At 37.3% G+C, this 72,089-nt stretch overlaps 1 protein-coding gene and 2 long non-coding RNA genes across 6 annotated transcripts; all 3 read right to left on the bottom strand.

Annotated features, from left to right (window-relative positions):
- Window positions 1-29,620: 29,620 nt before the first annotated feature.
- On the bottom strand, window positions 29,621-35,171 carry LOC136220541 (uncharacterized). 3 transcript variants are annotated; one of them, XR_010684560.1, is made up of 4 exons: window positions 35,045-35,171; window positions 34,722-34,939; window positions 30,684-30,701; window positions 29,621-30,471 (listed from the first exon to the last, which is right to left on the bottom strand). It is a non-coding gene; the product is annotated as an uncharacterized lncRNA (long non-coding RNA). The 3 variants fall into 3 exon arrangements; XR_010684559.1 differs by having other exon boundaries at window positions 29,621-30,710; XR_010684561.1 differs by having other exon boundaries at window positions 29,621-30,704.
- Window positions 35,172-43,266: 8,095 nt separating this feature from the next.
- LOC136220560 (uncharacterized) lies at window positions 43,267-44,716 on the bottom strand. Its single transcript, XR_010684572.1, has 3 exons — window positions 44,021-44,716; window positions 43,900-43,944; window positions 43,267-43,808 (listed from the first exon to the last, which is right to left on the bottom strand). It is a non-coding gene; the product is annotated as an uncharacterized lncRNA (long non-coding RNA).
- A 2,532-nt stretch (window positions 44,717-47,248) lies between these two features.
- On the bottom strand, window positions 47,249-64,691 carry LOC136218503 (acyl-CoA-binding domain-containing protein 1). 2 transcript variants are annotated; one of them, XM_066005406.1, is made up of 7 exons: window positions 64,580-64,691; window positions 63,918-64,457; window positions 58,944-59,049; window positions 58,731-58,831; window positions 51,419-51,510; window positions 48,651-48,748; window positions 47,249-47,622 (listed from the first exon to the last, which is right to left on the bottom strand). In XM_066005406.1, exons 2-7 carry the CDS (start codon window positions 64,436-64,438, stop codon window positions 47,452-47,454), a joined length of 1,089 nt encoding a protein of 362 aa, XP_065861478.1. In that variant the 5' UTR covers window positions 64,439-64,457; window positions 64,580-64,691; the 3' UTR covers window positions 47,249-47,451. The 2 variants fall into 2 exon arrangements, with proteins under 2 accessions (XP_065861478.1, XP_065861477.1); XM_066005405.1 differs by lacking the exon at window positions 64,580-64,691 and having other exon boundaries at window positions 63,918-64,573.
- Between the last annotated feature and the right edge of the window lie 7,398 nt (window positions 64,692-72,089).

Raw genomic sequence — 72,089 nt, 5'->3', positions numbered from 1 at the left:
TAAAAACTCATAAACCATAAAATTAAAAATCAGAAAACTGATCAAAAAAACCAAAAAAAAAAAATTCTTCAACTTCCCCCTCTTACGCGGGGCGTATCCCCATGTACGCCCCGCGTCCTCACCCTTTTTTCCATCAAAAAGGGGCAGGTGGTGCGATACGCGAGGCGTGCCCCCTTTCACGCCCCGCGTACCGCACCATTTTTGCGAAAAATAAGTTCAGGGGGAGGGATACGCGTGGCGTGGCCCCTTCACGCCCCGTGCACCCCTCTGGGAATCCGAGTTTTACTTGGATTCCCCACTCTCCCCTTATATAAACCCCTCCTTTTCTTCTTCTTCTTCTCCCTCACAACTCAATCAACCTTCCCACAACCTTGCTCCACACTCTCTAAAACCCCTCACTCACACCATGGTTAGGCGAAAACACACCGCCGACATGCATCCCCCACGGTCCACTAGGGCCCGTTCTTCCCGTTCCGCCCAAAATCAACAACCACTACCATCACCCGAACGGGAACAAACACCACCACTCACCCGCCAATACCGGGCTCCTTTTCATCTCCTAACCGAAGAGGAAGCCCACAACTACCAACTACTCTCCGCCGCCCACATTATGGCGCTCCCGTACATCCAATGAAGCACACTCGATCACTACGATTTTGGTAGCGTTTTCGAAGCTCGTCTTCGTGACCTCGGGTGGTACGATCATTTTTGCACCCGTCAACTCGTCTACCCTTCTTTAGTGATCGAGTTCTACACCACCCTCACCTCTAACAACGTCCCCGGTGCCGCCCTCTTCAACTTCCGCCTCCACAACCAACCATTTTCCATTGACACCCAATGGATCCGCAACCATTTCACCCGACAAGCGGAGTGTGGCATCGCCCATTGGCCCGAGGGTCCTTCCGCTCATGAATTTTGGACCTCCATCACTGGGTCCGATCATTACGACATCTCCAACCTCCGTCCGGCCCTCATTCGTGATCCCATCCTCCAACTTCTCCACTGCTTCATCTCTTTCTACTTTTCCGGGAAGTCCGAATCCACCAAGGTCAACAAAGACGAACTTTTGGCGCTCTATTGTTGTGCCAACAACCGCGCCTACGACCTTTCCTTCCTCGTGGTCGTCCAACTTCATCACATTTCCACCCGGAAACGTGGCAAAATCGGGTTGGGACATCTCATCACTACCTTCGCCACCTCCGCTCTTGGCACGGCTGCCCTTGAGCACCTCCCGAGTCTTGGATCTCGACCCGTGGACAAAAATGCCTTTAAGTCCCTCAATCGTTCCACTTCGGGCCCGGTGAGACTTCGGGGGCGGGTCACTCTCACGAGGAGGGGGGCTCGGGTTCGGATTCGGATATGGGCCTCAATTTCAGTCCTCCGCCTAACCATGACTTTAATTCCATCTATGCTCGGTTGGACGCCTTGGAAGGCCACCAACGTGCCGATCGAGCCCACTTCGACAACCACTTTGCCACCCTCAACACCCGCTTTGACACCCTTGAGGCTAATCGCCTCATGGACCACTCCACCTTCATCACCCGCTTCAACTCCATCGAGGCGCAACAACGTGAGGATCGGGCCCACCTCGATGCTCGCTTTGACGCCCTCACCACCTCCTTCGCCTCCTACTTCAACATCCACGGAAACCCTCCTCCGCCTCAACCATAGTTGTCATTTTTTTATGTTTTCCTTTGTTTTGTGTTTTCGTGTTTATTGTAGTTCGTTTGTTGCCCTTTTATCTTTTTATTGTACGTTGCTTTCTATTTTAATATATATCTAACTTATTTTTATGGTTTCCGTTTATGTTTCGTGTTTATTTTTCACAATTTCTATACCAACAATAAAATTCACGCAGGGCGTGCCTCCTTGCACGCCCCGCGTGATCCCCATTTTCATGTATAAAATGCTCCGAAACTCAAAACACGCGGGGCGCCCCTCTTCCTGCGCCCCGCGTATTTGAGTCTCTGCCCAATAAGAGCTCCAAACGCACCTCCTACGCGAGACGCCCCTAGGGAACGCCTCGCGTAGGACCCAAACTTTGAAGAGCCTAATTTTTCATGTCTATTTTTGTTTTTGTTTCTCTCTTCTTTTACGACGCCCTTGGAATAGGCATCATTTTAATAACGCGGAGGGCCGTGCAACCCCGCACTTTCAGTTTGTTTTGCACTAACAAAAACAAAAAAATAAATAAAAATCAAATAAACAACAAAATAATTGAACTAATTTATTGATTCTTTAAAATTTTTCCGACACGCTACCTCTCCCTCGGAAATAAAATAAAAGTTCCGTTATTTGTCCTTAAAATAAAAAGACGGAACACAAAGGATCGGTTTTAGTGAGGAATTTTAGTCTTAATTTTGAAGTTCTAGAATTTATGCAAAACCTAGGTTTATACTAAACAAAAGCATTGAGTCCTAACCCACATGTCATCTCCATAATGAAATTTAAAAAGGCAATAAAAACGGGATTGTTTGAAAATTTAGCGACAATTCGATAGTACACAATTTAAACCCGGATTTTTGTGAGGTATTTTTTAGCCTAAAGGAGTTCGTACGAGAACTCTATTTCTTTCACAATTCTTCGAGAGCTTTGACTTCACTCGAGCCATAGAGTTTGCATCTAATACCGGGTTAAGTACACCTATTTTGGTTAAAATGGCAATAGATGATAAAACGAACCCACTTAGTCTAATTCTTTTCTTAATTTATTTTTCTCATTTTTATCAACCTCTAGGAAACCCCCTCGAGCCTACTAACCGACTTTTCTTGTCAACACCCTTTTAACAATTAACCCTCTTTTTCCTCTTGTTTAAATACCAACGAAATCAATTTGCACCCGAAATAAGCCAAAACCTTGATAAGTAAACACCTTAAACCCTCGAAATCATTTTTGTGCCGCTCTCAAAACAAAAAGAAAAGAAAAATACAATAAAGAGAAAAAGGCATTCTCAAGCTCCACCCGAGCAATTTCGAGTATATCTTATGAACTCGCTAAGGCCAAAATAAAAATACGTTGCGATCACCAAAATGGTATTTAAACTCGAGTTTCCAAAAATTAACCACTAAAAAGCCACCCACATTACAACCCCCCTCCGGGTTCATTTTTAATATTGTCTAAACCATAACTTAGGAGGAAAAACCCGGATGAAAATGCAAACTCAAAAGTGATCTCGGGTAAGTGCAAAGAAGAGTGCTAAAACACCGACCCACCAAAGTTTGAGCGTAAGAGTGAAATCCCTTGGTGAGGTACTATCGGGTTCTCAAAAGATAATCAACCCCCGTTATTATTGCCTATTAATTTTAATTATGGAGGTTTCAAACAAGTTTTGGTCGCTCGATTGTTTGCGTAGGTACTCACCGAAAACTTTGCATAAAACTTTAACTTTGAAATCACGCACTTGGTAAAACCAACCGTCGGTTTGTTTCTTAATAATCTCAATCCCTTGTCTTTCAATTTCTTTTACTTGAGGACAAGTAAAACTTTAAAGTCCGAGGAGGTTTGATAGGGGTATTTTACCCCTATCTTTTAGCGTGATTTACGGGTTAATTTTAGAAGAAATAAATAAGTTTAATTGCAAAAATAGAGTGTTTTGAATAAAATAACGAAATAATAATAAATTCCGTATTTTCGGATAAATTCCCTTGTTTTTGATATATTTAGGAAATAAAAACGTCAAGCTAACTCGGCTCTCAAGAATTGTATTTCAGGTACAAGGAAGAAGCAAAATTCATGCCAATACGCGGGGCGTATCATCCCATACGCGGGGCGTGAAACATCAAGTAAGAAATGATTGCCCTATCCACAAACACCATGCGGAATCTAGTCAGCATACGCGAGGCGTACGCCAACTTACGCGAGGCGTGTAACACATGTCAGAAATAATTGCCTAATCCTGAAAAGTCAGACTGCATGGTCTCCCTGAGTCAACGATCCATACGCGGGGCGTACCACCTTACACGCAGGGCGTGAAAGGGAATTCTTCAATGCAAGAAGATCAGAAACTCATTTACGCAGGGCGTGCCTCAAGCTACGCACGGCGTAAAAGGACCAAATCAAGCAATAAAAAGTCAGAGACTCAAACACGCAAGGCGCAGTTGTAGGTGCCGCGGCCTCGCCCGGGCGGACCGGGGGGTGGACACCGTTGACGACATATGCTGTGATTGGCGTCGAAAGCAACCAATCGCGGAATCAAGCTGCTCGGCAGGGCCGGAGCTCGGAGTATGGAAGAGTCGCCACCCACGAATGGGAAAATGAACACTGATCCCTTGCGGGAGACCGGTGTGGGTTCGGGAAACTTAGGTACGAGCCGAGAAGGCTAGGTCCTTTCCGGAGAAAGGCTACTAGGCACCCCGACATCGCCCGGTTATGAACCACCGGCCTCCTACTTAGCGTGTTAGGCGATAACGGACTAATCGCATATTTCTTTAAGTTTAAAATTCATTTGAAACCTTTTCTTTCTCGCTTTGAAAACCGTTTTGAGCATGTTATTTGAAAGCCATTTTAGTAAAGAATCACCCATTTTGCATAAATTTAAAGTATATAGGAGAGAGAGGGAGAGGAGAAAGAATTAATTTATTCACAGTGTGATTTAATGCTTTAGGCTATACACTAACTCTAAGCTAATCTCATTCCCCAAAAACGAGTTTATTTACATGGTTCGTACCTTAATCGTCGTTGGAACGATTTAGGTACTTTTCAAAACCCCGTTAATTTACATGACATCGACTCGAATCGCCGTTGGAACAACTCGAGCGTTTGAAAACGTGAGATAAGAAGTTTTAACAAAAAACGTGATTAAACATACAAGTCCATTTATTTTTGTACAAAACTGTTTAATTAGGAAAACGATTCAAAAACTCGGTTATTTACAATGAAAATAATTTTAATTACAAGGTTCGCTTAATCCGTCGTTGGAACGAATTAAGGTTTTAAAACGTGATATTTAGGAAGCGGTTTAAAATGATAAAAAAGCCTTTTATTTACTCTTTAGGAATATCTAGAAAAACTTTAGTTTAAATGGACAAATTGAACTCTCTTTTTTGTGGTTTATTTTCCCTTTTTCACTCAATTAACCTTTATTTGAACATAATTACAACAACTAACAAATTAAATCCAAATTCACCCGACCCAAATACTTTTAAAATATATATATATATATATATATATATATATATATATATATAGGAAATTCAAAATCATAACACTTTTAGAAACCGTTTGATATAGAAAATGGAATCAAAACATTTTATTTGCATTTTGAAAACATTTGAACATCTTTTATCTAATAAAACCAAGTTGAAGTTCCTTTTTTACCATCTCATTCCGTCCTTGAAAATTAATCCCCTAATATCCAAAATTATTAAAATGTAACCATAAAGTCTCCAATATCTACCCAAAAATCATTTATCCTAGGATATCCAAATATATACACAAATATCCCAAAAGGTGAAAAACATTTAGTAAATATATATATAAGGAAAATAACTACTATATCTATATACTATATAAGATAAGGAAAATAGAGTAAAAATATAACTTATACGGATCACCTTATCCCAAGGAAACATAAAGTATAAATACCCCTCCGTACTAGACATATACATGTACCTAAATAATATATAACACATAGATTTTTAAAGATATATGTATATATATTTATACTAAAACGAATAACTTAGAATGAAAAATACCCTCACAATACTTTAATACCCATACAACATTTTAATCCCCAAAAGAAACACCCAACCCATTAATAAATAATTAATAACCATAAAAGTGAAAACTATTAACAAAAAATCCTAAAAAAAAAACAAAAATAATATCTATAACCCAAACTCATATATAAATACACATATACATTAATACATATAAAAAATAGAATGAAATCATTTACTCTATCCACCCGTATACATATATATACATATATAAAGTAGTAAAAATGTAATAAATGGTATTTTAAAAGGTTCCAGCAGGTTTTGTGATGGAAAATCCGTCACTGATCTGCTTTTAGACAAAAGGATGAAAAATCTCAGAAACAGTCCATCAACATTCTAGATTTATTAAAAAGCTTTAGATCTAATCTATTCTATCATTTTTTGCCTCCGAACTACCCAAATCGGGTCATAGTCTATAATGGAGACTCCCAAAACGATGTTTTATTTTAAAACGTTAATTAAAACATTTTCTAAATCTAGATCTACAACGTTTTAGTCCCGAACTACCCCTAAATGGGGTCACGGTTCGTATTGGGACATAAAACGAGGTTTTTATTGTAGATCCAAACTCAAGTATTTGTAGAATGAAAACAGAAAATTAATTTGACAAATCTAAACAATAAAAGTGCAATAAAAGAGTAAATAAAGATATCTAAACAACAAAAATGCAATAAAAGGATTAAATGGGTCTAGTTCCTCGGATTATTACCTCTTCAATCGGTAATGGGGATCCAAATCAAGTCGATTGATTGTGTTTGAGTCGGGTTTTTTGTGTTTTTGGGAGAATTCGGGTCTCGGTGAATTTTTCCAGGGGTTCGGGTCCACTTTTCTCTCCTCCCTATGCCTTGGGCTCCATCCTATTTATAGACATGGAGCCTTCACCATTAAGGTTTTTTGACTTGGAGCTTAAGGGTAGGCTCCAAGCAAAGCTAAATTAGCTTACTCTTGACTTGGAGCCAAGGGTAAGCTAATTTGGCTTAATGACTCATTATTATAATTATTATTATACTTATTATAATTATTATTATTATTTTTCTTTTTCTTTTATTTAAACAAAAAACAAAAAAAATAAATGAACAATGCACTTGGCATTCGACCAAGTGCAGCAAAATGCACTTGGCCGAATGCCAAGTGCCATGGGGCTGGGCCTGGGCGGCCCAGCCCCCGTCACGGGCCGTCCAACGGTCCGTGACGAAAATAGCGGCCCCCGATGGAGCCGCGTTTATATATATATAAAAATAAAAATAAAAATGGAAACAAATATTTAAATAAATAAAACACATCTAAAATTAACCAAAATCAATACCGATTTTCATCGAAAATGATTTTTGTCAAAACCGATTTTATAAAATTAGCTTTTATAAAATTGGTCTTTTTACAAAACTCTCTTTTTATTTTTCGAGTTTTAAAACAAAACCCTTATTTACCCGAAATTTTATTAATAAGAAAATGACACGAAATACTCCGAATTTGGCGAAATGATTTAAGATTTCATTCGCGGAACCGATTCACCCGTCATCTCGATTTCATTTCCGAATTCGATCAAACCGGTCTCCATGGTTCCTTCGAACAATGTTTTTATTTATTATTTTTATCGACTCATCATTTATTTTAATCGACTGATTTGGATCCCTTTTTATAATTTTTCTTCATCGGTCCTCCGACCCCGGTGTCTACAGTTGCCCCTACTTTTCTATTTTTGACAGTGACGTGTGTGCTTTTTGAAAAAACTTTTTCTAGAATACAACACATGCAATGCGAAATATATTAAAGTAAAAGACACGTATAGAGTGGGAGGAGGACTCCCTGAATACCTGATCTTCACGTCGTATGCCTCCACATCGACTGCAGGCGTAGATCTCCATGGGTGATTCTTCATTCCCGGTCTTCAAGTCGACCATCCAAACCTAGCCTATACATCGACCGGAGGTATATAGCTCTTTCTAGCGACCCTAGTCTAAAAAATCGACCGCAGGTAAATTGCTCTTTCTAGCGACCCTAGTTTAAATCGACCGCATGTATATAGCTCTTTCTAGCGACCCTAGTCTAAAAATCGACCGCAGGTATGTAGCTCTTTCTAGCAACCCTAGTCTTTACTTCGACCGCATGTATGTAGCTCTTTCTAGCGACCCTAGTCTTTATCTCGACCGCAGGTATGTAGCTCTTTCTAGCGACCCTGGTCTTTACATCGACCGCAGGTATGTAGCTCTTTCTAGCGACCTTAGTCTTTATCTCGACCGCAGGTACTCTTTCATTTTGCATATCTCGAAATCCATCGTTCGACCTTAATCTCTACATCGATCGCATGCGTTTTCTTGTATTGTAGATCTCCAAATCGAACATCCGACCCTAATCTACACATCGATCGCAGGCGTCCTTTCGTTTGCATATCTCCAAATCAACCGTTCGACCATAATCTATACATCGATCGCAGGCGTCCTTTCGTTTTACATATCTCGAAATCCATCGTTCGACCCTAATCTCTACATCGATCGCAGGTGTTTTCTTGTATTGTAGATCTCCAAATCGAACATCCGACCCTAATCTATACATCGATCGCAGGAGTCCTTTCGCTTGCATATCTCCAAATCAACTGTTCGACCCTAATCTATACATCGATCGCAGGCGTCCTTTCGTTTTGCATATCTCAAAATCAACCATTCGACCCTAATCTCTACATCGATTGCAGGCGTCCTTTGTTGATGATAGCTGGGCTTTATCACTCGTCCGAGAGTTTGAATTGAGACCTCATCCAAGAGGTTTTGACCGCATTCGCTTTGATATTTGGGCTTTATCACTCGTCCGAGAGTTTTTGACCGTAGTCGCTTTGATATTTGGGCTTTATCACTCGTCCGAGAGTTTTTTACCGCAGTCGCTTTGATATTTGGGCTTTATCACTCGTCCGAGAGTTTTTGACCGCAGTCGCTTTGATATTTGGGCTTTATCACTCGTCCGAGAGTTTTTGACCGCAGTCGCTTTGATATTTGGGCTTTATCACTCATCCGAGAGTTTGGACTTGGGACCTCATCCTAGAGGTTTCGACCGCAGTCGCTTCTTTTTACCAGGATCATCTGAGTTTGATCGGAGTCGAGGATGCCGTAGATCGGAGTCCGTAGCGGGGATTGTGCCCATTGATGATGTCGTAGACCGCAATCCGTAGCGGGGCCTGTGCCCATTGGTAATATCGTAGACCGCAGTCTGTAGCGGGGCCTGTGCCCATTGATGATGCCATAGACCGTAGTCCGTAGCGGGGCATGTGCCCATTGATAATGCCGTAGACCGCAGTCCGTAGCGGAGCCTGTGCCCATAGATCGAATTTTAATTTGCCTATCGAAGCCTACCTAGACTTGCACGGATTTCACGGAGCTATCCGAGTATTTTTGCGTGCGCCTTGACTTGAGTCATGCTCATCACCTGGCGAGTGTTTTTATTATGTTATAGTGTAGTGATATGTATGCACATGATTATGAATGAATGTATACATATATTTTTTCTCTTTTTTTTTTACATTGCTTCCCTCCTATTTCCCTTTGCAGGGAGACCTTCATTCTATTGACTGAAGAGTACAGGAGAGCGTGGCGGTTGGGCGAGAGGATTCACTGCGGGATGATGATGCTCAGATCGGACGTTGTTATCGGGATATGGAGGATGAATGCTCCAACTGGGAGGAGCGAGGCCGAGGAGAGGAGTCGCGTGGATATAGAGGCCCGGCGAGCTTCTGAGGAGAGTCTGCGGATTGCGGTGGAGAGCCGCCGAGTTTCGGATGAGGGTTGGCGGGCGACTATGGATGCCCGTCGAGTTGCCTAGGAGGCCTTAGCTGAGGAGCAGGCACCTTACTTCGGAGGCTTTGATTCGTTTGAGGGCTTTTGGGACTTTGGGATTCCTTCTTATTGATAGTCCCGTCATTGTTTCGGTTTACAACTTTATTAGTACTACCATGATGTATAGCGGGTATATGTGAAAAAGATATTTATGTAGGCTTTTTATTTGGTGGTGGGGAAAAGAAATGTATAACTCATGACTTACAATACTATGCATTCAGTCGATCATAATAATTCCAATCATTCTCTTCAAATATATTCATGCCTTTATTTATTTACAAACAACAGAAATACTTAGCCAATTATACATTATTTTTGTAATTGCTCAAGACATAACTACTGTTACCAGGACCCGCCTTTTTTCGGTTTTTAGATCCCAGCGATTTTTCAACTCTCCTTTTATTATCCCGGAATTTTCAAATGAGCGCCTTCATGGGTTTTCACTCATTGGGATGTCCCTTATTTTTGCATAGGTCGCCCTTTGCGGGTTTTCAACCTATCGAGAATTTTTATTTCTTTCTTTTTTTATTTTACGAAAAGTATTTCTTAAGCCTATCCAGATTGGTAGGTTCGGAGAACTCCATGCCGTCCATAGTAGTTAGCTTAACAGCTCCTTTGCTTAACATCTTCTTCACGAGAAAGGGCCCTTCCCAGTTTGGCCTAAACTTGCCCCTAGGGTCAGTGTGCGTCCTCCGGATCTGTTTCAGCACCATGTATCCCTCTCTGATAGGACTAACCTTAACCTTTTTGTTGGAGGCTCGGGCCATCCTCCTCTGATATAGCTGTACATGGTAGAGGGCCTCCATCGTTTTCTCGTCGACCAATGCCAACTGCTCATACCGCTTCTTCACCCATTCCGAGTCGGGAATCTCTGCTTCTACCGCGATTCTCAGCGATCGCTTTTCAATCTCGATTGGCAGAACTGCTTCTGCCCTATACACTAAGGAGAACGGCGTTGCCCCAGTAGATGCTCTAACAGTCGTGCGATAGGCCCACAAAGCAAGTGGAATCTGCTCGTGCCAATTCCGGTGCGACTCCACTGTCTTAACGAGAATCATTTTAAGGTTCTTATTAGCCGCCTCCACTGCCCCATTAGCTTGCGGATGGTATGGAGAAGATCTATGATGCTCGATACCGTACTCCTGGAAAAGAATTTTTACTTCTCCTTGAAACTGGACCCTATTGTCCGTGATCATGTGATGAGGCACCCCGAACCTGGTGATTGATAGGGGTATTTTACCCCTATCTTTTAGCGTGATTTACGGGATGATTTCGGGTAAAGTAAATAAGTTTAATTACAAAAATAAAGTGTTTTTGATAAATAAAGAAATAAAAATAAATCTCATACTTTCAGTTTATTTTCCTCGTTTTTGATTAGTTTAGGAAATAAAAACGTCAAGCTAACTCGGCTCTCAAGATTTGTATTTCAGGTACGAGAAAGGAGCAAAAATCCACTCAATACGCGGGGCGTATTATCCTGTACGCAGGGCGTAAAACATAGTGCCAGAAATAATTGCCTTATCCGCAGGCACCATGTGGAACTGACTCAGCATACGCGGGGCGTATGACACATGTCGGCAATAATTGGCCTAATCCTGAAAGTCAGACTGCATTGTCTCCCAGAGTCAACTATACTTACGCGGGGCGTACCACTATATACGCGGGGCGTAAAAGGCAGTTCTTCAACATAAAAAGATCAGAGACTCTTTTACGCGGGGCGTACTTCAGCTACGCACGGCGTAAAAGCACCAATTCAAGCAATAAAACTCCAGAGACTCAAACACGCGGGGCGTACAATCCTTTACGCAGGGCGTACTTGAGTCAACAAGACAACGAATTGGTCCACATGCAGAAGATTTCTGACGGAATGGGCATTTACGCGGGGCGTAGACCAATTTACGCGGGGCGTATCATGGGATTTCTGCACCAAATAATGTTGCTCCATACTTGTACTTTGTGAAATTACAAACCTGCCCTTGCTTGATGTCTATAAATAAGAAGCTCTTGAACTTCATATTACACACCTCTTTGTATAAACAAGTTTCATATTTTTAAGTTCTTGCTATTTTAGTTTTAGATTAAGATTTTAGTTTGCAAAACTCTCCCACCTTGAGAGCTTGTTCGTTTATTCCGGCATTCCGTCAAAGTTCCGTTCCACCTCCATCCACCAAGCTCGAGAGTTCCACCTCCAAGTCCTAAGAGACGGCCTTGAGTCCGGTTAGCTAGTCCCGAGGGTGAATTCTTCCCTTTTCACTTGCTAATTAGCTTGTACTCTTCCTATGTACTAGGCTTGGTTGTATTCTATATTCTCATTCTCCATATTTATAATTTATAATTTATGATTCACAATCTCTATTTCTTATATGTGTTGATACTTGCTACTTGTTTTGATATTCGTAATTGATTATTGTGTAGGAGGACACGATTTTCGACGCCATTCGGGCTATCTTTAGGGGTTATATAGTTGTTGCCTTACCGGAAGTGACAAACCGGAAACCGTAGGAATTGACAAGCCACGGAACTTACGGGCCCTAATTTCTAATCCCAAGCATTAGACACGCCTTGACTAGGAATCACGTAGTCTAAGTACTTCACGGGTCGGTCACACTACACGTAGTCGTCATTGCAAGAGTAAATCATTAACCGTATATATTTATAATCATTGTTTATCGTATTTATATCTTATCACCATTCATATCACTTCGTAGAGTTTTTGTGACATAAATCTGTCTCACTAATAGTTTAGGAGTAGTTTGTAGTTGATTCTCACACCAACCCCAAAGTATTCACCGCTTAAATAACGTATAAAACCGAGTCGTTTAATACTTGCAATTATAAATCCCGTGGATTCGATACCCGGTCTTAACCGGATTATTACTTGATACGACTTGCCCCTAAGTAGTCGTAGCGTCTAGTAGAGTTAAGAGCAATTTATAAAGACCACATCCATAGTCCCATAGCACACTCATAATATATATATTTCGTCGTAGAAACTCTACCACTAGATCTTACGCCCATCAGTGATTAGATGCTTTTCAATAAACTTCCTCATCTGCTTTGATCCCAACTTACTAAACGATTCTGCCTCTACCCACTTGGTGAAGTAATCAATGGCAACTGTGATGAACTTGTGTCTGTTTGACGCATTAGGCCTCACCTCGCCGATGATATCAATGCCCCAAGCTGCAAATGGACAAACGGGTGCCAACACATGTAGTTACATAGCTGGCAGTTGATTATAATCCTCGTGGATTTGACAACCATGGCATTTCTTCGCATATTCATTGCAATCTCTTTCCATGGTGAGCCAATAGAAGCCTTGCCTTATGATTTTCTTTGCTAACACTACTCCTCTCATATGGGCTCCATAAATTCCCGAGTGCACCGACTCCATCGCTTCACGGGCTTCTCCCTCATCTAAACATCTCAATTGTAATCCATCAGCGTGCCTTTTATAGAGCAAGTCATTATGGATGACGAACTGCTAGGCTAACCTTCTGATCACGGCCTGATCCCTAAGTTCTGATTCTGTTGGATAAGTTCCACTTTTCATGAAGTTCACGATATCGAAATACCAAGGCTTTCCATCCACTCTTAACAACATTACATCTTTGTAGCACGGTTTGTGAGACCTCCTCAGTACTAGAGGCTTTGAGGCAAGATTCCGTGGATTATCCCATACCGACACCAGCGTGGCAAATGCATCCGCCGCTTGGTTCTGCGCTCGGGGAATATGATAAAAGCGGCACTCACTAAACCTCTATGCCAACCCTCCTAGCTGGTCTAGGTACAGACGTAACCTTTCTTCCCTTACTTCCCAATTTCCATGGGCTTGCTCGATAATCAACTTTGAGTCGCCCCAGATTTCAACATACGACGCTCCTAGCGCTGCTAGTGACTCTAACTCGTAGATGCACGCTTCATACTCGGCCATATTATTAGTGAGAGGGAACGACAACTTCTTTGCCATCGGGATCCTTTCCCCTTCTGGTGAGATAAGCAACACTCCTACACCCGCTCCATTCGATTTAACTGTTCCATTAAAGAACATTTTCCATGGTATAACTTCTATTGCGTTCAGGTGCTCATCGGGAAAATCATAGTTTATCTCCTCTTCTTCCGCACTTAGGGGCTAATTGGCCAGAAATTCCGTCATGGCTCTCCCCTTGATAACCTTCATCGTCATATATTCGATGTCGAATTCGGATAAAAGCAACAACTATTGGGCCAGCTTCCTTGTTAAGGATGGAGTTCGGTACAGATACTTCACGGGATCCATCCGGGAAAAAATGATCACTTTGTAAGACTTGAAATAGTGCCGCAACTTCTTTGTTAGCCATACGACTGCCACGCACGTCTTTTCGATCATATTATACTTAAGCTCGTATCCCATGAACTTTTTACTCAGATAATATATTGCGTTCTCCACACCGGTGTCCCCTTCCTGGGCCAACATTGCTCCAATGGATCGCTTCTCGATCGCTACATAGAGGAGAAGTGGTTTTCCGAGTTTAGGCGGCCTCAAAACGGTGGATTAGTCAAATAGGTCCGGACACTTTCCAACGCTTGCTGGCACTTATCGTTCCGAACCGTGGGTTGATCTTTCCATAGCAGCTTAAAGATTGGTTCTCAGATTGTGGAGAGTCGTGCTATGAATCGACTGATATACTGAACCTGCCCCAGGAATCCTCTCATTTCTTTCTCATTCTTCGGTGCCGGCATTTCCTGTATGGCTTTCACTTTATCGGGATCCACCTCAATCCCCTTATTGCTGATTATATAGCCTAGGATTTCCCCCGAGGAAACGCCAAAGAAGCACTTCTTCGGGTTCAACCTTAGCTTGAATTCTGCGATTCGGGCCAAAAACTTCTCAAGTGCCACGAAATACCCTTCTCTTGTCTCTGACTTGACCATCATGTCATCCACATAGACCTCCACCTCTTTGTGTATCATGTCGTGGAACAATGCCGTAGCCATTCGCTGATAAGTTGCCCCGGCGTTTTTTTTAACCAAATGGCATTACTCTATAGCAATATGTCCCCCACTCAGTAGTGAACGAGGTCTTTGCTTTGTGCTTCTCGGCCATCTGAACCTGCATGTAGCCCATGAAGCCATCCACGTTCATGTGCAAGACGCTTGATGCTGCACTGTCGATTAATACATCATTGTGGGGCAATGCGAATTCATCTTCAAGCCTTATTGAGATCTCTATAGTCGACGCACATTCGCACCTTACCGTCCTTCTTTGCGATTGGCACTACATTTGCCACCCATGGCGGATATTCAATTACTTCGATGAAACCTGCCTCTAACTGTTTCTTCACTTCTTCCCTGATCTTATCTGCCCATTCCGGCCTCATGCGTCGGAGCTTCTGTTTCACAGGCTTAGCATCGGGGTATGTTGGAATACGGTGAGCTACGATGGATTTATCAATTCCTGGCATGTCTTCATATGTCTAAGCAAACACTATTTCGTATTTTTTAATTATTCTCTCAAATTCTTTCCTCTCTTCAATAGTTAATTCTTGAGCAATTTGTATAAGTTTAGGATTTTCATCTGTGCCAAGATTTAAAGTTGACATTACTATTGCATTGATTTCAAATGTAGGCATGTTATATGAATGAGAATGCATGGAATGATCAGAATCAACATCAAGCAAGTAAGCAAAATCAGAATTCATTTCATTGATAGTATTGGCGAGTACATCGTCAGATTCAAACAAAGTGGTAATCTAGTTGTCGTCATCGGGGTTCTCGGGGTTTTCATGGGACTTGGAGGTGCTTGGTTCATCCACCACTCCCACGGTTGCCTATGCAGTGATAACTTGCTCCTCAGCATTCAGGTCAAGCATAATGATCCCCTCTATGAAGCAGCTTGCCTTTCCTTTACCCCAGTTTTCCCTCGGTGCCTCGGCCCGACTCTACCATTACGGCAATTCCCGGCTCGTCATCAGACTCATCCCAGATATGGATTGGAGCTTTCTGATTGATACCTTCCTCGTCCGAGGAACTTCCCCAGATATCCACAACCATCAGATCCATCACGTGAGGGACGTTCGGATTTACGTAGGAAGGGTCTGACGATCCATACCGAGCCCATCCTATAAGCTCATCATAATCCTTCAAGAACACCCTGCTCAACCTCTTTGCCACAAGTGGAATAGCACCCTTTCGGATGCACATGAGTTGCTCTTGATCGCTCAAGGTGACCTGACATGAAGCACACTTGAACCTCCACCTTCTTGCATAATCCACGAATGCTTCTTCGGGAAACTGCTTGATCCTTTCTAAATCTTCCAACGACCCCATCCACGGAATGTATATCTCATATCTCCGCACAAAGGCTTCCATGAGGGATCCCCAACCCCCTTTTGTCTTCCCCGAGAGCATTCGGTGCCATATCAAAGCTTCCCCCGTGAGTGTCTTTGGGAAATGCTGAATCAACTCACTTCGATGGAGTCCTGCATCATACATGTGAGTGCGGAAACGGTTTACATGATCGAGGGGGTTCTCATCTCCCTCATACTTAGCCATGATTAATACTGCCTCAGGTGTCTCCTCATCGGGTGACTCAGGCATTTCCTCTGGATGTCCCCATGTGGTGTATTTCTTGATGAACCTCTTAGTCATTTCTACCCAATTCACTTTTACGTACATCGGAAGAGACATGTACCATACCAATGACTCTCCTGCCAACGAGTTGCAAAACAAGCTCGTAATTTCCTCCTCTTTGAAGCCTAGAGGACCCATAGCTGACAGATAAAAATGTAGGTGATCCATGGGGTCCTTGCCTTCATTATACTTGCTGATAGTTGGCAACGGGCGTCTGATAGGCCCAATTTGCATCGTGCTATGTTTCGCCGCATGTGCTTTAGCTTTTCGATACTTCATCAAAAACAAGCTTGACATCAGTGACCAATCATGCTTAGTCGATTCCGGTAGCAACTGAAACCATCCCAAAGGTTCGCCCACTAGCGATAGATAGAACCACGGAGCGACATCTTCAACCTCATGTGGCTCTCTAAACATAGTGCGCACATACCCGAACAAATGGGCTTCGGGATCTTCTACCCCACTGAACAAACTCAACACGGGCCAGACCCTCTGAGATGACACCTCTTCGGATTTTCCTTCGTTATTTATCACTTCCTCTATTAGTCCTTCTCCTATGACGGATACATGCAATCCATTTCCCACATTTAACTTGTCTTCGGAACTCAAAAGCTCTTCCTTAAATTCGCAGAATGATTCCACCACAAAGCTCTCCTCCAACCCATATCCAATTGCGCTCACCCTATGACTAGGCGATGGATTGCACTTAGGGGGAGGGTTTGCTGATGATGGGTCGACTATTTTCTTTTTATCAATCAGATCATGGATCTCATGCTTCAACCTCTCACAGTTTTCAATGGTGTGTCCGTAGTTACTATGGAACTCGCAATACCCCTTAGTTATCATCCGTGGTGTGGGTCCTATCTTGTTCTTGCGAGTAAGAGCTTTTAGCAACTCCTTTTTCTACAATCGTTCGAAAACTTTTGCATAAGTCTGATCAAACTGGGTGAACTGCCTTTTCTTGATAGTATTGAGTTCAAGCACCTTTACTGCGGTAGGTTCTATATTAGTACTTGGCCCTCCGGTACTATACCCCGACTTCGTCCATTTAGTATAAGCTCTTTTCGGCTCTCCATCCCCCTCAACTGTCAAAGCGTAGCTATACATCTGATTAAAATCGGTGAAAGGCATACACCGCAGCTCATTCCTAACATATGGCAAAGTATTGCCGATTACCACCCGGATCTGATCCTGCTCCGACGGCTTCTGTTTCATAACTGCCACCTTAGCTCTCCACCTACTCACAAAGTCGGACAAAGACTCCCCAGCCTGCTGCTTGGTGCTCTCTAGCTCCCTCAAAGTAACCTCAAATATAGTGTTGAAGCTATATTGGGTGATGAATGCCTTCGCCAGTTCTTTCCAATCTCTCTTCGTTCCCAGCGGCAATGCATGAAACCACACAATGGCAACTCCTTCCAGATAGGCACTGAACAGCCCTAGGATCTGTTCCTCAGTCAGAATTTTGTGCTTCATTGCTGCCACATATTGGTTCACATGGGCGGTAGGATCCCCAGTTCCATCAAACTTCTTCATGTCAGGGAGTCTGAACTCCACGTGGGTTTCACACTTCCGGTGAGATGTGTGACTTCCATTCACCTCCCTTTGCTTTCTCTTTCCCAAACTACTTGTTACGCAATCTTGATAGTTACCTCCAAAACGGGGACCGGTGTTCGCAACGTTCCCAGCTGGTTCACTGCCACTTTTTTTACCCTTCATTGTAAGCTCAGCCAGCTGGACCGAAATTGCAGCTAGTTCACCCTTGATGTTGTCCACCCATATCACTAGACCAGTTATTTTCTCCTCTGTTATAGACATACTGATTGACGACTGAGATGACTCGAATGAAGATGATTCAAAAGCCACAACTGCTGATTCGGAACTGGCAATCTGTAGCTGATCAAACTGCCTGACTAGCCGGTTACCCTCGCGGTACCAAGACCTCTTAATGGTGACGTCTGCGTAAGCAACACTCGTTTTAGTATGTATGCATGATTTATATGTATGAGTCGTGGTGTGTGCGTTTATTATTTTCGGATATATAAGATAAGACGAGCAAACGTTAGTCTAAATACATGTATCACAACATCTCTCTTCCACCCTTATTCCTCCACACACTCGATGGTCCAAGTCTCTTTCCTAGGATTTTGGTTTGGGGCTCACATTGCGGTTCAGGGGACGCGTGACGCCGTCGATTATTGAGGAAAAATAAATCATTCATCAAACAATACAATTCGTTCTGACGTATCGACGTCCATTGACTAAGATATCGACCAAATTGGATTGCCCTTTCGAATAACTCGTCTTTTGTTATCTCCCGAGATGCGTTAGTTTGGGTTTTGACTCCCTTTTGAGCGTATCTCGGATTTAAACGTGGTATGAGTTGTTCTTTCGGTTCAATCGTTCGTTATTGACAATGATTTCGTTCCTTTTTTATTCGCGTGGGTTCGTATCTCGGTTTTTGGATTACAACGGGATCTTTTGGATCTTTCGAGAGACGCAACCATGTGTTCGTTTAGTGATGAAATCACTTTTTGGATTTTAATTTAGGGAACGGACTCACCGCGTAACGCTTTTGTTTTTAGCGTCGAGAATTCGTTTGCTCGTTTTGGCTACGTGAAAAGACGGCGAGTCTTATTCGAGCGCACGATAATCTTTCGGCTATTAACAACTCTTTATTTCTTCCAATTTACGGGATGTATCATCCTAGCGTGGTTATAGAAAATCAACGTTTCGTTTAATCGCATGCTTATTCGAAGTAGGGCTATTACCGTTCTCCTCATTTAGACACGAATTGAGCAAACACGCAAATCAGACCATATTTCTTGTGGTTTTGGTAACGGTCGAAATGACCGAGCCATTAGTCAAACCCACAGTCTCGTCCATATGGTGCAATTATGCGGTTTAACTTAATTTGGCTTTATGATTTTAAGCGGCGTATATACCAGTTCGAGGCACGTATTTAACGATATTGGTTCATTTTCTTTAACTACTCTCGGGATTGACATATATCGTAGATACAGAATGATTTTGGTCGTTTCATTTTCTTTTATTTTTTTAGTCACTTTTACGGATACATCCATTTCTCTTAAGAACAACACAAGGCGTAACGTAAGAGTTCGTTTTTAAGAATGTGAATAACGGCTACTGTTAATATAGTCTTTTGAATCGAGATATAACTATCCTTAATATCAAACCGACTTGAACTAATACGTGCTTACGTCACAACGTATTTCCTAAACATGTGCCTTCTTCGGGACACGGAAAGGGACCAGGCGGGTCGCACAAGTTCATTCATACGAGATGACTAAGTCGTCTTTAGTTCGAAACGTTTCGATTTTTTGGGGTAGTTTGTATATCGGTTTAAGAGTATATATAAACGTATCGTTTCATTTTCTTTACATATTTTAGGATTAGACACGTATCATGGCAATTTGAAAACACGAACTGATTCATTTATCACATCAAAAATAGTAATGGATAATCCTATGGCAACTTCTAAGGCTACTATATACTGACACGGCTGATCGCGGACCTAACAGGACCGCACAAATTCGCCCCTAACGAATGGATGGGGACCCTTTGGCGCCTTACTGCAAGGGGGAACTTACACTAGCCTCTTTCGAGCGACGAATGGACTCTCAATAGAGGTTTCGCGGAAATTACCCAAAAGATTTGCAATAATGCTTATGAATGCATACGAAAAGAAATAATACGATCCGTCCCCGTTAAGGGCTTAATACACGCCTTCCGGAATCAAATTTCTCGCTTCCCCAGCAGAGTCTCCACTTGTAGGTGCCGCGGCCTCGCCCGGACGGACCGGAGGGTGGACACCGTTGACGACAGATGCTGTGATTGGCGCCGAAAGCAACCAATCGCGGAATCAAGCTGCTCGGCAAGGCCGGAGCTCGGAGTATGGAAGAGTCGCCACCCACGAATGGGAAAATGAACACCGATCCCTTACGGGAGACCGGTGTGAGTTCGGGAAACTTAGGTACGAGCCGAGAAGGCTAGCTCCTTTCCGGAGAAAGGCTACTAGGCACCCCGACATCGCCCGGTTATGAACCACCGGCCTCCTACTTAGCGTGTTAGGCGATAACGGACTAATCACATATTTCTTTAAGTTTAAAATTCATTTGAAACATTTTCTTTCTCGCTTTGAAAACCGTTTTGAGCATGTTATTTGAAAGCCATTTTAGTAAAGAATCACCCATTTTGCATAAATTTAAAGTATATAGTAGAGAGAGGGAGAGGAGAAAGAATTAATTTATTCACAGTGTGATTTAATGCTTTAGGCTATACACTAACTCTAAGCTAATCTCATTCCCCAAAAACGAGTTTATTTACATGGTTCGTACCTTAATCGCCGTTGGAACGATTTAGGTACTTTTCAAAACCCCGTTAATTTACATGACATCGACTCGAATCGCCGTTGGAACAACTCGAGCGTTTGAAAACGTGAGATAAGAAGTTTTAACAAAAAACGTGATTAAACATACAAGTCCATTTATTTTTGTACAAAACTGTTTAATTAGGAAAACGATTCAAAAACTCGGTTATTTACAATGAAAACGATTTTAATTACAAGGTTCGCTTAATCCGTCGTTGGAACGAATTAAGGTTTTAAAACGTGATATTTAGGAAGCGGTTTAAAATGATAAAAAAACCTTTTATTTACTCTTTAGGAATATCTAGAAAAACTTTAGTTTAAATGGACAAATTGAACTCTCTTTTTTGTGGTTTATTTTCCCTTTTTCACTCAATTAACCTTTATTTGAACATAATTACAACAACTAACAAATTAAATCCAAATTCACCCGACCCAAATACTTTTAAAACATATATATATATATATATATAGGAAATTCAAAATCATAACACTTTTAGAAACCGTTTGATATAGAAAATGGAATCAAAACATTTTATTTGCATTTTGAAAACATTTGAACATCTTTTATCTAATAAAACCAAGTTGAAGTTCCTTTTTTACCATCTCATTCCGTCCTTTAAAATTAATCCCCTAATATCCCAAATTATTAAAATTTAACCATAAAGTCTCCAATATCTACCCAAAAGTCATTTATCCTAGGATATCCAAATATATACACAAATATCCCAAAAGGTGAAAAACATTTAGTAAATATATATATAAGGAAAATAACTACTATATCTATATACTATATAAGATAAAGAAAATAGAGTAAAAATATAACTTATACGGATCACCTTATCCCAAGGAAACATAAAGTATAAATACCCCTCCGTACTAGACATATACATGTACCTAAATAATATATAACACATAGATTTTTAAAGATATATGTGTATATATATTTATACTAAAACGAATAACTTAGAATGAAAAATACCCTCACAATACTTTAATACCCATACAACATTTTAATCCCCAAAAGAAACACCCAACCCATTAATAAATAATTAATAACCATAAAAGTGAAAACTATTAACAAAAAATCCTAAAAAAAACAAAAATAATATCTATAACCCAAGCTCATATATAAATACACATATACATTAATACATATAAAAAATAGAATGAAATCATTTACTCTATCCACCCGTATACATATATAAAGTAGTAAAAGTGTAATAAATGGTATTTTAAAAGGTTCCAGCAGGTTTTGTGATGGAAAATCCGTCACTGATCTGCTTTTAGTGACAAAAGGATGAAAAATCTCAGAAACAGTCCCTCAACATTCCAGATTTATTAAAAAGCTTTAGATCTAATCTATTCTATCATTTTTGGCCTCCGAACTACCCAAATCGGGTCATAGTCTATAACGGAGACTCCCAAAACGATATTTTATTTTAAAACGTTAATTAAAACATTTTCTAAATCTAGATCTACAACGTTTTAGTCCCGAACTACCCCTAAATGGGGTCACGGTTCGTATTGGGACATAAAACGGGGTTTTTTATTTTAGATCCAAACTCAAGTATTTGTAGAATGAAAACAGAAATTTAATTTGACAAATCTAAACAATAAAAGTGCAATAAAAGAGTAAATAAAGAGATCTAAACAACAAAAATGCAATAAAAGGATTAAATGGGTTTAGTTCCTCGGATTATTACCTCTTCAATCGGTAATGGGGATCCAAATCAAGTCGATTGATTGTGTTTTGAGTCGGTTTTTTTGTGTTTTTGGGAGAATTCGGGTCTCGGTGAATTTTTCCAGGGGTTCGGATCCACTTTTCTCTCCTCCCTATGCCTTGGGCTCCATCCTATTTATAGGCATGGAGCCTTCACCATTAAGGTTTTTTGACTTGGAGCCTAAGGGTAGGCTCCAAGCAAAGCTAAATTAGCTTACTCTTGACTTGGAGCCAAGGGTAAGCTAATTTGGCTTAATGACTCATTATTATAATTATTATTATACTTATTATAATAATTATTATTATTATTTTTCTTTTTTTTTAAAACAAAAAACAAAAAAAATAAATGAACAATGCACTTGGCATTCGACCAAGTGCAGCAAAATGCACTTGGCCGAATGCCAAGTGCCATGGGGCTGGGCCTGGGCGGCCCAGCCCCCGTCACGGGCCGTCCAACGGCCCAGCCTCCGTCACGGGTCGTCCAACGGCCCGTGACGAAAATAGCGGCCCCCGATGGAGCCGCGTTTATATATATATAAATAAAAATAAAAATGGAAACAAATATTTAAATAAATAAAACACATCTAAAATTAACCAAAATCAATACCGATTTTCATCGAAAATGATTTTTGTCAAAACCGATTTTATAAAATTAGCTTTTATAAAATTGGTCTTTTTACAAAACTCTCTTTTTATTTTTCGAGTTTTAAAACAAAACCCTTATTGACCCGAAATTTTATTAATAAGAAAATGACACGAAATACTCCGAATTTGGCGAAATGATTTAAGATTTCATTCGCGGAACCGATTCACCCGTCATCTCGATTTCATTTCCGAATTCGATCAAACCGGTCTCCATGGTTCCTTCGAACAATGTTTTTATTTATTATTTTTATCGACTCATCATTTATTTCAATCGACTGATTTGGATCCCTTTTTATAATTTTTCTTCATCGGTCCTCCGACCCCGGTGTCTACAGCAGTCCATCTTACGCGGGGCGTGTTTGAGACATCAAGATCCGGAATTGGTCCACATGTAGGAGATTTTCGACGGAATGGGCATACACGCGGGGCGTACTCCACCATACGCGGGGCGTATTATGGGATTTCTGCACAAATAATGTTGCTCCATACTTGTACCTTGCAAAGTTACAATTTTGCCCTAGCTTGATATGTATAAATAGGCAGCTCTTGATACACACATGGACACCATTAGAGAGAGCAAAAACTATACTTGTTTTGATTGTTGTAGTTTAGATTTGTTTTTAGGCTTTGTGTAACTAAACTCTTCCATCTCGAGAGCTTGTCCGTTGCTCCCGACATTTCATCAAAGTCCCGCTCCATCTCCGCACACCAAGCTCGAGAGCTCCACCATTCAAGTCCTTAGAGACGGCTTTTGAGTCCGGTTAGCTAGTTCCGAGGGTGGATTCTTCCCTTTACACTTGCTAATTAGCTTGATCTCATCCTATGTACTAGGCTTGTTTATAATCCATATTTACACTTTCCATATTTATAATTTATGATTCATAATCTTCTTTTCTATATATGTGTTGATATTTGTTACTTGTTTTGATATTTATAATTGATTGTTGTGTAGGAGAACGCAACTTCCGACGCCATTCGGGCCATTTTTAGGGATTCATATAGGTGTTGCCTTACCGGAAGTGACAAACCGGAAACCGTAGGAATTGACAAACCACGGAACTTACGGGCCCTAATTTCTGGTCCCAAGCATTAGACACGCCTTGACTAGGAACCACGTAGTCTAAGTACTTCACGGGTCGGTTTCTCTACACGTAGTCGTCTTTGCACGAGAAAACCATCAACCGTATAAACATTAGAAGTCATTATTTGTCATAGTTATAACTTATCGCATTCGTATCACTCCATAGAGTTTCGTTATATAAATTCGCCTCACACGTAGTTAGGAGTAGTTTGTAGTTGTGTCTCACACCAACCTCAAAGTATTCACCGCTTAAATAACGTATAAAGCCGAGTCGTTTAATACTTGCAGTTATGAATCCCGTGGATTCGATACCCGGTCTTAACCGGATTATTACTTGATACGACGGGGTACACTTGCCCCTACGTAGTGACATCTAGTAGATACAAAGCACTTAGAAAGACCATATCCATAGTCATAGCGCATCATCGTGATATACATTTCATCGTTAAAAAGAACATTACTAGGTGACACGCATCATTTACCTTGCTGACAAGCATTGCATATAATTGACTCAAATCTAAGTTTGGGCAAACCGTCAACTAATTGCTTTCTTTCTAATTTGGCAAGGAAGTCCATGCTTACATGACCAAGTATCCTATGCCATAGCCAGGAATTATCTTCCTTTGACACTAAGCATATATTTTTCGAAAACTTCTTTTCTAAACTCAGCATGAAAACATTGTCAACACGAGGGGCAGTTAAAATTAAATCATTTGTTTTACCCTCGAGTATCCGACACTCAATGGCATCAAATACAACCTTTCTACCGCTGTCACACAGCTGAACAACGCTCAATAGGTTATATTTGAGACCCCTGACTAGGGAGACTGACTCAATAGTAGGATTTCCTCCAATAGTACCTGATCCCACTATCTTACCCTTTTTGTTGTCTCTAAAACTTACATTTCCTCCTCGTTTATGCACAAGTGTGATGAACTGAGTTTCATCACCAGTCATATGCCTCGAGCATGCGCTGTCAATATACTATAGCTTTGACTTCTCAGCACATCTCAGGCTCACCTGCAATTGAACTAGTTATCTTTAGGTACCCAATTCTTTTTGGGTTCGTTTGTTAGAATGAACAGGTGATGCATCATATTTTATTTTGTGATGGCATATATTTATGGTGTGGCCATCTTTCCCACAAAAGTCACAATAAACTACCCTTTTAGGGTGTTTCCATTTTTGGTCAGCACGACGGTGCTGAGCATACCAACACACACTTACAGTGTGTCCCCTCTTTCCACAACAGTCACACTGACTGTTCCGCTGAGTGTACCGTCTTTGCTGACTGGTACCTGAATACTCAGCATTTGGGTAGAACCTTTTCTTAGCCGATGAACTCAGCTGGTTCTGTATTGAGGTGATGTCCTTTCTCAGATTCTTAAAATCTGATTGAACTTCCGAGACAAACCGATGAATGATTTTTAGATTTTCATCTTGCCTGGTATTGTCCTAGAGCAGATGTCGGAGGTCACTGAGTTTGACCTCTTCAATCTCATCACACCGCCTGCTGAGTGCTCTTATTTTCTTGTTACACTTTTTGATCAGTGTATAGAGATCACTCAGGGCATTAACCATTTCATTTCTGAGCAATGGTATAGATGTTACCTCATTAGAGTGTTCCTCATGGTCAGACCCATCGGAGAGGTAAGCTTGCTCAGATCGGCAGTCGTCAACAGCTTCGTCAGCCATAAAATAGATGTTTGTTGATGCAGTGGCATCAACTTCTGACGAGGTTGACTCATCACTGTCACTCCATGTTGCCACCATTGCTTTTCTGCTACCCTTCTTTTCTTTCTTCAGAGTAGGACAACTTGACTTGATGTGCCCAGTTTGATGGCATTCGAAACAAGTAACAGGCTTGGAGTTGTCCTTCTTATGTCTGTTGTCGCTAGACTCAGCTCTGTATTTATCACTTCTTTTGAATGGCCTTTTGCTGTTCTTATCGCTTTTCCTAAACAGCTTCTTCATCTTTCTTGTGAACATGGCCATTTCCTCATCATCTGATGAGTTAGCTTCTGTTGAGTCAGCTTTCATGACAAGAGATTTTTGCTTCTTGTCCTCAGACTTTTCTTTAGCCTCAAAATTCTTTATGGAGATCTCGTGGGTCAGCAGAGATCCAATCAGCTCATCATATTTGTACGTGGTCAGGTCCTGAGCTTCTTCCACGGCTGTCTTCTTAGCTTGCCAGCTCTTGGGGAGACTTCTTAAGATTTTCTTTACCTGTTCTTCTTTTGTGAAGTTCTTGCCGAGTCTCTTAAGCTCATTTATGATATTGGTGAACCTTGAGTTCATCTCAGAGATGTCTTCATTTTCGTTCATCTCAAACAGCTCGTATAGTCTCATGTGTTGATTCACCTTGGACTCCTTGATCTTGCTTGTTCCTTCATAGGTCACCTCCAGCTTCTTCCAGATTTCCTGTGATGACTCACAACCTGAAATTTTGTTGTACTCTGCAGCATCTAACGCACAGTGAAGCATATTGATAGCCGAAGCATTATTCTGTAATTTTTTAAGGTCATCCTCTTACCACTTAGACTCACTCTTGACAGATTTTACTCCGTCAATAATTTCATAGGGAACAAATGGGCCTTGGACTATTGCCAGCCATGAACTCATGTTTATTGCCTGAATGAAGTTTTTCATTCTGTTCTTCCAAAATGTATAATTTGACCCGAAGAACAAAGGAGGCCGACTAATAGATAATCCCTTAGGGAGTATCTGTGTTGTTTGATTTCCTGGAAGGAAACGAGTGTTGTTCTCAGCCATTTATAGGGATCAGCTCAAGATAGTTTTATCTTGAATAGTGAGCTACTAAGCTATGATACCACTTGTTGGTCCCGTGTAACTTAATATGATTAGTTCCAAGGGGGGGGTTAGGAACTAATATAACTTTTTCGCTTAATAATGCTGACTTAATTAAATGTTTGATAATTTAACTCAGCTTTAGGTCAGCAAGGTTGAGTGAAGAGTGACACAGCTTTAATCAGATACTGACTAGAGCTGTTTCAATTGTGAGTTGGGAAATAACACTTTAGGTCAGCTTCCAACTCAGCACTCTGATTACTCAGCGTCGGCTTATACAAATTATATACTGAGTAATTTAAGCAAGCAACACATACATATATATAAAGAGAAAGGGTTAGAGATTACTCAGCAGTCTTATCTTGGTTCGGCCTCACCGCCTACGTCCAGTCCCCAGAATCCCTTTGGGCTTTAACAATCCACTATTGAGCTCTTTAAAGGTAGAGCACAAACCGTTTACAAAGCAATTGAGTATGCAAGAGTACCGTCCTCTATTCGTCTACTCAATCCTACTGAGCGCTATAACCGAACACTCAGATTTTCTCTACCGTTGAGTACTAAAACCGAGTACTCAGCTTCACTCTTCTAACCTTTACAATTGATATAAGATTGTTCTCTCTAAATGAAGAACACTTTAGATGAATACAAATTCACTCTAGACTTTTACACAATGATTGGAAATTGGGTGTAAGAGCTTGCTTTCTTTTCAGACAGCTTCTAATTTGGATTTTCACTCTTGTGAAGATTTGCTTTTCTGCCTGTATTTGCTTGTATGTGTCGTAAGGATCCAAGTGATGAACTTGTCCTTTTATAGTGAATTCTGAAGCTTCAAATCATTTGAATTCTGACATATCCGTTGGGAGTAACGGTCTTCTATCGTCATTCATTAGTCAGCATCTAGAATCACATGCCAATCCTGTCGTCTGATTTTAGCAGGCGTTAGGCTTGCCAGTTTCGTCTTCTTTCGTCAAGTTCGTCTTCTAGTGCCAGTTTTGTCTTCTTTCCAAATGCCAGTTGATCCATGCGTCTCGAAAAGGTCTCTAGGGGGATTTTCGAGGCTCCTGAATTATTGCAGACCTGTGTCGGACTTTGTCTTCTAGTCAACGGATCATTGGCGCTGTCCTGACGGCTTGACTTTATCGGCTTTGCCTTCAATCTTTTTCTTTATCTATGCTGAGTTATATTCTACTCAGCTTCTTCGGTCGGCTTCGCCTTCAAGCGTTATTCTTAAGAAGAGTTTTCTTTTAACAAGGCTGAGTTACATTCCACTCAGCTTCACCTTCAAACGTCTCGGAAAGGTGTTTCAACAGTGCCTGCATTTGTTATAGAGGGTTCTAACAAGAGAAAAGAGAAGTTTCCCAACTCTAAAGGTTCCAAGACTAAATAACAATTATAGAGGGGTTGATTACATAAACAGTTTATGTAATATTTTAGTTAATCAAATTAACCTTTAAATTAATTTTACTCAATATCAATTTAACATTTAATTAACTTTAGTATCAAATTAACATTTAATTAATTTTTTATCATTTATATTTTTTTTTTAAAAATTGCGCAATGCGCTTACATTAAAGAAGAAAGAAAAATCTCCACCAGACCCGGATGTGATTCGAACCCATGACCTCTCAAGGCATAGGTAAGCTCTTAACCATTAGGCTAAGAGCTTCACCACATTGTATCATTTATATTTTATTCTAATTAAAATATATCAAATATAAACTTAATTAGACACTCAAAATATAATTATACAAAATATTAATTATTTGTGTTCAATTATTTTACCAAAATTATTTAATGTGTTTAATTCAACCGTATCACATACAAATAATTAAACATCAAATAACTTTACAAAATCAATTCCAAAACACAAAACTTTTAAGACGAGAAATTATAAATTATTGTGCTTAATCATTTTACCAAAACTGTTTAACGTGTTCAACTAATATATCGAATATAATTATGAAGCACAAAAACGGTTTGCAAAATCGAATTAGAACACACATAATCACCATATCCTTTTATTAATTATAACCATTATATATCAATAAACCTATATGGGCTGATTCATTGTTTCAAGATTTTAATTTTGTATCAATGAAATAGTTTGTCTAATTAACCGTATCAAAATATCTTTAATTAGACAACTCAATTCAATCTATATAATTTTAAAATAAATAACAATAAAAATTAAGTGGATTAATTAATTCTATATATATAAATTTTAGTTTTCTGAAAAACCATAATATTTTCAAAAACGTCAAAAACACAAAATAAACATGACGGGGACAAAAACCGGGCTCATCCCCATCACGGATCACATCCGCGACATTAGGCCATGTTGCTGCCAAAGGCAGCAACATTCCGCCCAAAAACAAATGAAGTGGGCTGCGCAAACAGTAGCTCAACCTCAATTGTTTTATTTTTATTTTTATTTATTTTTAATTTAATTTATAAATCAAAAGGAAAAACTTTAATAAAATTTTGTTTTTGGATTAACTTTTAAATTTGAAGCTTTAATTAAAACTTTTATATACTAATTTATAATCATATATATAACCTTTTAAATATATATCCCTAATTAATCGATTCTAACCGTTTCGTTCAAATCGTTAATAAAATCAAGTTTTTCAAAGATTAATCTAATTAACTCTTTTTAACGATTCAAACGGCTAAACCCTTAATCCACAAAACACATATATCACACATACAAACATTGTTTTAATCAACCGTTTAATTCTACAAACCCCTTTGTTAATTAACCGAATCATTTTTTTATAGAAATTAGGACGAGACAGAACTTGGGTGGGGTGAGCACCCATGGCCCCAGAACTGTCAAACCCGTAATATATTAAAAAAGGAAAAGGTGAGTGTTTGAACAAGAAAAGAGGAAGGAGAACAAACAAGAAGAAGGGGGAAGGAGAAAAGTTTAGAAAAGGTAAAAAAACGCAAATGAGAAATTTTACAAATGTCATCATTGATAAACCTGTGGCAAAAAGCAGGAGCGAAATGCCACCAATTGATCACTGAGGAAGAGACTCCAAACTTTGCCAAAGCATCAGCAACTCTATTTCCTTCCCTAAAGATGTGTGTAAAAAGAATGTTCATCCTAGAGCAAATGCTAAGACAATACAACCACTCTTGTCGAATACTCCAAGGAACATCCATGGAGCGATGTCTAAGCAGATTAACTACGTGCATGGAGTTTGACTCAACCCAAAACTGATGCCAATTTTTCTCCCAAGCAAATTCAATTGTGAAAATAGCGGCTTTCAATTCAGTCATATAAGCAAAAGAAGGAGGGGTAGAAAAAGCAAAACAACCTTTGGAAAGCCTCGGTAGTTGCGAAAGATACCTCCCGCTCCTGCCTCGCCAGGAGTGCCAAAAGCAGAGCCGTCCACATTGACTTTAACCCAGCCCGAAGGAGGTTTAAGCCAATGGACCGGAATAATGTTGGGAGCCGGAGGCGGTCTAGGAGAAGCCAGAAGATGGGATAAGATAACAGCATCTCTCCGCGAAGAGCAAAAACCTTTAGAAGAGGCAAAGGACTCTCGAATCATTCGAAAGAAGGTGATCTTCGAGCGTTGAATAGAAGGAGAAACATCCTTAAAGATTGCTTCATTCCTGCAATGTCGGATTAACCAGATGCAAGTGACAGAGGCAACACGCCAGAACATCGACACCTGTGAGCTTAATCGAATCATAAAACATCTCGTCTTAACTATTTAATATTTTCATATATGAAATAACAGATTTAACACTCGCTCTGATACCACTGGAGGAAATTAGACAAGCCTAGGCACAGCGGAAATATAAAATTTTATCTATTTTGTCTATTTCCTTTTCCAATATCCATTAATCGTTATTTCATATAAAGAGGGATTGAACTAAATACTTTTAGTTGATGAACTATCTACTGTTGCTAACGAAGTGCCCACGTGGATGTCACGTCAATCACGAACACGGCCACGAACACAAACAAGAAATCAAAATCGAAAGTTAGTAATCAACCAAATAGCAATCAAGTGTAGATTGCCTCTAACGGTATCCACGCGAAAATAAGAAACATACGGAATAGAGTAAATAATTTAATTGAGCGAGAGACGAAAAGAAATCCTATTTCTCTAAATGTGTTGGCCGATTTTTCAAAGCTAAGGGGTCTATTTATAGTCTTCAGTTAATTGAATCCCAATTCAATTAGGTTTAGTTAATAAGAATCCTAACTATCTTAGGTTTTCCAATTAGATAATAATATGTATTTATCAAATATTATTTATATCAAATACAATATATTAAATAAATACTATCCTAATCCAATTAGAATAATTAATTAGGTTAGGATAACTATATAGATGTATAATCACATTATACTATCTAATTAATATTATCCTTATTAATTGATTTAACCATAATATAATCTAATTACATTTATCTAAATAAATCAATTAAAACCCTAATTAATATACTATAAATTTCGCCCCCTATACTCTCTCTCCATTAAATTACCATTCCCTCCTCCAGTCTTACTTCATGTGTGACCCATTAGGTTCTTACCAAAGCTAGCCGTATATGTTTATTTAAATTAATTCTACTAGATTAATTTAATCCTAAACATATAACGAAATGAGTGTGTAGACTGTTTTATCAGAAACGTCTCATTCCCCTAGAGCGATAAGAAGTTAGGTTGATTCTGACCTTTACCTTTCAGTATAAGGTCCAGTATAATTCGATCCTTCATCAGCTATATCCTTAGACGAATCTTGTAACTATGGAATATGTCAAGTCATATATATCGATACGTATGCTTTACTTGTTTAGGTAGAATTAACTCTTAATAGATAGATTAAGTGAAATCTCCATTTCTACTCTTAACCTTATCACCTTACAAGGATTTCAGTTCATTCTTCCACAAGAGGCCCATGGATATATATATAGAGAGAGAGGAGAGATCAGGTGTGACACATTTCTTATGGTGTGACAAGTCTTATTGTGTGACAATGACCAATTTTATAATTAACCAAAAAGAGGTGGCAAATTTGTAAATAAAAGGAAAGAGAAAATTGTTTTATTTTTTTTCTTTAAAATGCATTTTTCCAACTTTTCCAACCTTGTTTTACAAAAAATTTTATACCGTCGGACTCGTCTTAATTAGACGGTCATTTTAAGATCCCAGAAGCTCGGGTAAAAAAATTTCCGGTGAATGGAATCCGGCGATCTGTTTTTCTGTAAGAAAAAAATGTTCAGAAAATTCTCAAAAAATTTCAAAAAATGTAAAACATTATTCTGAAAAACTTTAATTCTTGACTCAAAATGAGATTCCTTACGGTTTAATCCCAAATCAACGGAATCCGACGGTTAGATAGGCATTTTCCAATAAAAAAATCCGAAAGTGCCCAGAAAATTCTCAAATAATTCCAGAAAATGTAAAACATTATTTGGAGAAACTTTAATTCTTGAGTCGAAGTAGGATTTCTTACGGTTTAGTCCTAATAAAATGGTTTCCTTAATTTTATCCATTTTACATCCTTCAACAATTTATTGGGTCAAAACCGTAAGAAATCCCGCTTCTGCCCAAGAATTAAAGTTTCTTAGAATAATGTTTTACATTTTCTGAAATTTTTTGAGAATTTTCTGGATACTTTTTTTCTCGCCAGAAAACGTCCACCCGGATTCCGTTCACCGGAATTTTTTTTACTTGAGTTTCAGGGATCTTAAATTGACCATCTAATTTAGACGAGTCTAATGGTATAAATTTTTTCGAAAAACAAGGTTAGAAATATCGGGAAAATGGTATACTGATTTGGAACAATGTAAAAGAAATAAAACATTTTTTCTGTTGGAACAATATAAGTATTATGTTGGAACAAATGGTATACTGATTTGGAACAATGTAAGTAGGACAAAAAACGTGCCCAGAAAATTATCAAAAAATTCCAAAACATGTAAAACATCATTTTAAGAAACTTTAATTCTTGGCTCAAAGCCAGATTCCTTATAGTTTTGACCCAATAAATTGTTGAAGCATGTAAAATGGATAAAATTAAGGAACAAGTTTTATTGTGATTAAACCGTAAGAAATCCCGCTTCGAGAATTAAAATTTCTTAGAATAATGTTTTACATTTTTTGGAATTTTTTGAGAATTTTCTGGGCACTTTTTTTCTCGTCAGAAAACGCCCACCCGGATTCCGTTCACCGGAATTTTTTTTACTTGAACTTCAGGGATCTTAAAATGACCGTCTAATTTAGACGAGTCTAATTAGTATAAAAATTTTCGAAAAACGATATTAGAGATGTCGGGAAAATGTATTTTAAAGAAAAGAAATAAAACAATTTTCTGTTGGAACAATATAAGTATTATGTTGGAACAAATGGTACACTGATTTGGAACAATGTAAGTAGGACAAAAAAAATATGCCCAGAAAATTATCAAAAAATTCCAAAACATTTAAAACATCATTTTAAGAAACTTTAATTCTTTCCTCAAAGCGAGATTCCTTACAGTTTTGACCCAATAAATTGTTGAAGCATGTAAAATGGATAAAGTTAAGGAAAAAGTTTTATTGGGACTAAACCGTAAGAAATCCCGCTTCGATCCAAGAATTAAAGTTTCTTAGAATAATATTTTACATTTTTTGGATTTTTTTGAGAATTTTTCTGGGCACTTTTTTTCTCGCCGGAAAACGTCCACCCGGATTCCGTTCACCGGAAATTTTTTTACTTGAGCTTCATGGATCTTAAAATGACCGTCTAATTTAGACGAGTCTAATAGTATAAAAAATTTCGAAAAACGATGTTAGAGATGTCGGGAAAATGTATTTTAAAGAAAAGAAATAAAACAATTTTCTTTATTCTCTCTTTCATTTTATTTACAAATTTGTCACCTTACCCTTTTTAATTATCATCAAAACTACGTAGTTTTGTTATGTCATACAATAAGCTCATTGTTACACCCTAACTCCTTGTCACATTGGATCTCACCAATATATATATATATATATATATATATATATATATATATATATATATATATATATATATATATTAGGAGTGACAAATGTTCAATCTAACATTAACTATCCTGCAATTACTTTGTGTGATACCCAACCTTGCTCTCGCACACCCCAGCCCCCTCCCCCCATATCGGATCATGCTCACACAGAATCAAAGCATCACATTCCATAATCCAAAATCACTAATTAATCTTTATTTGAGTCTGTGAATTACTTATACCTACTAATACCATTTGAGATAAAACAGGTGACACTAGATAAATCCATCCATCCTGTTATCTCAAGTCGAGTCTCCAATCCTAATGAACCCCTTCACCGGATCTATGTAACTGTCTAGATATCTTCATATCTAAAGCTCGTGAGATCAGCTCGCTGTTCACAACAGAAGACATTGTTACGTGCAAGTCTCAACAGCAATACGTTAATCTCATAAACACATTACTTGATTTGGGGTTGTTTTAAGTTTATTGGTTTATTATAAAGTTTAGTCTCACTTCATACTTGTATGCACACTTTATGATCACTTAAATAAACTTGGGATTCCTTTTATTTAACTTAATTAGTTCTGATAAAAGATTCATGTCTTTATATAGTTTTATTTACTATATCTTATAAAACAAATGATTATGAACAATCCATTCACAAATAGTTTATATCCTACCACAATTGTCTATAGGACACTAAACCCCAACAATTACTAGGAAAGATAAACTAAAAGACTGATAACCTAGAATGACAGTCTTTTGCTACAATGACTAATCAAATATTTCATACGAGGACCAGATTAAGAATTCATTTAGGCAAAAAGAGCTTGTGGTTAAGTAGAAAAACATAGACATTATAAAAACCAAAAACATTCAAATCTTTTAAAGATGGACTAAAGAAAGTTAGAGAAAAGACATTCATATTGTGGTACACATACCTGAAACAGCAAGAGCATCACCAATCTGCAGAATAGGTAATTAGAATCTGCCTTCACCAACTTGATAAAAATACTTACAATAGGCAATTAGAATCTGTAAAATCCGCAAAATGTGTCTTCACGTTGACGGCTGCTTAGAGAGAAACGAAGTAGTTGCTTCGTCTTCTACTCTTTCTTATAAAACCCCTATATTTTAGGCCTTTTATCGTATTCCTCCTCTAATCAAAGAAAGCCCAGACCCTATTACTTATTTTGTGGATGATTCAACTAGAAAAACGAGTTACTAAACTGTATTTGAAAGAAGATTAGGCATAAGAGTTAACCTGCTTATGGGGAAAACAAAGTAGGGAGAGAGTTAGGGGAAAATGATGTAGAAAGGGAGATTGGGGAAAATAAGGAGATGGCGTAGTCGGAGGAGTTCCATCGGTGTCTCCTAGTTTAGGATCTAGAGAGATTGAAAAGTAGAGAGAGAAAGTGAGAGAGTGAAAATATTTTATTCAATAGTATTGAGAGGTAAAATTTTGGAATTAGCCAAACTATGGGTTTTTCATTATGGAGGGTAAATCGTTGGTAACTTTTAATTTATACTTCTGTAACTTTTATTTTATAATTCTGTAACCACTTGTTTGGGATAAATTATTGGTATGTGGTTGGTATATTGTCTCTAATTCCAACCACATTGCAATGACATGTATTGTCAATGCAATTACCCATGATATATGTCGTTGGTAATTTCTGTTGTTGGCATCGTTGCCATTATCTTGGTATATTGATATATAATCTGGATTGAATAGTTTTATATGTAAATCGTAGGTATGTCGCAGTTATTACAATGACTTAACTGTCGTTGGTAAAATGTCATTGTAACTGTTATTTTCTTGTAGTGAGAACACTTTATTTTGATTTAAGTACCTATTTACTAATAAAAACATTGTCATCAATATGCTATAAAAGTGAGATTTCTGTGTTTTTTCATAAAAATGGTAATTTTGGGCCCCTCCCCCCTTGGACCATGGATGTGTGTTGAGATCTATGATTATTGTCGTAGCATATTTTGAGATTTAATTTCTATATTTTTTAGGGATAAGGTGCAAATACCCATAACGTTTACAGTCAGGAGCAATTTTACTCCTAATGTCTAAAATGATGTAATTTTACCCCTAATCTTGGCAGGCAAAAGCAATTTTACCCCTAACATTGGCAAGTTGGATCAATTTTAAACATTATTATAAAACATAGATATTTTATTTCTTATTCTGCACCAATTGCATATTAGTTCGTTTTTTAAAAAAAGATTCTATATTTTCTGTGATTTAATAATAAAATTGGAGATTAATATTTATAAATTCGGTGAATTTTTTGAAATTTTTTTTTGTACAACTCGTATAATAGTCAATATATTTTTAATTTTTTTTTAAAATCACATATAATCATAAGTTTATGATTTGTTACTAATGAGTGATAAATATGACTCACATGTGAAGTGTAAATGACAAGATTCGTGATCGAGAAGACAGTTTGATGAATTATTTCTCAAATTGACCTAACTTGACAAGGTTAGGGGTAAAATTGCTATTGACTGCCAACGTTGGAGGTAAAATTGCACAATTTTAGACGTTAGGAGTAAAATTACTCCAGACCATAAACGTTAGGGGCATTTTTGCTCCTTATCCATTTTTTTTATAAGAAGTGTTACTTTTAGATTTCTTTCTCCCTTGACCATGGATGTGTACTGCAATTGTTTAAACTTATAATTATTGTTGTTGCGTCTTTTAAGATCTAACTTATATATGTAGGCAAAAAGCATCATTAGGCCTCTGATCTTTCATTTTTCGGTTCATTAAGCCTTTGATCTTTTATTTAGATATATTAAACCCCTGGTCATTTATTTTTGGTCTCATTAAGCCATTTATGACAAAAAAAAGTAATTTTGAACATAAAATTTGGTTAGCAGACTCTTATTAATTACACATGCATTCGAAATTTGTATTTTTTCACTGTTTAAAAGCAGTTTTGGATGTGTAATGTGGATATAGGAAAACTGTAAAAATCTTAATTCAAACTGTAACAAATATTTCTTTTTAATAATTTCAAATACAGATGAAGTTGATAATGTATTTTTAACAGAATTAGGTGTTCATAACTTACTAATTTGGTCGTAAATGGCTTAATGAGATAAAAAAAACAAATGATCAGGTGCTTAATGTATCCAAATAAAAAGATCAAAAGTTTAATGAACCAAAAAATGAAAGATCAATAGCTTAATAATGCTTTTTCCCTAGGCCTTAGACAAGCGCCCCTTCTGCGCATGCACATGAACGACCTTGATAAAAGTTGAACTCTCTATACTTTTTCTCATGCTTCCAAGTCATCTTTTTTTATGAGGTGTCAAGCTACATAGTTGTTATAATCTCTAGACATTTTCTCAAGCTTCCACGTCATCTTTTTTTATGACGTGTTATGCTACATGTCTCTTTCCAATTTAAACTTTATCTATTAATGGCTTTTAAATCTCATAATCCCTTCTGCTTCCCACATTTTATGTTTCTTCCATAAAACTCCATCTATTAATGGTCTTTAAACCTCAAAGTCCCTTCATTTTCTCACTTTTTTCGTTTTTTCCATAATAAACTCTATATTTAGATTATAAACTAGTTTTAGACCCGTGCTTTGCACGGTTTTTTTTATTTAATTTCGCCACCATTATATAAATATCTACAAATTTACATATTAAAATTTTAATCAACATATAAAATATTGGCAAAAACTTATCTATTTCACAACATAAAATGTTGTTGATGAAATATGAATATTTTTGTTCTTTTATTAAGTTATCTATTTTAAACTTTCTGCTTATAAAATAACAACCTTATTATAGTAATTTATACATTCTAATGGATAAAATTATCAATTTTACAAATTTATTTTAAATTCAATACCTTAATAATAGTAATTAGTATATTCTAATTGAATATCTAAAATTGAATATTTATGAAAGTGATATTGTATATTATATTAGTTTTTTTAATTATCTATAATTCTTTTCAATTTTTTTTATCTATAATTAAGTACTCATTTTGTAATAATACTAATCCATCCATATACTATCTGATCCAATGAAACAATTAATTGAATTCTCAATTTCATTAAAGAATTGCTTAGGACTTCCACTGTTTATATATTTATTCAAACAAATTGGGTCTTATTGACTAATAAACAACAAAAAAAAAACTTGCTTTCACAATTATATATGATAAGATGATCATTTTCCTTTTATTTAAGAGAAATATAAATAAAAAATTCACTTTTAAAAATTTATTTACAATTATATCAAACTAATAAAATCATTGTTTTTAATATATTTTAAAAAGTAATGTTTATATAAAATACAAAAGAAAAATTAATGTTTATAAATTAAGGATTTAGAATTGAGGTCTAAATTTTTTTTAATTAAGATATAAAATCATACTTTATTTTTTATATATATGAAAATAATGAGATATTAAAAAGTAATTTTAATGATATGATTTAATTGTAATTTTGTAACCAATTATAATAATCATGTACAACACCCTTTATTTAAACATGTATAAGTACAAAAAAAAAATGTTGAATTTATTAAAGATGCATGGCAAGACTGATCATGACCATGGTCCCTGAAAATTAATCAACTATATGCAGCAAGATTATGTAAATGTATAGTGTAAATTTTATCAAATAACCTAGTATTATTTTCTTTCTTCTTTTTTTTTTGGTAGAAAAGGAAAAGAAAAATGAATAACAACAAACTACCCAGGAATTAGCCTAGGGAAGCTAACCCCAATCCTATCTTCTAAGAGAAGATGAGAGATGAAACTAGGGGAAACAGGAAGGGTAGTAACGCCTAACGTCCCTTCATGGCCCGCCGCCGCCAAGCGATCAGCAACACGATTCTGCTCTCTAAAAATGTGTATGAACTCTACGAACTCAAAGGAGGAGCAAAGCCTTATAATAGCTTTGATGATGTTGCGACTGTTAAGACCCATAGAATGATTCTCAGAAATCATTTTGATTGCTTCCAAATTATCAGACTCCACAGAGAGCCTCTTAACACCCAGCCTTTTAGCAAGATTGATTCCAGTAAGAATAGCCCAGAGCTCCGCAGAAAAGGAAGAACCCAACCCTAAATTCTGGGAGAACCCAGAAAGCCAGACGCCCCCTACATCTCTAAGCACACCTCCAGCCGCAATCTTACCGTTACTGAGGCAGGAACCATCAGTATTCAGCTTCACAACCCCCTCTCTTGGCCTGCTCCATCCCACGAGATGGACATCACAACACTGAGAGGCTCTGGCAAGGGACTCTCCTTTGAAACTATCGATAATAGAGAAAAGTTTTTTCGAGAATAAATCAGCTAAGTTTGTCATAAAAACAGTTTTATCTCCAAAAATCTCCTCGTTTCTCCATTTCCAAACTTGGTGACAGATAATAGCAAAGAAAATGTCACCATGCTCCATGTATGGAAGCAACTTTCCTCTAACACCATCAGAGAACCAGTCGACCTCAGAATGTGCCATGAAGGAAGAGAAAATATGGTGTGGGAGAATTTTCCTCCAAACCTCTTTACTATTAGAGCAATCTCTAAGAGCATGGCACAAAGTCTCAACATGGCCTCTGCATCTACTGCAAGCTCGAGAATCAGCCAAGTGCCTTCTGTGCCTATCCGAATTAGTAAGAAGCCTGTCCTTAACGCCCAGCCACAGGAAACTCCTAATACGGAAAGGAACTTTAAGGGTCCAAATCGACTTCCACACATCCGAGGGAGGATCAGATCTAAAGAGAGAGAAAGCTTCAAAGGCCGATTTGCAAGAATAAACTCCATTGTTAGTCAGCGCCCAACAGTGCCTATCCAAGTCTTCCTCTTGATTACTCACCTTCACTCCCCGCATTCTAAGGAGAGTCTCAAGGCTAAAGAAAGTATCAAACTTTGACCAGATCCAGTCCCCTTCCGAGTCAACCACATCGGCAATCCTCCAGTTGCGTATATCACTAGGCGGGGGGGAAGAACACACCTCAATTAACGGTTTATCCCCAATCCAGTTATCAAACCAGAAACTAATGGACTTACCATTCCCCACCTCCAGGCCAACTCCCGAGCAGAACTCATCAAACACAGCACTAAGTCCTTTCCAGAGGAAGGAACAATTAGCAACTCTCTCTTTCGGGCCCCCGAAGATTTTGTCTTTCCGATACTTACCACAAAGGAGGCGAACCCAAAGAGAGGAGGGGTTTTGCCACATACGCCAAAGGAGTTTCATTAATAAAACTTTATTATTGTCCTTTGCTTTCCTAATACCCAGACCCCCAGAATCTTTAGGCTGGCAAACCTCACTCCAAGGCACAAGATGGATCTTCCTGCCCTCCGCAGCTTCCCCCCACAGGAACCTACGGTTAATCTTGTCAAGATCATTAAGCACAGGATCCGGAAGCTTACAAGCCTGCATGATGTGATTGGGAGCAGCACAATTAACAGATTGAATTAACGTGAGGCGGCCAGCGAGAGACAGAGTCTTGGCTTTCCAAGTGGCACACTTCGAATTAGCTTTATCCAAAGTCTCTTTGAAGGAGCCTTTAGACACACGCTCACTATGGAGGGGAACGCCCAGATACTTCCCAAGAGAATCAGTAAGAGGAATACCTGAGAGATCACTTAATCTCTTACAGACTCTCTGATTCATATTCTTAGAGCACATCATCCTAGATTTCTGGATATTAAGCTTCTGCCCAGAGGCCGAACAAAAACAATCCAGAATATCCATAATGACTCTCAACTGCTCCTCATTACCCTCAAGAAAGATAAGGACATCATCTGCAAAGAATAAGTGAGTCACCTGGGGACAGAAGCTGTTGATCGCCACAGGGTGGAAACTCCCATTATCAATCGCATCCTGAATCAGGTGAGAGAGCCTCTCCATAGCAATAACAAAAAGGAAAGGGCTCATAGGATCCCCCTGACGGATTCCTCTGCCCGGGGAAAATTCCTCCGACATATCCCCATTGACCATAACTTGAAACACAGGAGAAGAAATACATACCTTAATTAAACTTCTCCAGCTGTCCGGGATTCTAGCTCTCTCAAGGCTCTCCATCAAGAAATCCCAATTAATTCGATCATAGGCCTTCTCTAAATCCAGCTTCAGAGCCACAATGCCTTTCCTCCCCTTCCTAATCTTCATCGTGTGGACCATCTCTTGGGCGATCACCACATTATCCATCATTTGTCTACCAGGCACAAAGCTACCCTGATTCTGACAAATGATCGCAGGAAGAATGCCACGGATTCTATTAGCCACAATCTTTGTAACAGTTTTGTAAAGAACATTACAAAGACTGATAGGTCTCATATGCAAAAAGGAAGAAGGCTTATCAATCTTAGGAATCAGAACCAGGAGGGTTCTATTAACCAGCTCAATATCCTTCGAACCACTGAACACCCCCAAGACAAAATTATAGATGCCTTCCTTCACTACATCCCAATGCTTATGGTAAAAGCCCGCCGGAAGACCATCAATCCCAGGAGCTTTAGAAGCCCCAATGCTGAAGATAGCTTGGTCAATCTCTTTTCGGGAAATAGGTTGAAAGGCCTCCTGACTACAATCCTCACTGATTAAAGGAAATGTAGCAATAGAGTGAGCCCTCTCCAAAAGAACAGGTTCCTCTTTGAACAGCTCTCTGTAGAAATCCAGGGCTAAGTTTCGAATAACCTCATCTTCATAAACCCAATCACCATTAGAATCCTTAATGGCCTCAATTCTATTTCTCTTCCTTCTAATCAGGGTAGAGAGATGGAAGTATTTGGTATTACGATCGCCATCTCTAATCCAGGACTTCCGAGACTTCTGGAACCAAAGGAACTCCTCCTGCCTAAGCACAGCCTCCAGCTCCTTCTGAAGGGTTCTGAGGAGGCCCTCAAGGCTATGATCAAACCTCCCCTCCAACCTGCGTTGAATGCCCTCCATCCTCTTTAATAACTTGTTCTTCCTTCTGATAATATGCCCAAACACATTCCTATTCCACCCCTGCACCTTATTCCTGAACCCTTCAGCAGCTTGCAGTACATACGAATGAGGTCTCCAACTCTCATGAACGAACTCTTTAAACTTAGGATGGGACTCCCAAGCCAACTGATACCGGAACGGTCTCTTACCCCTAGGATGCTTACCTCTCAAAAGTCTAAACAAAATAGGACAATGATCCGAATGACGGAATGGGAGGTTCAACACAGAGCACTCGGGGAAGGAAGTTAGAGCTAAAACATTAGCGTAGACTTTGTCCAATCGAACAAAAGTATTATTACGCTTCCAAGTGAATTTATGACCAGAAGCCCCCAGATCGGAAAGCCCACATAAATCCATACTATTCTTGTGATGCAGACAGCGATTAACATAATGATTGGATCCCCCTCTCTGATCACTCATAAAGGCGATATCATTGAAGTCACCCGCCACAAACCAGGGCTCCGAAATGCTGACACTCATAGAATAGAGAACCTCCCAGAGCCGTTTTCGATTAGACAAGATAGGGTCAGCATACACAAGGGTAATAAAAAAGGGAGTATTGCCGGAAATACTCACTTTACAATGAATGAACTGCTTATCCATGCTAAGAATATCAAAATGAATCCGATCTGGGTGCTATTATGCCTACACTCCAAAAACAATATGGTAAGTAATTATAGTAGCATGAAATATCTTATCACGCTAGAAGTAATATTTAAAAATAATAACATCAAGCGGTAAATTTATAAAATTCCACCAAAAGAATGTATTTGACAGTTTGTCCTTAGGTAAAGTATAAAAATACTTTCAATATTAATAATCAATTGTGATTTTATTCCTAGTGGTAAAATGATGCAATTTTACTTCTAAAATTTATAACTTGTAGTTTGAAACTTGAACCAATTTTTAGTCATTATTAACAAAATAATATATGAAATTATAAATCACGTTATTTTTCACCCCACTTATCATATTAGCACTCATCAATAACGGATCAAAACACATATACACAAGTGGAAAAAAATTAAAAGAAAATAAAAAAAATGTATATCATCTTTTGCATCCTATAAAAAACACGTGTATACAGGAATATATTTGAGCAATGCATCCTTTCTTTTATGCTTGCCATGTCATGGAAGCCTGAAAGATTGTAGAAGATGCACATAAGTTTATGTTCATGTATCTCCATTCACGCCTCCACCCTTTCACTCCCTATGTCTTCAGAACTGGTTTTACAATTTCTTGATGTTAACTTTGTTTGCTGGGGGAGGAGTTCCTTCTGATAGAAGAGAAAGCCTCATGCCTCCAAATGGTCTAAATTTTGCAGCCTACAACTTTTCCTTACTGTGTAGTAGTTGCTCCTGTTGCTGCCTTGTTGTAACTAACAATCAATCAATAAAAACACACCATTTGATTAGATGAAAGGACAAAATATTCGGAACCTCAATTACAAAAAAAAAAAAAAAAAAAAAAAAAAAAAAAAAACGATTTTTTGGGATTAAAAAGCAGTATGGAAATACGATGCCAACTCTATCGTGATATAAAATTTGTTACAAATTGTGAAACTAACGACCACCAACGTTTATGGTTAGAGTAGAAAAAAATTGGTACTCCACAAGCATTCTCTTAACATGTTTTTTTGGGACCCATTAAAGTTGAAAGAATTTAACTAAACCCAAAGTTGAAGTCAATTAGAATAAAAAAGAAGCAAATCATCATCGATGACTAAAGAAATACATATCACCAAATAAATGAGAATGTGGAGGACAGCAAAAGTGATGTCTAGGAATACTTGAATTATTTAAACAGCGAAAGTGACCCTTCCACCAAAATGCCCATTAAATAGTAAAAAGCTAACTCACTATGTCATACATATATTAGTATTTGATTACATATTCTAGCAAATACATGTTTATCAAGCTTCAACCGTTCTATGTTATAGAGTAGATTAATCATTAAATTTTCCAGTTTAGAGGTAGACAACTTCAACTCTTCAACAACAGTAATCAATTTTGAGAAAGCAATATAAAGCTGCTTCTTTTGTTAATCCCTGTAAAAAAATTGCAACATCAATTGAATCAGAAGTGTAGATAAAAAAATTGCAAGGTAGGCATGAGGAATCTATGAATTAGTAAACCTACTATACGCAGGATTCGGGGATTAATGAAGGCGCTCATGTAAAATCCCTGGGCAGATCAGATCGGTTAACACGTTAATATGGATGGTAAATCTAACCAGACGAAGAATGTCTAGGGAGTTTACCCTTTCAATATCCAAGGATTGCTGGAGAGGCTGTGGAACTCCCAATTTGATGGAAAATTTTAAGGTACTCTTGGATTAATACTCCCTACCACTCAATCCATAACACGTGTATATGTATTTCTCTTTCCACCAATCATATCCATGTAGTGAAATTCTATCACAATTTTGATTGGCCGGGAGTATTACTCCAGAAGTATTACTCTAAAATTTCTCCAAATTTGATTTGTAGCTTAATCTGCTCAAATGAGACCCTAGGTATGGACCCTGTATCAATTTTTATTTTGTTAAAAAAACACAATTGTGAGAAAAAATACAACAAAAATGAACTGTGTGAGAGACAAATTAGTAAAAGCTCTACAAAATTGGAGGAGAAAGAGGACTCTTGCCAAGAAGGAACTGATCCTAGGACCATGCCTGAAACAACAAAGATTTCACCGTCAAAAGAAATACCAAGCTCTGGAGTCGTTGTTTCCCCTTTCTCTTGGTTTCTAAAATCTGATGGAAAACATGGGGAAGTAATCTGTAGCCTGGCCAAACATTATCGTTCTCTTAACAGGCACAGAAATAGAAGGAAATCTAATAAACTTGAATTGAGGAGAATAAATTGGGATCAGTCGATGCAGTTGGATTGAGCGGTTTTTCCGTAGTGATAGAGTGGGGAGAAGTAGTTGAGATTCTTATTTTTGTTTTATAGGAAAGCAGTTTGAATTTGTACGCCAGTTTCAATACTTCAAAGCTTAGATTTTAGAATAAATATACTGCTTACACATCAGCATTAGATGTTTTAGGATACGACACATCAGCAGTCAATGCTACTGATTTAGTATATAGTAATAGAAAATAACCAAAATTTTGAGAAAGCATCTTTATAGATATGTAATAGTTGAAGCAAATGGTTATTTCATAATCGATAGTTTGAGTTAATGTCTTATCTTTTTAATAGTAGTATTACTGTTAGATTTTGATTCAATAAAAAAAAAAAAAGAGATTTCGATGTTTTATAACTTTCCTGATTGTTGCAACCAATTGAAAACTTATTGTTTCACTTAGTTATTCTACTTTGAAAATTCAATATCAATGCTCACCACCACCATTAAGGGCGTAGAAGCTTCTTTCTTTTCTCTTCATTGGGTTCACTCAATTCCAGGTTTTTTTTTCCAGTTAGTGGCTAGACTATGTGGTCTTATGATATATTTTTTTCCCTTTGTTTTCGGGTTGTTTCAATTTGAATATCTGATGGTTCTATTTAGAATTTTAATTGCCTAAATATCCATATTTTTTTTTCTTAAGTTGATGGTTGGTTAATTCTGCTTTATTTGAAAATTAGAGGTCATTTGTTATTTAGAAATTAAGGTCGTTCAACTCTTTCTATGCGCTAGATTACCACCTTCACCGATCATATATCGATGCTAAAAAGTTCATTCTCCGAGTAGTAATGAATTTCTTCCATCTCCTTTCATTTTAATACATTGTAATTTTTGTTGAAATTTCAATTGAAAACCCCCAACCTCATATACATATATGAAATTTATTTTATTTTGCAATTTGATAACCCAACTCAATTATGGGATTTTTAGAACATCACGGATCGATCCTCATTTTCTGTATACTTAATGTTCATTTGGTTATAGAGAGTTGAGTTTCAATTTTAATTTGGTAAGTTCTTAATGATTATCTATTTTTCATTTTTAAGGGTTTGATGTTTGAAAATGATAATTTGCCTCTTAACATTTCTTTAATTATTAACTTCAGTCTATAGTACAAGTTAATTTGCCTCTATCTCTAATTGTTAGGAGAATGAACAAATGCAAATAAAACATGGTCATAGGACAAGTTGTTGGAAAAATCCTAATTAAAATTGTTATTATTTGAATCTTTTCAATTTCTGAAATGTTGAGATCAATGACTCTAATTAATAGAATTAATGTCATATATTAGTTTTTAACATTTTTTGGTACTAAGTGGTTACATTTACAACTTAAATTCTAATTTATGAACTTAATACTTCATTAAGAAAAAAAATTAATTTTTGAATTATAGTACAAGTTAATTTGCCCCTATCTCTAATTGTTAGGAGAATGAACAAATGAAAATAAAACATGATTATAGGAAAAGTTGTTGGAAAAATGCTAATTAAAATTGTTATTATTTGAATCTTTTCAATTTCTGAAATGTTGAGATCAATGACTCTAATTAATAGAATTAATGTCATATATTAGTTTTTAACATTTTTTGGTACTAAGTGGTTACATTTACAACTTAAATTCTAATTTATGAACTTAATACTTCATTAAGAAAAAAATTAATTTTTGAATTAATGGCCCAAAAACATTTCAATTCCCCTATTTATATGTCTACATCTACATTCTCTCTCATTTTCAAAATAAATAAAAACACGAGACAGAGATAATTCTCTTCCAATTTTCTTTTTCGTCCCTTCATTTTTGTTTTATGTTCCTTTGTTTGTTCTGTGTTCTTGCTTCCGAAGTTCAAAAATATATAATTATTAAAAAATATTGATGAAATCAAAAACGTGCCTATGAACGTGACTAATATTGTATACAGTGAAATAATGAAGAACATATTGATTAGATGTCTTGATGATATATAACAAGATGAAAATAGGATAACTCACTTTCGATCAAAAAAAATCAATCTAATTTATTTTATAGTCTTCTCTATCACTTTAAACTGAATATATTGAGTTATTGTAGGTTAATGAACAATTGAATTCAAATACTTTGACGATCATGAAACTCATTAAGCAAAACAATTTGATGATAATCAAAATAAATTAATGTCTATTTCTTATAAATTTTATTTGTTTATATTTAATTGAAATTTATTAATGCAAAGACTAAATGTGTATATTTATTTAATTAATCTTAATTTGATTTATCAATAATATATATATTAATTTGAAATATAGACTATAAAGTTATTCAAAATTAAGATATTTCATTTTTTATTAATAACTTGTTATTGATTGTAAATAAAAATGACAATATATAATAATAATTTTAATAATAAAAGCAGAAATAATAAGCTAATATAAAAAGTATTGGTAGTCGTAAATGAATGAGAAAGAGTGGTGAAGCTCTTAGCCTAGTGGTTGAGAGCTTACCTATGCCTTGGGAGGTCATGGGTTCGAATCACATCCGGGTCTGGTGGGGATTTTTCTTTCTTGTTTAATGTAAGCACATTGTGCGCAAATTTTAAAAAAAAAAATTGAATGAGAAAGAATTGTTTATATTATTTTTAGAATTTGATTTTGTGAACCAAAATTAAAAAGCTTCCCTGCTAATAATGTCATTAAACTCTAAATAACTCTAGCAATGCATGGGTCATATCAAAAGAGAAATTACAAGATCACTATCCCTAAGACTTGAATTAAGAAACAACATTATACTATCTATACTATACTATAACCATTAACTTGATGCATGCTGCAGGCAAGCCCACTTCACCTCGCAAACTTCATTAACTGACTTACCATCATTGTCTTTCACAGTCACATCAGCGTTTTGCTTAATCAGCAATTCGGCAATGGCTTCTCTCTCACAGACCGCAGCATAATGCAAAGCCGTTTGCCCTTCATTATCCTTCCAACAAGGAAATACCAATTTGCATCAAACACAGATTCAGATTTAACAAAATATATACACCCCAGTTTAAATTCAACCGTCTACAAAATTTAACCCAACACACAATCCAACCCATCCATATATATTTATTATCAAGACCCCCTCAACTTGTCCCAAAAACTTACAAAGCGTTAGCCCTTTCAACTTGCCTAAAATAACCTATTAACTACTTGGATTTGTTTAAAGCGACTCATTCACCTCCTGGACTTACAATGATCAATTTACATTTCAATTTGTCTAAATCTATATAAAAAAAAAAAAAAAATCAAAACTTAAAAAATAAAAGTCTAATTCGTGATTTTAAGTCTTTAAAACAAATTAATTTTCTGTTTTGTACATTTTTATGGTGTTTTTATAGATTTAACTGATATGTAACTCATGCATAATAATGAACAAAATATTTGTGTTTTACAATGATGTCTAAAATTGGCCCAGGTTGCTAAAGTGAGTTGTCAAATTGTACTTGGCTGCCAATGTTAAGGGTAAAATGGCACCATTTTAGACTTCAGGGTAAAATTGTTCTTGACCGTCAATGTTAGGGGTATTTTTTTCGTTGTTTCACAAATGAGTTAAACCAGTCAAATCGACTATCCCTTTATCCAACTTGTTTATTATGTTTTAGTTGGGTCCAACAAGAAACAGGGCCTAAATTACAAAAAAATTTACTGTTATCTTAATTTAAGATATGAATTAAAATAATATTGTAATAAAAAAAAATTCCAAATTAAAAGTAAAAAAGGAGAAGAAAAAAAAGCGTACGAACATCTGAATTAAAAACCAACCCAACCTAACCCATTCCAATTGAGTATTTGATGGGTTGGATTGGTTTTAACAACCAACTCATGAGTTGTTTGTTTTAATGGGGTAGGGTTGGAGTGTAACCCAACACTACAAATTAATTCATTGTAAACCCCCTAAGACAGATATCATTCCTCATTTTGTATTGAAAGAAAGCTGAAAAGAAGGATTATAACAAAAAATAGTACCTTAGCATTTACGTCACAAATACTTCCAACAAGAACTTCCACGACATTAAGATGGCCGCGATCTACAGCCCAATGTAAAGGGGCCCGACCCTCGCTGTCTGCAATAAGCCAATGATAATAAATGGGTAGTTTGGAAGTCAATTCCAATCCTTAGTGTAGTTGAGCAAACGCATGTTACAAAAAAGTACTTTTATTGTTATATTATGGTACAATATATAATATTCTAACTATTAGAAACATAAAATTAAAATATTTTTTAATAATATTCTAGTGTTATATATATATATATATATATATTATATTAATATACTTGATAGACTTTATTATTATTAATATTTTTAATTTAATTTCTATATATAACTTTTCTTGAAGCTCATGTTTAGTAAACAAGATGGTACGTCAACTTCAAGATGAGAGAGAACACATATATCTTCATTGTGTGCAGAACACTTGAGCAATGCAGTGTGTGATGAAGTAAAACCTAGTTTTCGAACTGGAGTTCATTAAGCAAACTTTGTGGGCAATTCAACAGATAGTTAGAAGAATTAGAACAAAGGATTTACCAAGTTTCATGGCTAGAAAATATCTCATCAGATTGGGGAATAATACATTACAATAGGAAATCTGAAAGGAACAAATTTCACTATTTTCTATTGATAGCAGATCTTCCCTACCAAATCCAAACACAGGCTATAATTTATGGGATTTTCAAATAATATTAATAAATAGGAACTCAAATTTAGGGGTTATTTAATAACCTCGTTTAGTTTCAGAATCATTTTCAGAACACAACCTGAAAGTATCAATCACATTAAGGTGTTGTTTGGTTCATGTAATAGACTAGGAATAGAATAGCTATTCCTAGAGAATCCTTATTTCTAAATAGTACGTATTCTATTCCTTGGTAATAATCTATTCCATTCCATTCCATGAACCAAACACCTAGGGGGCGTTTGGTTCACAAGGGGTAAGGGAAAAGCAATCAAGAAAAGGAAACTAAAGGAAAGGAAAGGAATAAGCATTAATTCCTCTATGTGTTTGGATATGTTTAGGAAAGGGAATGCAATTCCACCCCATTCCCTTTTTGGATGTTTGGTTCAAATAGGGAATCGAAACTATTTTTTTAACTTCATATATAATAAAAAAAAAAAATCAACTCTTTTACTATAGTTTCCATAAAACGTGAAATAACTTCATATATAATCCCAAACAATCCAAAACGTCACTCACTTGCTACCCTTATTGATAATAACATAAAGTTCATAAAAGTTAAAATTTAAACTTAACAAAGTTCATACAAACTAAAAAAAACAAAAACAAAAGTCAATATTCTTCTAAGCATAATACTTTATCACTGAAAAGAGTTTAAGCATCTTCATTGTCCTTTTCACCAAGAAAATCTTTGACAACAATTTTTATACATACATGTGCCTCTATTAATAAAATATAAGAATTAAAATCAAAAGATAATGAAATAGAGGAAACTGAAATAAAATCAATCAAAGAAAATGCATAAACATTATATTTAAAAAGAAAATAATTATTTTAAAATAATTAAAAATAAATATTAAAACGGAATAATATGATAAAAGAAAAAAATTGGTCAAAATTATTTTTCAGGGTAAAAAGGTAAAAATAAATAAGTATAACTATCAAAAGTGAAATTAATCTAGTGATAAAAAATATAAATAAATAAATACAAGGATTAAACAAAAATAAAAAGGTAAAATTTAGTCAAAAATGTTTTTTGAGTAAAAAAATTAAAAATATATAATGAAAATGAAATTAATCCAAAGATAAAGAAATGTAAAAATAAAAAAATATGGAGACCAAAATAAAAATAAAAAAGTAAAATAGAGAGTAAGTAGAATTGTATAAGGAGTGTAGAAGTTTAAGTTAGAAAGAGAGGGGGAAAGGGAATAGAAAACCTTAGGGGGGATTGGGGAATGAGATTAGAGGAGTTAGGGTAAACCCAAAACTAAAAAAAGGTAAAGGGAATCATTAAATTAGCAAAACAAACACCAACAAAGGGAATGAAACCTCCCCTTTCCCTTACCCTTTCCTGAAACCCCCAAACCAAATGCCCCCCTAATAATTCATTTAATCTTATAAATCAAAATATTCAACTTTGAATTTTGAACTAAGAATTATCAAAAATAATATATTAAAATTGTGTTTAAGTAACTTCTACACCCTTGAAACATCTAAATAAGTAAATATTATCACTTTTATTTCTTTGAAGTGACTTTATATCCCAAGTCCAATAATTTATTTTCTATTTTTACCAAAAAAACCTTATCATTAACAATTTCAGCATTTATAGCATTTAACACTTAAAATTCAATACCTAACACAGTAGCTCTTATGTTTTAGCTTTACCAAACTGCATCTGTATCAGGAGAGATAAACTCAGTTCAATTGGTCGGCATTTAGCATCTCAAATAGTCAAATCTAATACATTACTTTTCCAAGTAATTGACCACCTTGATCATTTAAACCAAACTTCAATAACCTTCCCAAGCTTCGTAGTTTATGCTTAAGATTTCATGCTACCCAATGTGAAAGTTCAGATGCTGAATGGTTTAGTAAAAGTTTAAAGTATAATTTGACTTATTGGATCAGTAAGATAGCACCTCAAGAATCAAGATGAGAAGCAATATTCAATTAGACAGGCATATTCAACGTTTCAATGGAATGGTAAGACATTACAATATATTGCAAAAAAAATTGAACATAAGAATGAAAAAGAAAAAAAGAACAGGACTAACCTTTCAAGTTCACAGAAACACCACTTTCTATACATTTGAGCAAATTCTTAACATCTCCTTCTCTGGCAAACGCATGAATAGCTTCCATTTTCCTAATGAAACATCAGTGAGAAAACATTCAGTATCACACAACTTAGACATCCCATATCTTGTATGGATTAGAACATCCCACTAATAGGCTGTATGGATTAGAACATCCCATATCGTGTAACACAGTGAGAAAACATTTTTCATGTTGAGCATTTAGATGATCGCTTATGATCATAGTATCCGTTACCAATAATAAAATGAAATCACACAAATTAGACATTCCATGTTGACTTGAGCATTTAGAAAAATGCACTGCTAGCACTGTTGTCAAAAGCACTAGAGGCACTTGCCTAGGTGCCCAAGAAATGTCAGGTGAGGCAGGAGAACCTCACAAACCTGGGCATGGTGCCTCAGCACAAACACAAGATGAAGAAACCTTTCATATAATGTCTGTTCACAAAAAATTATATAGGAAAAAGAAAAACTCAATAAGTTTCAAAGGGAACAAATAATTGGTGGTACTTCTCAAAAAAGAAATTCTAATTTCAAAAATTGACATCAAAATTTTGAGTTTAACGTATAGTGCTGCTGGTTGTGAACATAATCAGCAGAATTGAGCATGCAAGGAAACTTTACATTAACAATTAACAATATGTACATCTATGTATCACAATCTTCTAATTTATTTCTATTTTGAAATCATGTGTAAACAGATTCATACTAAAAAAAAGATTAGTGTATCAGAGATTGCATGATCTTATTCATGTCAGGACAACTAAACCCTCAAGGGTCAATTTGGCTATAGTTATAGAAGGCACGCCCAACTCAAGGCACAGAGGTTAGGGCCTCAGTAGGTCTCAGGCAGGCGATGTCAACAAGGCGCGCCTAGGCTCTCCAGGCGTTGTTTTAAGGGGTTTTGAAGGTGTTTTAGGGTTTTTTCAACTTTTAATCATAGCCATAGGAAATCTTTAGGATCAAGGGCTCAGACTAAATTACAAAAAGAAAGAAATAAAAGAGCAGCAGCTGCGACCCTGAAGGAAAAAACGCAAAATGTAGCAGCTTCTTCTTCTCCCTTGAAGTTCGTGGAGTCTATGAAAAAGAAAGATATAGACGATGCCAATGAATGGTTGATGGGTAGATTGGATGGAGAGGGGTCGGATGAAGATAAGCTAGTGTTCCCAAATGAAAATTTAACATGGGCTTATGTTAGTAGGACTGTTGGAGCTGAAGGAAATGCTTATCATACTAGTAGTAGGAAAAAATGTTATGAGCACCTCTAGTTCAAGTGCTAGGCCTAGGTAAAGTGCCATTGTTTATAATTTTATATGTTCTTTTTTTTTGTGTGTGTGTGCCTTGTGTCGCTCGGGTGGGCATCTGAGCCTTGCGCTTTTCAAGACAATGAGCGCGCCTCAGGCCCAAAAGGCACAATGCTCCAGGTATGTCGCCTGAGAAGTCAAAAGGCAGTCTATGTTCAAGAGGTGCGCCTTTGTGAGTCTAGCGCCTTGCTGGAGGCGCACCTAGGCGCAATTTTACAAGACAGTTTTTTTAGGGTTCCAAGTTAAGAAGTGTTTGTTTTCAAACTCAATCCTACCCTATCTATATCATTTAGGGTTGAAGAAAGTGCTTATCATATTAAAGTAGGAAAAAATATCATGAATACCTCTACTTCAAGTGCTAGGCCTTAACCAAAGGAGAAGGCTAAAGCACCATCTACTGGTTTTCAGGAAAGAACTCTTACAGCTCTTAGAGATAAGGAGGAAGAAGAATTAGGCTCTGTAAATAAGTACCTTGAAGATGAAGAGGATGAGAACCCTGAAGATAGATTTGATGTTGGAGATGATGATGGACTAACGAGACTTCAGTCTTGATGAAAAGTAGTTATTAAACTATTAATTAATTTAACTTGGGATTTGGTTGAACTTCAGTGTTTACATTTGGAATCTATTATTATGAATTATGATTATGGAAGAATTAATAGTTACTTTCAAATTTCAAATTTATTTCATGCTAGAATTTGTGATTAAGATGTTGGACAAACGGGTATGATTTACCATTTGACTATTTATTGTATTTAGAAATGTAAATTGTTGTTTTTTTATGATTTTATATATTATTTTTCTTTAGTGCGCCTTGCGTTGCTCAGGCACGCCCCTGCACCTAGGCTACAGGACCCCTACCACCTTAGTGCGCCTTGCGACTTTGATAACTATGATTTTGGCATGCAAAATGTCATCGAGACTAGAACTTTAATTGTCGACAATGATCCCAATGGAATGAGTGGTTGTTTGGTGAAATAGAGCTAATATGGACAATGGAACAAGTGCAGAAGATGGATTGCTTTTTGAAGATAATAGCTTGATGTGGCAGACCATGGCAATAGAGAGGAATCCATGGGATATAGCATATAGACTAAGATACCACATTGAAATATTTTAACTTGTATAAATACACACATATATATACATGTGAGAGGAGACCCATACCTAGCAGACCCCATACCAACAAGACCCATACCATGCTTACATTATTACACTTGAGATAAGATGAAGTTGCTAGAGCATTTGGGTTTGGAGAACTGCATTCATTCACTAGATCAAATGTTAAGGATTCAACCTATGTTGCGCCTCTTCTTCAGTAGCGTTTCTGCGTTTCATTTCCATTACCGTTTCCTAGCTAATTTTTGTTGGAAATAACGTTCCCGGTTTCCATTTCTGCGCAACATAGGTTTCAACCTATTGTTCTAAGCATTAGAACATTGACTCATATGAACCAGAACAAGGGACCAAGGACTATATCCAGTGATGGGGGAAATCATAGCTTAAATGATGATGATGATGACTATACAACAACAACAACAAAGCCTTAGTCCCGAAATGATTCGGGGTCGGCTAACATGAACCATCATATAAAACCGTGAAATCAAGTCGTGTCAGCGGCACAAATTCTCTCCCTCCACTCTTTCCTATCCACTACCATATTTTCCTCAATCCCCAATACACTCATATCACTCTCGATCACCCTCCTCCAAGTTTGCTTAGGTCTTCCCCTACCCCTCACTACTACATCCCTTTGCCACTCTTCAGCTCTCCTAACCGGCGCATCAAGCGCTCTTCGTCTTACATGGCCAAACCACCTTAGTCGGTTTTCCCTCATTTTATTCTCAATAGATGTAACCCCTACTTTTGTCCTAATTATTTCGTTACTCACCCGATCCTTTCTCGTATGACCACACATCCATCTCAACATACGCATCTCCGCCACCGACATCTTATGAGTGTGACAGTGTTTCACTGCCCAACACTCTGTACCATATAACAGTGCTGGTCCGATTGCCGTGCGGTAGAATTTTCCCTTCAATCTATTTGGCATGCCGGGGTCACAAAGGAAACCCGTAGCACTCTTCCACTTCGCCCAACCAGATTTAATCCTATGAGCAACATCTCCATCTACTTCTCCATCCGTTTGGATAATAGATCCTAAATACCGAAAGCAATCCGATGCCTGAACAACTCTCCCATCTAGGGTGATTGTCCCTGCCTCCCTACTCCTATCGTCGCTAAACTTACACTCCAAATATTCTGTCTTACTTCGGCTCAGCTTAAAGCCTCTAGATTCTAAAGTTTGTCTCCATAGTTCCAACTTCCTCTCCACGCCTTCTTTCGTCTCATCAACCAACACAATATCATCCGCAAACAACATGCACCATGGTATACCATCTTGAAGTGAACTCGTTAGTTCATCCATAACGATGGCAAACAGAACGGGCTTAGTGCAGAACCTTGATGCACTCCAATCGTAATAGGGAACTCTTCCGTCTTCCCAACACTGGTGCGTACACTCGTGCATGCTCCCTCATACATGTCCTTTATGATGTCAACATATTTCCGCGAAATGTCTTTCCTTACTAGGGCCCACCAAAGTACTTCCCTTGGTACCTTATGCCTTCTCCAAGTCAATGAAAACTATATGCAAGTCTTTCTTCTTATTTCGATAGTGCTCCATTAATCGTCTCTCATTAGGTGGATGGCTTCCATAGTTGATCTTCCTGGCATAAAGCCAAACTGGTTTTCCGAGATCTTCACCGTCCTCCTTAGCCTTTGTTCGATCACTCGCTCCCACAGTTTCATAGTGTGCCTCATTAATTTGATTCCTCGATAGTTGGCACAATCTTGGACATCGCCTTTGTTCTTATACAACGGGATTAGGATACTTTTCCTCCATTCGGATGGCATCTTATTGTTTCTCCAAATTTTGTTGAAGAACGTCGTCAACCATTCGATTCCTCTCTCTCCCAAACATCTCCAAATCTCAATAGGGATGCCATCAGGTCCTACTGCTTTCTTCAATCTCATCTTATTTAATGCCATTTTGACTTCACTCTTTTGAATTCTCCGTATGCATTCACGATTTATCATATCGTGAGGGATACTTATATCTCCAACCTCTTGTCCGCGATCTCCATTAAATAAGTTATCAAAATAGGACCTCCATCGTTCCTTGAAATCCTTATCTCCAACTAGGACTTTTTGGTCCACATCCTTCACACATTTAACTTTTCCGAGATCTCGTGTCTTCCTATTTCTCATCCGAGCAATTCTATATATGTCTCTTTCCCCTTCCTTTGTATCCAATCTTGTGTACAGATCTCGATTCACCTTTGCTCTAGCATCTCGTATGACCTTCTTTACTTCCCTTTTAGCCTCGTTGTACTTTTCGTAGTTCTCATCACTCCTGCACTTCCCTAATATTTTATAGGATTCTCGCTTACTCTTTACTGCTTGTCGTACTTCTTCTATCCACCAAGATGTGTCCTTACCCGGTGGCATGCTACCTTTAGATTCCCCTAGAACTTCCTTCGCTACTTCCCTTATACTATGCTCCATCTTAGTCCATATCGAATCTATATCTAAATCCATATTACAAGTCCAAATATCTTTTTTGACCATCTCATCCACAAATTTTTGTTGATTCTCCCCTTGCAATTTCCACCACTTAATCTTAGTCTCCACTTGTGGTGTTCGTTTTCTCATACATCTCCTACTTTGACAAAATTAGAAAATGACTAGAACCTAGAATTTAAATTAGACAAATTTATATTATATGTTTTTTTGGGGGGATTCTGCTCTTTTTTATTTCAGTTGCTTTTTTTAGGTCTTTAACTTGAATATGATGAATTGATTATAACTTATATGATTAAATTATTATTTTGAAACTTTGATGCCATTTTTATATGTAAATTACACCCATGGCCACTCAACTTTGCGCTTAATAACATTATGGCCACTCAACCCCAAAAATCTGACATAAAAGTCACTCAACTTCGCCTTATACTAACATAAAAGTCACTCAACCTTAACCGGTCTAATAGCAAGTAACCCTCCATTGTAGAGCTTATGGAAATAATATCCTAAGCAACTTTAATTGCTAAATTATTGGACTTTTCTCATTTTAACTTTACGCCACTAAACTTCAAAACGTAACATAAAAGTAACTGAACTTTGCACTTTTTAATATAAAAGCCACTATTAACGTTGAACATGTATTATGACATTTGACTCATTTTTTAACCTGTAATCCTTTCTCTCCCCTTTATTTATCTCTTTTTCTTTTCTTTTTCAAATTACAACTCATGTGTCTTTGGGTTTTTTTCATTCTTTCGAATGGATCGCATATTCATGATGCATTAACAGATAAGTGGAACAGGATCTCGGAGACCATACTGAAGAGAAATCTATGTTCTTAATGTTGAAAACGGCTACCTGATCGGTGGGGAATTCCCTCCATTTGTATGATTCTCGACAGGCCCTTTTGACAGAATCGCTGCTGAAGAAACCTCTGAGAAATATGCTGATGCATGTGAGTTCCCGTTTATGTTTGGAATCAGACCTAGTAACTTGTTTCCTGAAGATCAAGAGAGAACAATTTCTGCATCCTCTAAGTGCTCTAGGAATGATTTCTGAAAGATTATTGTATGAGAGATCAATGACTTGTACGGCTTGCAAAATTCCCAATTGAGCTGAATATTTCCCCTTAACGAGTTACGTGACAAGTTGAGAAATATCTACATATTTCTCATGCCTTCCATGAAATCTAAAAATTGACCCTAAGAGTTGATTATGTGAGAGATCGAGAGACATGAGTGGATGAGAATGGCATGTTGCTATTCAAGTCTAATTCTGAAAGCATTTCAAGTTTTGAGAAAGCAATTGGAATGGAACTCGTGAGCCTGTTGAACCCCATAGAGAGAACAGTTAGATGTTCCAGTTCAAAAATATTCCCAAAAAGTGACAAAGTGATCAATAGAGTTAAATTGCCCTCTCTGTAGAAAAAGAGAGGAGAGATTAGAGAGGGCTTACAGGTTAAGGAGTCAAATGGCATAATACATGGTCAACGGCAATAGTGGCTTTTATGTTAAGAAGTGTAAAGTTCAGTTACTTTTATGTTATGTTTTGAAGCTTAGTCACATAATGTCAAAATGAGCAAAGATGAGTAGCCATGGGTGTAATTTACCCCAACTTTTTCTTGAACTGTTTGGTATTGTTTGGTTAGGAGAGAGAAAGTGATTGTTTAGAGAGAAAAAGCTTCACATATGGTGATTTGGAAAATCAAAAGCGTTTTCCACGGTAATGTGGTTCTAAACAACTTTAATTATTGAACTTTTTCATTTGAGGTCATCAACCGTCATTTAGTTTCATAAGGGGGCATGATGTTAGTAAAAGCAAAGTTGAGTGACTTTAATGTCAGGTTTTGAAGTTAAGTAGCCAATGCCATAATGTTAGTAAGGGCAAAATTGAGTGGCCATGGGTGTAATTCACCCTATATATATATGTACACACACATCCTAGCACCGAAGATGATTGGAGGTCTCAACGCCTTAAGGGTGCCTAACGCTTTTAGCAACAAGATTGCAAGTGGCAACTTTTTTAAGTTGCACATACTCCCGCATCCTATCATACATACAAGTATTCAAGGATGGATAAGATGCGGAAGAAACCGTTGTTATACAAACCAACCCCATCACTACCTTTCTAGCTACAGAGTAAACAAACCCCATCACATGCACAAAGTTAATTCAACAATGGATAAAATGCGGAAGTACAACAGGCAATCATGGATTGTCACTGAATTTAGCAAATAAAATAAGTAAAGCAAAATCATATAGTCGCTTCTAAATACAACTGTTTAAGAGTGCCAAAAGAAATTGATTCAAATCAGAAAGAATCCTCAACATGTTGAAATTATTAGAACTCTTTTTCATGGATAGAAGTTAAAAGAACCTTACAATTCATTTCCAGCTTCCTCCTCAAAAACATGAGTGCTGAAAACAGGCCCCATAGGTCCTTTGGCATCTGTATTTTGTGTATCATGCCCATCTTTCCTTTTCTTACCATCCATGAGTAAGCCAAAAAAAGGGAAATAAGATAATGTAAGTCAGAGCAAGTACATCTAGAATAAACAAAAGTAAAAGTAGTGAAACAGGAAAATTAAAAGTCACCTTCGCTGAACCAGAAGCCCATGTAGGATACAACTCAGTGACAATATCAATGTACTTCTGCATTGCATCTTCCGGAGGCATAGCACCCAATTTCTGCCATGCTTGCCTAGTATTGCATACAGTATTCAAAAAGATTAAAATATAATAAGCAACCAGTCAATTCATATGGCATGCAGTTTATATAAAGTGGACAAAAACGATGAACAGTAATGAGTGTTACTCTATGAAGAGAAACATTCACCTACAGCTCCCTGAAACTCAAAAAATAAAGAAAGATGTGAACTTGGAACGGAGTCAAGAGTCCCAATTTCAAACGACACCATAATCATATTTCTCATATATGAGAGGTTATGAAACACCATCCAAAAAGATAAAATTCATCGATAACTTTCGAATTATTTAGGCAGAAACGTTCTATTATATATTTTTAGGTAGTATTATGCATAGTTGTTAAAGGCGCGCCTCAGGCTCAGGGTCTTGAGCCTTGAACCTAGAAAATGAGGCTCTGTACAAAAGGCTCTCGCCTTGTGCGCCTCGCTCACGCCAGGGAGCCTGGTGCACCTGGCATTTTTACTTAGGTTTTTATTTTTATTTTTACAGTTTTCTCTAAAATAACTGTTTGATTAATCTCAACCACTGATCTAACTTAAATAAGATTAATCTCAACCCTTAATTTCAATAAGAATATCAAGAGTCTCAGTCATAATTAAATATATATAAAATAGAGAAAGATTAGGAGAAGAAAGAAGTATCCTCCACTCCAGGCAAAAACAAACTTCCACAGACAGAGAGTGAAGAAACAGATTGATGATCTTGATGATGATGATTATTAGTTTTTGTTGTGTGTGTTCTTTTTTATTGCCAATGAATGGTTATTAGTTTAGTAGCATTAGTTATAGTTAGGTATTTTAGGTTAAGACTTTAAGTATATGTTAGTGTCTCAATGAAGCATGAACTTAATTTGGTGTTTTTGACATTTATGATTTAGTATTGTGTTTTTATGTGGGTTTGCTTTGTTTTTGTGGTCATAAGTGTTTTTCTTAAGGATTTGCTTCGTGTGTGTGATTATAAGTTTTTTTTTATGCTTAGCTAGTAAAAAAGTATATATTTTGTTTTATTTTATGCGCCTCGCCTTGAGCATAGGCTCCAGGACCCCTTGGAGCCTTAGTGCGCCTTGCGCCCTTAACAACTATGGTATTATCTTATATAGGAGTAATGCTTCATTTACTTAGATGGTAATGTTTACTTCCCTATCAGTTAGGCAGTAGTATTTAATTTTAGGAGAAGACATGCTAGTATTTTTCCTAAGTGGTAGTTTTCCTAAGTAAGAACTCTTTCCTATTGTATTGTTTTCAAATCTAGTATAAAAGGGAACAACTTCAATAAAAGAATCATATCTTTAATAAATGTCAAGATTAGGGAGTTAGGGTGATCTCTTACAAATCACCGCCATTGAGTCTCAAAGATAGGTCCTTTGAAGAAGAGGAAAAACAAGAGGATTTTCCTGTGATTCTATGAATAGAGTTGTGATGAGATCCTATGCGCAGGCCCATAACAAATTGGTATCAGAGCCGGTCATCATGGGAGGGATCGAACAATTGACAGCTAAGGTGCTTGACCCAGAGCATAACTTTGCTAACTTTGTTGTATCTGACAACAAGATTAAGGATGAAATTAAGGAATTTGTCACCTTATACGAACATACTCCCAGGGCAAGGACAACAAGGATGGATGGGTGAATAATAATAGTACATTTCCAAATTCGATGGAATCATCTGGAGGGAAATGAACTCCTACCCACAGCACAACACTCATCCCTAAATTAAGCGGGTTGACTTTTCCTTCCTATAACGGGATAGGGATCCCCTCGGAAGGTTATATTGGTGTGAACAATCTTCATCAACCAACGAACCAAAGAAAAAGATAAGGCAGTGGTAGCCGCTTTTCACAAGACAGAAAAGGCACGACTCTGGTTTAACTGACTGGAGCAAGAAAAACTTGGGTTCGGATGGAGCCAATTTAAAAATTAGTGCCTCCTCAGATTTGACTCTCCTCTCACTAGTTCCAAATCATTAATTTAAAAAAACATGCAGAGTTGAGAAATATCAGCGGCAGTTCCAGACCCTTTTAGCAAGGGCTATATTGGTTCGGACAGATCAACATGTTGATATGATCACGGCAGGATTGGAGGGACTCTAAGGGTGGATGTGGAGAAGCAAAATCCTCCTAACCTAGCCACTGCAATGAATTTGCCAGGTTTCAAAAGGAAAATGCAACTCGACAGAGGGAGTGTCAGTACTGGGCAACCTCTAGTAGCATGGACAACTTCAAAACCACCCGTAATCACTCCAATTTCAACAGCCAACTAAGAAGATAGGTAAAACAATTAAAAATCGGCACCAAGCCTGGAAAGCAATGTTAGTACTGCTCCACCTATAAGCCGTTTGTCCAAGGCTGAGATGTCTGAAAGAAGGGAGAAAGGACAATATTTTAATTGTGAATAGTGATGAACTTTACTCACCAGGACATAAGCAAGAAACTCTTCGTCATTTTGATGGACGAACTAGAGGATGACAAAGGATGATAGAGGTGAAAATCCTTCCTAAATTTGAGCTTACAGACAAGCTCTTAGTCCAGGAGGGGCAACACCATCCAAAGAGATAAAATTAAGCAAATAGTTTTCCTATTATTTACGCAGAAACGTTTATTATATTTGCTTAGGTAGTATTATCCTATTTAGGCAGTAATGTTTTTTATGTAGATGGTAATGATTACTTTTGTATTAGTTAGGCAGTAGTGTTTTATTTTACGGAAGGATATGCTAGTAATTTTAATAAAGTAAGAACTATTTCCTATAGTAATGCCTTCAAGTCTACTATAAGAGGCAACAACTTTTCAATAAAAGAATCAATCGACCTTTAAAAGTCAGAAATAGGGAGTCAGGGTGATCTCTTACAAATCACCATTGAGTCTCACAGATAAGTCCATCAAAGAACTGGAAAAATCATAAGTTATAGAATGGTTAAGAAATAATAAATCAATGATCGAGTACGAAGGGAATAGATTTAAAGTCAGCCTTCAGTAAATTCCAACTACATCCATCACAACTCCCACTTTAATCAGACAGGCAATGAAACAGAGAAATGAATGAATCCTCTAACGATACATATATATGTAGAATAGCAATAGTAACCACTTGAACCCACCAAATATAGAAAATAATATGAATCCACTGAATTAGTGGTAGTTGTACATGTAGAATTGAAGTACTTATCAGCTTAAAGCTGAAAAACTCCAAAGTAAGCACCATTAAAACCTCAATCAAATATAGTAAAAGGGAAAGAAAAAAAAATCCTAATTCACCAACTCTTACACCCATAGTTATTAAAGGCGCATGGCGCACTAAGGCGCAAAGGGTCCTGGAGCCTTGGCGCATGGCGCACGGCGATGGCGCGCGCCATAGCGAGACAAGGCGCACCGACAAAAATAAAAATTATAAAACTATTAAACTAACATAAAAATGCAATGAATACTAAATCATGAAAATACTTAAGCATAAATAAATTTAAAATGCAAAATAAACCCCATATTAGCAAACTTTAAAGTTGAATACTAATTCCTAAGTTCTACTCCTAATCAAAACTCTCCAAATCCATCACTCCTCATCATCACTATCACACTCCTCATCTAAAGCGTCATCATCAAACTGATCCTCTTCATCCTCATCAACAAACTCAGTTTCTTCTTCCTCCTCATCTCGAACAACTACATGGGCTTTTCCTCGATCCTTGGAAGATGATACTTTAGCCTTTTTTCCTACTCTTCTAGTGTTATATGCAATCTCTTCAACTCCAGCAGCCTTACCAACTAAACCCCATGTTAGAGTTTCATCTTCAACTCTTCATGACTCTGTCTCTTCGTCTTCTAATTAGTTTAAAACGTATAATCTCTCTCCTCTTTAATACTTTTTGTTAATAGAACATGTGCTTCATCCCAGATATATAAAAAAACTGCCCATAACTGCCTCTAACTGCCAAGGCGCGCCTTGGTGCGCCTTTGGCAATTGCATTTGGCGCAAAATGGCGCACCAGGCGCGCGCCATGGCGATTGCGCCTCGCCATGGGGCTGCCATGGCGCTAAGGCCTGCGCCTGGTGCGCCATGCGCCATAGGCGCGCCTCAGGCGCGCCTTTAATAACTATGCTTACACCTTGTTTATTTTGAGGTTTTTTTAAAGTAAGGTAAGGTAAGTGTATAGGGATGTACTTGTGTGTTTTGAGGTGTTAAGAGTAGGGTACTGTAAGGTAGATGGGGGATTGATTTAGGTGATTTTAGTTACACCCCCATTTGGAGGGGATCCATGTAATGAAATTTTCCTTTTCCTATATTACCCTCAACTTTCTATTTTATTTCCAACACTCTATGTTAAATATAAATATTTTACTGTATTGATATAAAAGTAATTTTGTATATAAAATTACCCTACATTACTCTCAAACCAAATACAATAACATTATTAAAACGTCACTTAACTTACACTGTCTAAACACAAGGTATTTCATAGATAGACCATTATCATACTTCACCTAATTTACAGCCCTTGTTGGGAGAAGGTTGGAGAATGTTAATGGAAGTAATGGAATGTAAGACATTAGAGTAAATGAAGGTAAATGGGAGTTAATATTACTGCCATTAACTCTGAACTTTAACCTCCAAATTGGAAGTTAACCTGAGTAATGAAAACTTTTTAATGGGAGCTAACTTTTAACTCTCATTTATATTCCATAAACTCCCAAACAAGTTAAATTTTAACTTTCATTTCCATCAATTCCCCTCCCTTACAAACAAAGGTTTACCATACAAACCTTCAAATTATAAATTTTTATGTAAATGTGGAAAGCTAGTAAGCTAACGAAAACCCATAAGAAAGATAAATCCTATAAGAACTTATGACATATATAAAGAGAAATAAATACCACTTGGAACGGGCAGTCATTTTGAGAGCAGAAGGAGGGGGAGCACTACATGGTCCCTCGGTGGCAATCTTATATAACGCATAAAGCTGCAACTGCAAATCCGTAGACACCTTATGAGAAAGCCGATCAGCAGCAGCAGCAGCCACGAATGCTGTTGCTGCACTAAATGTCTCGTCCAATTCTGTGCTCTCAACCCCCTCCCAATCATCATCATCATCATCATCAATATCCTGATCACTTCCAATTAAGCTTTCTTTCGTTACACTGCCTTGCTCAGCCGTCACAGACTCGGTCTCATTGACGGTGCTAACATCGCCGGAAGTTAAATCGTAGCCGCGCGAGCCACGGTCAGGTTTAGATTTTGGTTGCGGGGAGTGGAGAGTTTGATTGGGTTCGGAGGCGCGAGCTATGGTTAGATTCTCTTCTTTAAAAGAAACAACGATTGAGATAAGCTTAGCCAGAAGGTAAGAGAATACAAGACCGATGAAAATTGATTGAAGAAATTGTTGCCACTCCCCCATGGCTCAGTAAACAAAAACCCTATACCCCACAAATAAAGAAAAAGAAAAAACCCTAGAAATTGAAAGACACGGAAGAAATAGAAGAAACAAGAATAAAGCTAAGAAATTGAATTGAATTTGCGGACAAAAAAGAAAACTGACCTAAAACTCGAAAGAGGAATGTAGAGTTGAGGGAGAAAGACGGAGAACGTTGGCGCCCGGCATGGTGGGCTTCAGATAAACATCATTACTTCATGTTCAGGCTTCAAATGGGCCGCTGTTCAAAAATAGCATTAAAAGCCTATTATATTGGAACATTTACACAGAAATTCAAGTTTTTTAAATTATCTACACTAAAGTCAAACTTTTATTTTAATCATGTCAATAGAAGGATAATGCCTTCTCAATTTGGCAGTTACCTATAGTAACTCCTTTTGCGTTTTCCAAAATCAGTTATTACTTGACATTTTACATAATAAATTCATCCTATTTGATAGATAATGGATAAATTTTTTAAATTTGATTGATTTGTATTTATTTTTCTATTTGTGAATTTCATGTAAATTGCCCTATTATATTTACCAAATAGCAACAACAGAAAGACTTTTGCCAAAAATAACATGATTCATGTCCAACCTTTGGCTTAAAACACTGTTTGTGTGTCAAAAGAAAAAACAGGAAAGATTACAAAACTGGACCAAATTAGAGACTCGTTTACATATTAGACTCATTTAAAAACAACTTACATATCTAGACTGTTTCATTATAAATAATCATTAATACCCTTCATATATATATATAACAACTTAGCCAAATTTCTTTTTCTTCTTCCTCATCCTGAACCTGCGAACGTTTCATTCCCAATCTTTGCGAATATCTAGCGCCATTGAATCTCAGCATTTCTTCTTACAAAAATCGGCAAAAATGTATGTATCTACTTTGTTTATGCGATTTCCACTTGGTTTTAGGGTTCTCTCTTATCGTTCTTTATGTTTCTGCAATTTTGGGTTAGGGTTTATGCTTTTGATATGTTTTTTTCGTAAGTTTATAGCTACATTTTGCGAAATGAAACTTAGAACTAGTTCAAAATGGTTGTGATGACTTCATTTTGCAGAAAATACTACTTCGCAAAGATATTTTGCATCGCAGATTTCGCAATATGCGAAGCAAAATCATATGTGTCGAGTAGTATTTTGTTTTGCAGATTATAAAAAATGTGAAGCTACAAGTAATTTGCGAATTTGCAGTTTATCTTCTGCCTTCGCAGATTGAGAATATGTGAAGACATATACACTAGATTTGCTTTGCATATCTTCAAATCTGCGAAGTAAACATGGATTTTACGAAGTAGTATTTTGTCAATATTTGACTAATTTGAACTACTTTTTGTTGAAGGTTGATCATTCTAAGGATGATTCCAAGTAGAGGAAGAGGACATCAAGTGAGAATAGTACCAAATGCATCACTTTCAAGTACCCCTATGCCTTGAATATAAGAGCATCAATTCATAGTGAGGGCTGATGATGAGGTGATGAAGAAAGTGAAGCAAAGATTATCAGCAGTGCAATTGGAAATGTTGAAGAAAACATGCTTTGGGCATTTATTGGACATGGATATGTGTACGTTGTCAATTCCTCTATGCCATGGGGTCCTTACGAGAGAGATTAAACCTGAAAATCCAAAACATAGAGAAATGTGGTTCAACATCAATATGGTTGAACATGAATTCGGACTCATCACTAAGTTGAGATTTGGTGATCCAGCACCAATTTTGAAGCAGATGAGTCATTACACGAAGGCAAACAGATTGAGGAATATGTACTTCGGATGTAGCCCGAGCTTAACTCACATACAAATATATGAGACCTTCGAAGGCAAAAGTTGGGAAAATGTACACAATGGTGATGCGGTCTTCATGACTATATTGCTCATTATACATAGGCTCCTATTCACCACCAATCCAACTCGCAAGGTTGATGACAATATCATCAACCTCATTAATTTTCCCAAGTTGTTTGACTCGTTTCCATGAGGTGTGTATGTTTGGGATGAGACGTATAAGACTATGGCACGGGCTGTATCTGCTCCAACTAGAAATGAGATGTTGGGGAGTTCCACAAAGGAAAGAAGAAGAAGAAGAAGAAGAAGAAGAAGAAGAAGAAGAAGGCCATTCCATATCAGCTACTTGGAATAGAACAAGCTTTTCAGGTATGTTTCGTACATTTATTTAATTTACTTGATGTTAGATTTTAACTGGATTGAATTTAATTGAATACTTTATATGTTTGGATACTTGAGCTATGGAGTGCGCCTCGTAAATTCTGTCAGAGGAAAGAGAAGAGCGTGCTCCATTGTTTAAGTAGATGGATAAGTTCAAAAAATATAACTTTTAAAGAAGCAACAACCATTTTTAATGTAAGTATATATGTTTTGTGTACATAAGTTCTATGTGCTATAGATTTAAGTAATATGTGCTTATGGATTGTGGTTTGTTTTGTGTATTTCAGTCAGCCAACGTGCCAACATCTAAACTTGTGGTTGAGGAAGATGAAGAAAAGTGCAAATGATATGCGCCACTCAAGGATTATTTAGATGGAAAAGCCATAGACCTCAATGTGTTATTCGAACCGTATAAGGAGTTTGAGTTGGTGCAGGAAGAGAAGCATGATAAGGAAGGAAATGTTTTAGAGAATGATGAGGAAGATGATGAGGAGAATAAGGAGGAAGAGGACGGGGAGGAGGATGAGGATGAGAAAAGTAGAAAGGAGAAGAGGTCTAAGATGAATGAAGAGGTTAGGGTGGACATACAAGCAAATGATGAAGAAGATAGAAGGGCAATGATGTGGGGTCAATTTGAAAGGGTGAAGGTGGAACTTAAGAAGGAAGTGACCGCGGAGTTGATACGAAAGATGAAGGAGATTAATGATGTGCATATGAGAGAGATAGCAAAGTTGAGGGCAGAGTTGAGTGAGTCTCATAGGAGGGAGATGGCAGAGTTGAGGGCGGAGATGATGGGAGAGTGGATGGAAGAGAATATATATGATAATTTAGACTTGGGGGAGTGAATGGAAGAGAACATTGAAGAGGATAGAAAAGAAGAAGTTGAAGAGGATAGGAAAGAATAAGTTGAAGCTACTCTCAGTTCTTCGGGATGATTAATTTTTCTTAGCTTTCTCAGTACATTATTTCCAGCTTTATATTTAATTTCAATTTAGTTGTAGCTTAGTTTTATTTGATTGAAGAACAAGCTCAACAGGTGGAGGATCTACCTTGTTTCATTGTAATTAATGAGACAAACGGGTTTTAGAATTCTTTTCTCCTTCCCTTTTATCTATATTTTACTTTCAATCAAGAATGTCTTCTGTTGTTCTTATTTACATCTCTGATCGCAGGTTAAGGAAAGAACGCAAGGCGACTTTGATTAGACAGAGAGCCAACGAGGATTTTAACACAGCGATCCCTGAGGAAAGTTGTGAAGACCAATGGCTGATCGGTCTATCATGGAGCTGCTTAAGGCGAAGAGGCCTACTCTAGTATCCTTGATCCCGAGATCACCGTTGCTTCCTTCGAGATCAAACCAGCAATGATCCAAATGATCCAGAATTCGGGTCAGTTTGGTGGGGATTACCATGAAGACCCCAACGCACACCTTAACAAGTTCATGGAGTACTGCAGCATCTTCAAGTATAAGGATGTGACACCCGAACAGGTTTTTTTGAAGCTGTCCCGATTTTCTTTGAAGGATGATGCTTTAGATTGGCTGAGCTCACTTGCACCAGGCTCTCTCACAGATTGGGAAACCACAGTAGTCGCATTTCTGGCAAAAATTTTCCCTCAATCAAAGACTGCACAGTTCAAGAGCGACATTACATCGTTCCGGGAGTTCGAGAGCGAGAATCTACATTTGGCCTGGGAGAGATTCCAGAAACTATTAAGGAGGTGCCCCCACCACGGATTTGAAGTGCACCATCTTGTTGACCTGTTCTACTCAGGCATTACTTCTGCTAGTAGGGCTTCACTTGATGCAGCAGCAGGAGGCAACCTTTTTAACAAGACGGCAGCTCAAGCTTATAGTTTGGTGAAGGAGTTGGCCGAGAGAAGTCCACATTGGCAGATTGAGAAGCCAAGTCGGAGGAGGGGCGTGTTTGCTATTGCTGCCCCGAGTACACCTATAGAACCTGATCCACAGATTGCAGCACTTACAGAAAAGATGGACCTCCTAGTAGCTCAGCTGAAGACACCAGAAGTAGTGGCAACGTGCGAGGTTTGCAGTGGCGGGCACAAGAATGTAAAGTGCCCGATGATCCTTGAACAGGTCAATTACATAAAGCAGTTTGGACCCTACAACACCCCTTGGAAGCAAAATCATCCAGGCTTCAGTTGGTCCAACAATCAAGCGGCCTTAGGACCACCAGGATTCTCAGCTCCACCACCTCAGCAGAACCAGAACCAAAACCAAAACCAAGGGCCGAGACCCAAGAGTGGTATGGAGGAGAAGATCGATGCGATGGTAAAAATTCTCGGTACTATGGAAGGCAGGTTAGCTAATAACGAGGCCTTTTGCAAGGGCCTAGAGACTCAGATCAGCCAGCTGGTGAAGATGAATTTTGAGCGTACCACAGGGCAGCTGCCTCCGAACAATGAGCCTAACCCGAGAGAAAGAACACCACCAGCACCCTGAGGGGGAAGGACAGTCTTAAGGTCTAAAGACTTAAAAAGTGAGCGTTGTTGGGAGGCACCCCAAATATGAGTACAATTCTGAATATTACTTTTACTTTCTTTTAATTTACCTCTCAAACTATTTTATTCCTTAATTTTTCTTTATTAATTAGGATTTCCGAATCATTAGTTTATTTTCTTCTTTTAGTTTTTTTTTTATTAAGTTTAGTTTTAATCTGCTCATATATATATATATATATATATATGAGAGATCAGGTGTGACACATTTCTTATGGTGTGACAAGCCTTATTGTGTAACAATAACCAATTTTGTAATTAACCAAAAGGAGGTGGCAAATTTGTAAATAAAAGGAAAGAGAAAATTGTTTTATTTTTTTTCTTTAAAATGCATTTTCCCAATTTTTCCAACCTTCTTTTTTAAAAAGTTTTATACCGTTGGACTCGTCTTAACTAGACGGTCATTTTAAGATCCCAAAAGCTCGGGTAAAAAAATTTCCGGTGAATGGAATCCGGCGATCTGTTTTTATGTGAGAAAAAAATGTCCAGAAAATTCTCAAAAAATTTTAGAAAATGTAAAATATTATTCTGGGAAACTTTAATTCTTGATTCAAAATGAGATTCCTTACGGTTTAATCCCAAATCAACAGAATCTGGCGGTTAGATTGGCGTTTTCCGATAAAAAAAATCCGAAAGTGCCCAGAAAATTCTCAAACAATTCCAGAAAATGTAAAACATTATTTGGAGAAACTTCAATTCTTGAGTCGAAGTAGGATTTTTTACGTTTTAGTCCCAATAAAACGTTTTCCTTAATTTTATCCATTTTACATCCTTCAATAATTTATTGGGTCAAAACCGTAAGAAATCCCGCTTCGGCCCAAGAATTAAAGTTTCTTAGAATAATGTTTTACATTTTTTAGAATTTTTTGAGAATTTTCTGGATACGTTTTTTCTCGCCAGAAAACGTCCACCCGGATTCCGTTCACCGGAATTTTTTTTACTTGAACTTTAGGGATCTTAAAATGACCGTCTAATTTAGACGAGTCTAATAATATAAAAAAATTCGAAAAACGAGGTTAGAAATGTCGGAAAAATGTATTTTAAATAAAAAGAAATAAAACAATTTTCTGTTGGAACAATATAAGTATTATGTTGGAACAAATGGTATACTGATTTGGAACAATGTAAGTAGGATGAAAAAACGTACCCAAAAAATTATCAAAAAATTCCAAAACATTTAAAACATCATTTTAAGAAACTTTAATTCTTAGCTCAAAGCGAGATTCCTTACAGTTTTGACCCAACAAATTGTTGAAGCATGTAAAATGGATAAAATTAAGGAAAAAGTTTTATTGGGACTAAACCGTAAGAAATCCCACTTCGACCCAAGAATTAAAGTTTCTTAGAATAATGTTTTACATTTTCTGGATTTTTTTGATAATTTTCTGGGCAGTTTTTTTCTCGCCAGAAAACGTCCACCCGGATTCCGTTTTGACCGGAATTTTTTTTACTTAAGCTTCAGGGATCTTAAAATGACCGTCTAATTTAGACGAGTCTAATAGTATAAAAATTTTCGAAAAACGATGTTAGAGATGTCGGGAAAATGTATTTTAAAGAAAAGAAATAAAACAATTTTCTATATCATCTCTTTCTTTTTATTTACAAATTTGCCACCTTGTCCTTTTCAATTATAATCAAAACTACGTAGTTTTGTTATGTCACACAATAAGCTCCTTATCACACCCTAACCCCTTGTCACACTGAATCTCACCTATATATATATATATATATATATATATATATATTAGGGCCTTCCATCCTTGTCTCGGCAGACAAGAACTTGTCTCACCGAGACAGGGGGCGTCTCGTCGAGATATAGGGATGTCTCGACGAGACGCCCCTGGGGGACCACAGCGGTAATTTTCGCTGCCGTTGTGTCTCGTCGAGACATATATGTGTCTCGACGAGACGAGCCGCCCAAGGCTCTACTTGGGCGGCTCAGTGAGGGGTTGGCCGAACCAACCCCTCCCAAACCCCTAAAAACCCTATTTTAACCCCCCCTTCCCTCATTTATTAACTCTCTCTCTCCTCAAATCAATTGCTCTCTCTCTCTCTCTCTCTCTCAAACCCTAACCTCCTTCCTTCTTCCTTCTTCCTTCTTCCATCTCCTCATCTCCCACCTAACCAAATAAATTCATAACTCCCATCTTCTCAACTTCCCACAATTAATCCTTTCCAAATCCCTAATCTTTCACCTATATAAACACTACAAACCATCAAACCTTCATCACTACTTCCCTCCTCCATCTGACTGCATACTCCTCCTTCAAGTCCTTTGGTTTGTAAGTTTATATTTGGTTTAATTTTCTTGTGATTTTTGTTTAAGTTTGATTGTTGGTCTTGATTTTGATTTTGGGGAAACTTAGTTTATTTAGGGATTTGCATGCATTAGGAGTTCCTTTGCTAATTACTCTAACTCATTTGTAATTTTGTATGGTAATATTTGTTTTAGGGGTTGATTTTTGCTAGTTTAATTTGAATTTTGGTTGGTTTTTGTTCTAATTAGCTTTTCTACAAGACTTTCACTAATTTCATTTTTAGGAGTTTTTGTTCAATTGTAGAAGGTGAATTTAGTTGTTTTTGTTATTTTTGTGCTTGTATTTCTTTTTTGTAGATATCAATGGCAGATCCGACACGAAGACGCCTACGCCGCCGCATAGATTCACTCCCTGAGGAGTTGGAACCAATTCAAGGATCGGTTCGTGCCCGAATTGTTGAGGAGCCACGACGCCCTCCTATTGTCCCCACACAAAACGCCAACCTACCTCACCCATGTGCGCTTTCACAAAGGTATTCATGTCCTTTCCTATTACTTTTAGAAGACGAGGGTAAACTGTACAAGAAAATTAAAAATTATCAATGTTCGATCCCTCACTTCTTTGATTGGGAATGGTTAGACAAATATGGGCTAAAAGCGAGTGTTAACACTCTCTTA

The sequence above is a fragment of the Euphorbia lathyris genome, chromosome 2, assembly GCF_963576675.1.
Source record: "Euphorbia lathyris chromosome 2, ddEupLath1.1, whole genome shotgun sequence".
NCBI classification, from domain to species: Eukaryota; Viridiplantae; Streptophyta; class Magnoliopsida; order Malpighiales; family Euphorbiaceae; genus Euphorbia; species Euphorbia lathyris.
Note: the sequence above shows the minus strand (reverse complement) of the source record. Positions and strands in the feature narration are given on the sequence as shown.

Excerpts from the sequence above, each read along its gene's own strand:
- LOC136218503 (XM_066005406.1), bottom strand. The coding sequence starts at position 64,438 with ATGGGGGAGTGGCAACAATTTCTTCAATCAATTTTCATCGGTCTTGTA. Across the intron at positions 58,832-58,943 it reads GGGCTTCTGGTTCAGCGAAG|AAAAGGAAAGATGGGCATGA; the intron begins GTGACTTTTAAT and ends ATGGATGGTAAG. Across the intron at positions 47,623-48,650 it reads TTTGTGACGTAAATGCTAAG|GATAATGAAGGGCAAACGGC; the intron begins GTACTATTTTTT and ends CCTTGTTGGAAG.